General features: G+C 40.4%; 1 protein-coding gene across 1 annotated transcript; it reads left to right on the top strand.

Moving 5' to 3' along the window:
- The first annotated feature begins 24,677 nt into the window (after window positions 1-24,677).
- Window positions 24,678-46,741, top strand: MTNR1B (melatonin receptor 1B). The gene is made up of 2 exons (XM_042862563.1): window positions 24,678-24,894; window positions 45,873-46,741. The coding sequence occupies exons 1-2, from the start codon at window positions 24,678-24,680 to the stop codon at window positions 46,739-46,741; spliced, it is 1,086 nt and encodes a 361-aa protein (XP_042718497.1).
- Window positions 46,742-72,089: the final 25,348 nt, after the last annotated feature.

A 72,089-nucleotide genomic window follows, 5' to 3' on the forward strand; every position in this document is an offset into this window, starting at 1 on the left:
AGAATCATAGAATTGCTCAGGTTGGAAAAAACGTTAAAGATCATCAAGTCCAACCTCAACCTAAGCACTACCAAACCAAAAATCAGGTGAATCACCAGCTGGTACATAACTCAATTAAGCTGTGACAGTTTGTGCCAGCAGAGAATCTTGCCTTCCTCCTGAGATAACAAAAATTAAGTGAGTGGGATCATCTCACAGCTCTAAATATGATACTGAGATTACAGCAGCTCCTGTTGTTTCAAATGCTACGTGCTAAATGCCTTTTAAAACCCCCACAGAACTGTGAATTTTCATAATGCCAAGAAGTCTAGAGATGCGCACTGGCTGAGTACCAAGACATAGTTTGTCAGATAAGTATTATTCACCTGTAAATGGTAATTGCCTTTTTAGGTGATTGTTGGTGGATTCAATGCTAGGTCTCCTCTTTATATGTATTCAGCAACCATATTTCCACACTTTATTTTGGGGAAAAGTGTTCATTGTGATTTATTACATTTTAAACTTCATAGATAAATCATTTAGTTGTAGCTACAAAGAAGCATAATGAATTTCAAGCAGGATTGAAATATTTGGCAACCTGAAGATTCTACATGGCTTACTGCTGTTTTCAGTTTCTGGAGTTTTAAATCACTTTTTGTGCTACAGGATACAATAACAAAAATGTCATTATGATGTCAAAGCCCTTAGAAAGCCTAATTAAATCAACATTAAAAACAATTTCAGTGATTAATTCTGGTAAGCATCCAATGAATTCCAGTGATTTTAACTGGCATCAGAATATTTTAAAAGTTAGGACTTTCAAAAGTAAGGCAGTATTTTTAACTCGTTTATCTTACCGACCTTTGAACAGTGCATTATTAGACAAACATTAGGCACATTAGAGAAAAAAATAATAAAAGACTGTATTGAAAAAGTTAAAATTCTGTTTTATTTTCCTTGTAAGAACACATTTAATGATTAGCCAAATGTCCAGCACTGCTGCACTGGAGAGGGAAGACTGAAGGCATGTTAGACCAGGCAAAGCTGATGAACGGCGTTCATGTGTGGAGTGGGGCTGAATTCCCAGTGATGTGGGAGATAGAAGAGGGTATTCAAAGCTGGTATGCAATGTTCAGAACTCACAAACCAATCCAGCAGTTTCATCACTGTCTTGAGAGTTGTAAGGCATGTTTCCAGCTAGCTGTCTGGCCGTCTGGTCTCCCTGTGCCCCAGCATGGAGGTACTCACACAGCCCCCATTCTCCTCTTGATACCATTGAAGGATTTCAGGATTGACAAATGCTGTGGCTGTCTCCAGGATCTGGTTTGATACTCCTGGTGTGTCCAGGAGCTGCAGCCAGACCTGTCCTCCACTGTCAGCTGGCAGTCAGCTTGTTAGAAGAGACCACATTTGGCTGCCTCAGCTGGGTGGGGTTCATCCGTAGGATAATGAGCTGGTCCTGCTCTCTCAACCACCCCATGGTAATAGCCTGTTTGGAGGGGTCCCTCTCCATGGGTAGGCTGCTAGGTTTCCTCTGCCTGTCACTGATCCTCCTAGGAGTCTCATGTCTGTTGTGACAGGACAAGGGGAAATGATTTCCAACTAAAACAGGGGAGGTTTAGACTGGATATAAGGAAACAGTTTTTCACAATAAGCATAGTGAGGCACTGGCACAGGTTACCCAGAGAGGTGATGACTGCCCTGTCCTTGGAGACATTCAAGTTCAGACTGGACAGGGCTCTGAGCACCTGATAGAGCTGTAGGTGTCCCTGTTCACTGCAGGGGAGTTGGACTAGTTGGACTTTAAAGGTCTCTTCCAACTCAAACAATTCTATGCTTTTATTTCTCTTGACTGCTCTATCATCATGTAACCTAAATACATGGGAACCCGCATTCATAGAAAAGGAACTTTTGCTTGTAACTCAGACTGCCTGTCAACATGTGTTTTCTGGAGGAGTTTACAGCTTTTTAGGATTAATCTTGGAAGTGCATTTAGAAATGCAAGTCATCAACTGGTTAAAACAGCAACAGATCGGAGATTTTGAAGATAAATAATAAAGTGGATAAATACATGATCTATTGCCACTTGAGATTTCCACATGTATCCTGCCTGCTTTTCTGTTGTAAAACTTTCCAATCCTAGGTACTGATAGCTCAGACATCTACTGCCTCTCAAATGACACTCAATGATTTTATTTACAGGCTCCCTAAGTGCTGAATTTTGTTCCTTAACAGAAAACTCAGTATTTGAGGATTTAGTTGAGTGAGAGCAATTACAGACTGACTTCTAGTCTTAGACACTTCTGTGCATATGTCTGCATACCTCTGGACTCCCACGGCTAAAGTTGTTTTTCTAAATGTAAAGCTCTAGCACTGCTGTAGAATACCTTGGATACCCAATGCAGGTGAGCAGTCTTCCAGCAACCAAATTTCCATGCTTGTCAATGCCATTGGTAGAGCCTGAATGACCCTGGGTGACTGCCTTAGGATGAAAGGCCCTGCTCAGGCTCCCTTGACTATAGTGACACGGGGCTCTGAACAGGTGTCTGATGTCATTTATGTACTATAAGGGTGCTATTTGGAGGTGTAAACCCAAGGGAGTTTGCTGTAGAACCATTGCCAAATCTGCCAGCCCTGATCAGAGATTTTGGACATCCTCAAGAATTTCAAATAGTTCTGTGTTCTGAAGCACAAAAGTGCAAACAATAACCGAAGTATAGACACATAGCTTATATGTATATACATCTGTATCAAAACACTCTAATTTATCACATACAGACAACATTAATCTAAAGATCACTTTAAAGATCTTACTTTCAAACTGAATCCTTCTCAGTTTTATTGTAACTCTGGTGTGTAGCTTTGTGTACTCTAATGCAACAGATGATATCAGCCAACTTTAGAAAACTGTAGAACCTAAAACAGTCCAGGACGCTTAAAGTAAAAGAAAGTATTAACAGTATAGGGATACAATGAGATTAAATTTGTGCCCATTATATTGGTATAATGAGAAGCAATGATACCCAATGTAATGAGCAGGGGTGACTGCACTTCATGGTCACACTTTTACCAAGAGTCTGAGCAAGACAGTGAGAAATAAACCCAGTGAACTAGTGATCTTGCATTAAGAGTCATGTCTCACTCATTATTAACACCTGTGTGAGTCATTAGACCTTAGTGAAGACAGTTTGTGAGCTTTTATTCACTATCTGAGGCAAATTGTATTGTTTAGCTGTTCTTCTGTCTAGAAAACTCATTTCTACTAAAAAAATATGAAAATGGAAAGGAAAAAAAGAAAGAAAGAAGAAGTGAAAAACATTTCTATTTGACGAAAATAAACTGCGAGTCAGACACCCTCTTCACGATGGTACATATCTGTCAGCTTAGTTAATTAGTAAGTCATGAAAGAAACTGTGCCACTCACACAAAGCTTGAATTATAATTAGCATTTGACAGGATGGACTTCAGTTCATGCACGTTTCTGATAAAGCAAGTTACATTGGGTGAGAAGTTTTTCTCATCACGTTTTCAAGGAGTAAATGTGACCGAAGCTCTAGTTGCCAAATCACATGGAGCATGGTGAAAAAGCCTACTGACTTGTGCCAGGTATGTATTGACAAACTTCTCCTGCTCTGGTGAACCATCCTGGACACACAGTATTCGTTGTGGACATTTTATCTATTGTAGGATTTTTGCACACACAGAGAGGAATGTTGTGGACTAAATGGATGTTGCGGTTTCTTTTGTGTTTCTTCCATTACACTGCCCTAAGTTACAGAGAACAGGATTTGATCATCTTAGTTCTGTGCTCCTAAATGATGGTAGAGCCTGAGCATAGGTACTGATCAATGTTTGGGCACTAGCCATAATCTCTTTTAAAGCTTCTGCTCTTTATCTATAAGGTAGAGCAAAAAAAAGAGAGTTGGAAAATATAAGCAGCCCCTGTGTGAGCATTCCTGAAGGCAGGAGCTCACACCATCAGTCCGACTAAAATACTTCAGGTTGAGAACTAGCTACCTCTAGAGCATGGCTGTATCCTTTAAAGAAAGATTAACTATGCAGAGCTGTGTGTGTTGAGATGTGTTTCTCTTGAGCTATTTAAAAATCAATTTCATGGAATCATAGAATCACCAAGTTTGAAAAGACCTCCAAGATCATCCAGTCCAACAGTCTGCCTGTCACCAATACTTCCCACTAAACAGGGTCCATTAGTACAACATCTCAAAGTTTCTTGAACACCTCCGGGGACAGTGAATCCACCACCTCCCTGGACAGCCCAATTCAGTGCCTCAGCACTTATTCAGAGAATAAATTTTTGCTAATACCCAACCTTAACCTCCCCTGAATCAACTTGAAGCCATTTCTTCTAGTCCTATTGCTAGGAACAAGGGAGAAAAGGCAGATCCCCACCTTGCCACAACCACCTGTGAAAAACGGTGACTGAACTCTTCTTTTTTCCCCTTGGGTCAAAGCTCGCTTTGTAACTCATTTTGTCAATAAGGCTCTAAATGACAACAATTATCTGGAAAACAACTGGTGAGTTTCACCATGCAAAAATTCTTCTGCTTATGACTGCAGGATTTCTATCACCTATATCTCAACTCCAAATCAAAAAGTGGCTGAGATTTGCAATAAACTGGACATGCAAATATTTGATTCCTTGAGTCTTAATCATGGTGTGGGGTATACATATGGGAGACATGGCTGACATAGGGAGATAGTAAGAATAGCCTTGGGCATGTAAAAGCATGCAGAACATTCAGAGTTCCCTGTGTTACACAGGCATGGTGAACATGGCTGGCATAGAGAGAGCACAAGAAGTGCTTCAACCATCTTCCAGCCAGGCCTGACGAGACCAGGATTGTGAGCAGAGGCAGAGGTGAGAGGGCACAAAAGGGAAGGGCTGGGCATGGGCAGGGTGGCAAGGTTGTCTGTCATGCTGAAGATTTTGTGTCCTCCTTCCTTGTCTTGGAGGACCAGTGACCCAGAGGAGAAGGCCATGGAACACTCTTATCCTTGGCTCCTCCATGGTAGTGTTGTTCCACCTTCTAAAAAGACATCAATACAAAGATATGTGATCAAAATCATACCAGCCTGTTTGTATTTTTGGGCATCAGCTGCTGACAACTGCATTGCTGATGCCACAGGCATGTCACAGCAAGCAGGACATTGGCAGTTCCCTGCGTCACACCGGGGGGGCAGCATGGCAGGCATAGGAAAATTGTCAGAAGAGCTGCAACCGCTGATAGCCCAGGTCAGAGGAGAACACTATGGTGAGCAGAGGCAAAGGGCTCGGAAGGGAAGGGCTGGGCCCTGGGCAGGGACTGTCAAGCAACAGACTCTCCTTTGTTTTATTGGGCCAGTAACTTAGAGAAGAACATCTTCAGACTGTGGAACCCTCCTGTCTTTGGCTCCTCCATGGTAGTCTTGATCCACCTTCTACAAAGACATAGACATAAAGATACGTATCAAAATCACACCAGCCTGTTTGTATTTTTGGGCATCAGCTGCTGCCAGCTGCCTTACTGATGTCATTAGCATGGCACAGCAGGAACAAAGTTTGGCAGTTCCCTGTGTCACACAGGTATGGGCGACATGGCTGGCATAGGGAGATCATAGGAACAGCTGCACCCCTCTGCCAGCCCAGGCCAGAGAAGAGCAGGATAGTGAGCAGAATCAGAGGTAAGAGGACAGGACAGAGGACACTGAAGGGATGGGTTGGGCCCTGGGCAAGGAGGCAGTGGTGGCTGTCATACAACAGATTTCACGTCCTCTTCCTATGTCTTTGACAGCATGAAGCCCAGAGGAGAACATAACCAGAACTCTCCTGTCCTCTGCTGCTCAGCAGGAGTGATGTCCCATCTTCCACAGGGACGTGGATTCAGAGATATCTAATCAAATTAACACTAGCCTGGGTGCACTTTGGGGCATCAGTTCCCAACAACAGTCTTGCTGATGCCTTGGGCATGTTATATAAGCAGGACATTCGCAGTTCCCTGCATCACATAGGCATGGGTGACATGGCCTGCACAGGGAAATCATAAATGAGCTTCAACCCTCTCCCAGCTCAGGCCAGAGGTGAGCTGAACTGTGAGCAGAGGGAGAGGTGAGAGGGCAGGACAGAAGGGAAGGTCTGGGCCCTGGGCATGTGTTCAAGATGGTGTCTGAATCCCCCTTTTTTTTTCCTTGGCTCATTGCTCGCTTTTTTGATGGCTGTTTTGATTATAAGGCTCTAATTTTCAGCTTTGAATTATCTGGAAAGCAACTGGTGTTTGTCACCGTGCACAATACTACTTAGGATTTTTAAGATAAGCAGAAACTGGGCAGGAAGTCTTTTTTGAGGTCTGCTTTAAGGAGCTGACCACTGCAAAAGGCAATAATACTTGTTCACTGACAACTGAGGCACTGTTCCCTGCTGGCTTATCTGGAGGACCAGGTGTGTCATGCTAACAGAGTGAAAAGAAGAAAAAAGAAACTGAGAAGTGGGGTATAAAGGCCCCTACTGAACTAAGTTCTAAGGAACTCCCCTTAGAAAAGAATCCTGTTAGGAAAGAACTCCCCTGGGGCCTGCTTGCTGCGAAGTTTCCTGGCTTTCTCCCATCCCTTGTGGAGTCTGGCCAAGTTCCTCAGACCACCAGATGAATCACGATCAATGCCGGATCCTCAGTGTTGACTGTCTCTCTTGCTTTCTACAAAGATTCTTTGCTCTTATTTCCTATCTCTTTTCTGTCACCTGTCTCCTTTCCTAATCTCCTTAAGCAACTAAGATTTTAATGAACTGATTGGACAAACATTTGTCCCACTGTGTCTTAATCTCACCGTCAGGTATATATATATCAAACAATCTCCTCTCCCTCCTATAATTGGAGCAGGATACCACCCTTCAGGTAGTTGCAAAGGGGATAAATTCTCCCAAGTTTCTTCTTCTTTGGGAGGAGAATCTCAGCCTCAATGTCTTTCTCGTAGTGACTGGCCCAAAACTGAACATAGTTCTCAAGGTGCAGCTTCACCAGCACTGAGTACAGAGAAATGATCACCTCCCTGCTCCTGCTGGTGGCACCATTTCTGATACAAGACAGGATACCATTGGCCTTAATTAACTGGGCACACTGGTGGCTCATGTTCAGCCAAGTGTCAACAAACACCCTCAGGTCTGTTTCTTCCACACATTCTTCCAGCCAGTGCCCCAAGTCGGTAGCATTGCCTGGGGTTGTTGTGGTCTTTTGGTCTTTTTGGACTTCATCCCACTGGCTTAGGTGCAGCTATCCAGCCAGTCCCTATAGCACCCTTCTACCCACAGGCAGATCGACACTTCCTTCCAACTTGGTGTCATCTGCAGACTTTCCAGGAGTGCTCAATGCCCTCATCCAGGTCATCAACACTGATACTGAACTGGACAGGCCCTAATACTGACTCGTGGGGAACACCACTTGTGGCAGGTCACCAGCTGGATTTAACTCCAGTCACCACCATTCTCTGGGTCAGGCCCTCCAGCCATTCTTTACCCAGCAAAGAGTGCATCTGTCCAAGCCACGAGCTGCTACCTTCTCCAGGAGAATACTGTGGGAGACAGTACCAAAGGCTTTGCTGAAGTTTAGGTAAACTACATCAACTGCCTTTTGCTCATCCTCCAGGCAGGTCTCTCAGTCACAGGAGGAGATCAGGTTGGTCAAGCAGGATCTGCCTTTTGTGAATCCATGTAGGCTGGGCCTAATCCCCTGGCTACTCCTCACATGCCATGTGATTTCACTCAAGACAATCTGCTCCATAGCCTTTCCTGGCACTGAGGTCAGGCTGTTGGGCCTGTACTTCCCCAGATTCTTCTTACAATCCTTCTTGTAGATGGGGAAGGATTTCAGTAAGATTCCTGGAAGGAATTTTACCAAAGAAATGCCTACTTCATTAATTTGCAGTTAATGGAATTATGAATAAGTAGTAGAAAATATCCACACTCAGTCAAAGGAATCAGCCCTGAGTTTCTCTGACACTTGGACTTCATTGTGGAAGACACTTACCTGTCATGCTGAAGAATGACAGTCCTAATTTATTTATTTATTTATTTATTTTCACAATTAAGATATTCCCAGTGTTATCAGTTTTCAGCATGTTTAATTTTCTGACAGCCTCTTGACAATTATTTAGGAAGGACACCTCTGGAAAGAGTTAATAGTGACTACTGTGCTAAAGAGACAAAAGCACGACAACAAGAAAAGAGGAAGGACTGTATATTCTGGGAGAAAAAATTGCCTACACAATTTCTAGCTCATTCAAATATTTTTGTTATGAGAGTGGCTCTTGTGTGTCCACTACTCACTGTAAGTTGGTAGGCTTTTGGTAAGAATGAGAATATCTTTCAGAGAAGTATTTGAATGAGAATAGACTATAGATCAATGGATAATTTCAGAAAAGCATTCGTAAGGCAGAAGTAAAACTTTCCAACTTGTTCTTCTGTGTTAACAAAAAAGATAAAGCTTTACAAATGAGAAGAGGAAATACAGAGTGACATTATGACACAGGATCCTGGTATAAATAGGAAAGGCCTTCATGTAATAAAAAAGAAGATAAAACAGGATTTCACAGCTAATAATTTTAGAAGCAAGAACATTTCATGTATATCAACAACTACGTATCTGGAATCTGAAAATTACGCGTGCTTTTTATTCTTCTTCTCTTATGAAGATTCAACAATAAAAATCACACTATTTCTTCATTGACAAAGAAGCTGATGAGAATCCATCTCAGTCATACAAAGCACCAGTGAGCCAATACAAATTAACTGGAGGGAAAGTAGTTGATTTGTTTTCAATTAAGAAGAAAACTGACCAAAAAAGTATATACAATGAGTGATGAAAAGAACACTTGTGAAGTCATTTGTTGTGTCTTGTTGCTGTCTTGAATTATTTTGTTTATACTTTCCTATTGGTTAATTTTTCTGCTTTAAAAACGTCTCATCATTCTTGCTTTGATTTATTGATTTATCAGTTTATTGTATTCCAGTTCTCTGGCATATAAAAAAGCTCAGTACACTGCATAACATCTCTGAATCTAGCTCTGTCTCAGACATTGTCAAAGGCATATTGCTCATGTTGGATCTGATAAAAATATATGGCTGTAACTGTGTGACATATCACATGATTACAAAGCAGAGCTAACAGTTGTTCAAACTCTTCACAATGAAAACAGAGCTATAATCTAAAAATCTTCATATGATTTCAGGAGCAGTTTTATAGTCCAAAATCTGTAATCCTACAGAGAGTTTCCTATCGATTTGGATTCTCCCATTTCTTTTAAAACCTTGAAGCTGTAGCGTGTAGTCTAAGCAAACCTGCAAAACTGTGTTAAACAGTACATTTTATGGACTTGCTGTATGCTGGGAACTCACAAGGAAGTCTGACGTCCTCTGAGCTAGGAGCTTCACAACCATGGCTGCAGGATAACAGGTCACTCTAACAGGTCACTCTAATGGAATCTACACATCATCTTCACAACACAGAACAGTTTCTGTGATCTTTGTTTGATGCACATAAACGTACGATTGATTAAAAGTTTCTTTTTTTAAATGCTTTTATTAGATGAGGAAGAATTTTTAAAATTCTGAAAAACTGCTGCTCGTGGCACTTAATGACTTAACAATTGTCTGGTGAAATTACTGCAATAAAAAAATGTTTTATCAAGTGAGCTGGCTGCATACAATAACAATGAATCTGTAGTTTGAGAACACCTCGCTGGAGCTGTTTTTTCTGTATCATAACTACATGCAGATTAGAAAATTCTAATAACAGAACCACAAGCAAATAAGACTTATTCCCCTGCTCACAGAGAATTAACACAATCCCTACCAGAGCTTTGTGATCTTTCTGCTCTATTTGGGGAAAATGAAAACTGGAAAAGAATCCACACACAGTAGAAAACTCTACCACTCCTTAGTGCCCTATCCAGACCTCTCTTTCTTTTAATCATTGCCTTTTAGAATCCAGTCTCCTAACTGTTTTGTGGAAAGGAAGCTTCTGAAGCAGTGGTAACTGAAAAGATATTTTTCTCTGATCCAGCTGTTACTCAGCTACTATCTAATCTCTGTAGCTAGTAGATGAGGAATATGTTTTACTAAACAAACTGTATGTAGCTGTTTTCTTGTGTGAAAAACAGTAGGATTAAGTAGAGATGTTGAAAGCATTCTGCTATTAACAATACTGATCTCGCTTAAATGTAATTAGCCTATTAAAAGCAAACCATCATTTTAACTTATTGAAGTATATGAAAGAGATCAATTCCAGATATGTGATTTGGAGCTCAGCATGAAACAAACTCAGGAATTGAGAGCTCACTGGAGTTTCTGCTCCAAGGCATTCAGATCATTTAGTAAGTTACTGCTTGCCTCAAGGTACTCAGTCACAGACAAACTGAAGCACATTCAAACTCAGAATACTCTTCTGGATCAGAATTGATGCAAAAATGAAAGTATAATACACAAATACACAATGTGATTGGAGATAGGCCATTTACTTTTTCTCTGATTTCAGTACTAAAAGCAGTTAGTTACTAGTTTTAAAAGGTGTAATTTTTCGTTTGCTTGTTTTTAACTGCAAATCCTGTTCATCCTGGGTTCTGGGTTTCTGAGGTCTGGAAACAAAGATGAAGCTTGCCTCTCCTCATTGTCAGGAGACATAATCAGATCAGAATATCTTCACAGAAAAGACAGGAGGCTGTCTGAACAGATTCATATGTGACAAAAAGAAAAAAACAAAACATTCAGAACTTCAAAGTTTTCTTTATTAATGATGGAGACAACAGGGAACTCAAAAACCCATTTGACCATCAGAATCAAAACTGACATTTCAAGAATAAAAAATTAGATTTTTTTTTTTTTCTGTGAACTCACTGCTGAGTCACTGAGACACATAAGTATGGCACCTCTTTATTTTTTTCTGGTTAAGTCAGCTTTTTAACCCATCTACTTGATTTCATGTAATGGCACTGAAAAGGGAATAAAGAACACAATTGTATTGTGACCAATCATAATTTTACCAAAATAAGTTTTGCTGCCTTTAAAATAATAAAGAAGTAAAACATTAGAGTAATGGTAGCATGCAACAAGACAGGTGAGACTATTATTAGCACAGTTAAAAATGAAGCTAAAGCATTTTTGGTGACGTGGCTCAATAGCCCATTAGGGCTAATATGGTCTCATTTAATAATTAATAGTACAGTAACCAATTTCACTAAAATCTGTCTGCAGCAGGCTGTGAAACTGATGAAGGAATGTACCTTCAGCCATTCAGGAAAACCTATAGGCAGAATAAAACAAAGCTTCCTGGCCTACTGGTCAGACAAAAAAAAAAAGATTGTTTCCCATGTGTTGTGCTGAAGCCACACCACAACTCTTCAGATTTGCATTCCACTGAAATGAGACTTACAGTCATCTAAAATTAGCCTTCCTTTGCCATTTGCAGGCACACTGCATAAATATTAATGTGTGAAAGCATTCCATTTATAATCAGTTGCCAAAACTTGGCATTCGCACCCCCACTCATATCCTCTCTTGACAGTCCACTGCTAACCTCGCTGGCAGGAAAGGAGCAAATCAGAAACCTGCTGAAGACAGAAATGGCGCTTTGCTCACATTCACATCACTTTTCTTAATTCAATGCTCTCTTTGCACATCTTCTGCTACTCAGTGTGGCCGATTCTGTTGGGATGTGTATTCCAGAGGCTAAACTAAAGTCTAAATGTCTTTGAGGACACAAGTGCAAAAAAGCAGCATATGGTTGTTCTGAATGTGAGACAAAGTGCAGACAAGACTGAATGGCTGCTGGAAGCTTATCAACATCTCAGTGTTGGACATTTATCCTTGCTTCTAGGATTGAGAATGCTTATGTAATACTGTGTGGTGGTCTCATACCAATGGACAGCTAAGAGTCACCACACTACTTTCTCACTCATCATCCTCAAAACAACGAGGAGATGAAAATGTGATAACTCACTGGTTGAGATAATGACTGAAAGATAGCACACTAATTATCATTGCAAGCAAAACACACTCAGCTTTGGGAGATCAATGTATTTTATTGTCTATTGCTAGAAGACAAAATGAGTGAGAACTAAAAGCAAACTACAAACACCTTTCCTTCCAACCATCCTCTCTTTCCTTCTCCCCACAGCTGCACTCAGTCCATAACACTTTGTTTCTGCCACTCCTCCATGGTCACTCTCTGCTCCATGTGGAGGTCAACCTTCCCCAGATGATCTCACGTGGCCTCTCCCAGCACTGCTCCAACATGGCTCTGCACCATGGGACCCACCCTTCAGACACTGCTCCAGCACAGCCCCACAGGTGGCAGGTCCCTCAGCCCTCCTGCTCCGTGCACTGCAGCTCCAGCCCAGGACTGCTCCTGTGGGAGTATCCATGGGCTGTGCTTCCATCAGCCCTCATCCTCTGCTAGCTGTGGGCTTCTCCATGGCTGCACATGGGGATGTGTTCTATGTGGTGCCCACGGGCTGCAGGTGGATGGCCTGCTCCTCCATGGGCCTCTCCTGGGCTGCAGGGAACTGCAGCTCCGTGCCTGGAGCACCTCCTGCCCTCCTCCTGCGTTGACCGTGGGGGCTGCAGGGACACTTCTCCCCCATCTCTCACCCCTCCCAGCTGCAGATGTACAGCACTGTTTCCCTCCCTTCAGTCTGCTCTCCCAGAGGCCCAGTGTTGCTCACAGCTCAGCTCTGCCCAGCAGCAGGTCCCTGTCGGACCAGCTGGAGCTGCGCTGCTCTGCCATGGGGCACAGCTGGGCGCTGCATACCTGAGCCCTGCAGCCCCTCTGCTACCACAGCCTTGCCATATGAACCTAATACATACTGATGGATTACTAAATACAGTAGGGTAACTGAGTAAATTTTCTAGAATTTCAATGAGAAGCAGCAAAATGAAAGAAAAGGGAAAAAATATTTTCACAGGATCAGACTGTAAGCATAAAACACAGTAAGCAATTACTGAGCACCAAAGGAATGCTGCCTTGTGAGTGAGGAAAAAAATGAAAATGCCTTAAGGTATGAGAAAAAAAAGGAAAAAAAAAAAAAAAAAAAAAAGAGGTTGATTTTGTAACAAATAAGGGAAATAGGGAAATGTCACAGGCTGAATGGATGTATTGCACTGGGAAAGTGGGCTCTGTATCCTCTCCATCCCAGTCATAATTTTGTGAGTGCTGCCCCTCTTGTTCCCATAGCTCATGGTTAAATCATAGAAGCACAGAACTGAGCCACTCGAGAATGCCCACCATTCCAGTAGAGTTAACAAGCGATCAGGAAACTGCTAGATACTAGCACATCCAAAAATGTAATACAGAAACCTTCAATAATCAGAGCAGGCTGTGCACAGTGCAATCAAGAAAGCTATGTTGATGGAGTAAATGCAATAATTGAATTAAGTTGGCTTGTTTTCTTGTTTGTTTATTAGTTTTAAAAAGAAGGAGCATACAGAAGAGAGGTTGAATATTCCATCAGAATGAGCCAGGAGTTTGGAGTTGAACACAGAATGAGAGAAACACACAATGGGCCTGAAAGAATAGTTCCAAAGTTATAAAGGGATGACTACAACTCTTTAATAAAGAGACCCGGGAAAAGGGGAAGATCCAGCCCATCCAGGCCAGAGGCTGATAATGATGATTATGCTGGGGAATCAGGAGCAAAGCAGTTACTCATCACAATATGCAGTCTTGCAAAATTAGCTCTGTAATACAGACAGCCATGCAGAGAAAACCAATAGCTTGGCCAAACATTTAATTGTAAGACTGTGGTAAAAATGGAAGAGCAAGGATGTAAATGCAAATTGTTATCACAAAGAACTGAAGTCCCAGACAGATTGAAGCAGTAACAAAAATGACTGTGCTTTTAAACAGAGATTATCTCCACCAAATCAAAAGTAAATGGAAAGAAAAAAGATAATAACAAACACCAATGAAGTGATGCTAGTATTAAGTAAGAATTGGTGTTTATGCATATGTATTTGCATGTAAGAGTTGACAGAGCAGTGATTTAGATGTGATCCTTTGAAGGAAGAGAGAGAAGGGGGACGAGAGGAAGTTGAAATAATCAGATGTTTTGCTGAACTCGGAGTCACCTAACCTAGTCATCCACATTGCTACCATAATTCAAAATGGCAGGAACCTCTTATGGTGACCTGCCACAGCTGCAGGAACCTTAAAAGTCCCTTTACATCCTATAGTTACCATTTTAATCATCTGAGAGACCAGTCATTGTACAAATTGTACAGTATTGTACAATTGTATAAAAATTCAAAGCTTAGCAGGTTAATATGTAACCAGTACTTAAAGATATCAACAGGCTGTCCTCCAACCTTCACAAGTTATCACATCCCAAGAACAGCTAGGAAAAAGTGAATGCCTCATAGAAAACCTGTTGCTCTGTCTGGATCCCATGTACTATAGTTTAGAGTCTTAATATTAAAAGCTATTAGTGTAATTATCTCCTCAATTAAATATTTGTTTTATATAAACATGATTTTTAGAAAGGCTTTGCTGACACAAACATCCATTTTAGACGTAATTATATTCAGTCTCACATTTGATTTTTTCCAGATAAGAAAAGCTTGTTACAATCCAATTTTAACTGTGTTATGTGATGTGGGATAGAAATACCAAATGTACAAGTAGGCAGCACACAGTTAAGTTTTATAGGCACTATTACTATGTGCTGAAAACTCATTGCAACAAAGTAGTAAGGATGAACTGAACTGTCAAAACACTCATATTTAAAAGAGTCAAGAAGAGGATGTGGGGAACTGTATATCCATCAAATTCACTTCTGTACCTAATAAGATCAAAGAGAAGACCCTCATGGAAACCGTGTTAAGGCATGTGAAAACTAGGAGATGACTAGGGACAGCCAACATCGCTTCACTGAGAGCAAATCATGCCTGACTGACTTGGTGGCCTGCTACAACAGACAGCACTGGTGGATGTACCAAGGTCATATACCTGGATCTGTGCAAAGTCACAGTCACAGTCTCATATAACATCCTTTTTACTAAATTTGAGAAACATGGATTTGACTGATGAGCTGTTCAGTGGACAAGGAATTGGCTGCATGGCTGCATCCAAAGAGTTGCACCAAGCTGAGTGGTGCAGCTGATACTCTATAGAAGGAAGGGATATCATTTAGAGGGACCTTCACAGGTTTGAGAGGTGGGCCTGTGCAAACCTCATGAAATTCAACAAGCCCCAGTGCAAGGTCATGCACCTCATTCAAGGCAATCTCAAACATCAGTACAGCCTGGAGAATGAATGGATTAAGAGCAGCCTTGTGGAGAAAGCCCTGGGGATACTGGTGGGTAAAATCCTCAACATGAGCCAGCAATCTGCACTTGGGACTGCAGTCCCAAAAGGCTACCATATCCTGAGCTACATCAAAAGAAGCATGGCCAGCAGGTGAAGGGAGATGATTATCCCACCTGAGACCCTGCATGGAGCACTCCACAGCCCTGGGGCCTCAGTATAAGAATGACACGAACCTGTTAGAGTGGCTCCAGAGAAGGTCCACAAAAATTCTTAGAGAACTGGAGCACCTATCCTTTGAAAAGAGGCTATGAGAACTGGAGTTGTTCAGCCTGGAGAAGAGAAGAGTTGGGGGAGAATTTTAATGCGGCCTTCCAATACTTAAAGGGAGCTCACAAGAAAGATGAGGAGAAAATCTTTATCAAGGATTGTAAGGATAAGGGGCAAAGGTTTTAAACTAAAAGATTTAAATTAGATATCAGGAAGAAATTCTTTCCTATAAGAGTGGTTAGATGCTGTAACATGTTGCCCAGAGTAGCTGTGGACACCCTATCCTCAGAAGTGTTCAAGGCAAGACTGGATGAGGCTCTGGGCAACCTCATCTAGTGGAAGGTAGGGCTGGAATTGGATGGTCTTCAAGGTCTCTGCCAACCCATCCATTTTATGATTCTATGTTTTTTTCAAGTTCCCTGTTTTCAATAATGTACTAGTCAAATTTTAAACTAGAAGTAGTTCTTTCATTTGTTCCCTTCCTAACATTCATCCCTATCTTGTACCACTTCTCTGTAATGCATGCAGTCCTCACCTACTGCCAGCCAAGTTTCCCTTTATATGGCTAACTATTCTGACCTTTTCCTTTTTTGCTAGTTTCAAATATAGTGCTACTACAGCACATTCCAAATTGGTTCCTTAGTGCTTCATTTGATGTTCTGCTTTCAGTCATATCCTCTGTGTCAGCAATACAAGTCTGGAAGCACTTCATTTCTTATTGAATTAATAATCATACTGAGTTAAAAAAACAATTTTGAACCACTTCCACAAACATACCTCCAGGCCTTTTGTCCAGTTAATGAATTCCAGTCAATGCCTGAATAGTTAGCATCTACCATAAAGATAACTTTGTCCTCTAATGTGATTTTGTCCTTTGTGCTATGGGAGTACCAGAAGAAAAGCATGATTATTATTAAACCCTAGATGAAAACAATTTGAGAATTCATTCAAACCTTTCTGAAACTGACACACTAAAATACTAACCTAGATGAATAATTTCAAATTTAAGAAGAATTATGATGCAGATTATTTAATAAACCACATTCCACCTCAAATTTTTTCACAGATGAAACTCACCTAGAATGAAGACCATCACAAGAGCATTACACCACTTCAATAATTATAATAGTGTATTTCACTCTTGAACGTTACTGTAGTAACTGAAATGGTGTTTAAACCATTGGAGAGTCATTGGAGAGTGCCACATGGCTCTAAAAGCATTTTCTCTAAACAGCAACTGTATTTAGAATGGCAGATAATTTAATGGGTCAGATATTGTTACTCAAGCTAGGCAATTTATCAGTGACATCAACAGTGGGATTGAGTGCAGCGTCAGCAAGTGTGAGAATCACACCAAGCTGTGTGTTGTGGTCGACATGTTTGAGGGGCGGGATGCCATCCGTAGGGACCTAGACAGGCTTAAGCAATGGCTCAGATGAACCTCATGAGGTTCAATAAATCCAAGTGCAAGATCTTGCACTTGGCTTGTGGCAAGTCCTGCTACCAGCACAAGTTGGGGGATATAAGGACAGAGCACAGCCCTGCTAAAAAGGACTTGGGAGTACTGGTGGATGAACATGAGACAGCAGTGTGCCCTTGCAGTCCAGAAAGTCAACTGTATTTGGGGCTGCATCAAAAGATGTGGTCAGTAGGTCGAGGGAGGTGATCCTGCTCCTCTACTTGGCGCTGGGGAGACCACTCCTGGAGTATTATGTTGAGTCCTCATAGACATGTCTATGAGCTGGGGCTGTTCAGCCTGGAGAGGAGAAGGCTTCAGGGAGATCTGAGAGTGGCTTTTCAGCATTTAAAGGCAGGCTATAAAAAGGAAGGGGACGGACTCTTTAGCAGAGTCTGCTGTGGCAGGACAAGGAAAAATGGTTTCCAACTTAAAAACGGGAGATTTAGATTGGATATAAGGAAGTTTCTTACAGTAAGAGTGGTGAGGCACTGGAACAGGTTGCCCAGAGAGGTGGCGGATGCCATCCTCAGAGGCATTCAAGGACCTGCTGGCCCAGGCTTTGGGCACCTGATCTAGTTCTAGCTGTAGATGGCCCTGTTCATTGTAGGGGAGTTGGACTAGATGACCTTTAAGGGTCTCTTCCAACTCAAAATATTCTATGATTCTACGAGTTAATCCAAACAGTAATTCTCAATTTACATAATAATCTGTTGTTCTGTCTCTAAAGCCTGAGAGATGTGATCCATTTTATGCTGCAACTGAACAGTACCACACCACCATCTATTACTGACTGTGAAAGGGCAGACTGTTGCCTCTGAATCATACAGTAACAGTGAAAAAAACAAATCCAGTTAAGTATGTTATTTGAACAATGTGAAGCTGGTTGTCCGATAATGATCTGTTCTAGTCCATCGCCAAGTCTGGCTTGGTTTGTATTCCTACCAGTCCATCGTGTTCCCATTCCAATTCCAGTCTTTGTTTCCCTGACTGGAGGAACAAAATGGATACAGCACCTGGTAGCCTAGATGGAATAACCCTAAGCAACAGCCCACACGTAACCTGAACTCCCTAAGCAAATGGGTTTTATGATAATCAAGCCTCCTATTAACACACATGTCCTCTTGTTAGTATTTCTCAATCACTTTCAAACCTTTGCTAAATTACACTAGATTTGAGCTGTGGTTTAAAGTCTCAAGGTTACTGTACTCAAAGAGGTTTTGTGAGTATCAGTAACTGGTTAGAAGAGTCAGAATTCCACTCCTTGTACATGTTGTGTCAGCCACTTGCTCAGTGTGCACACACACTGCCAAACCAACCTGTGTGTGGCTTTTGTTTTTAGTTTTTTTACATTTTATCCTTGAGAATGAAGAGAAGACTTTCAGCTGGCACGTTAAAAAAATCAATAAGGAATTATGGACAGGGTAATTCCTAGAGATTATAAAGTCTTTTAAATCAATGGACCTAATCTGCAACTGAGATCCTTAATCCTCAGGAAATATCCTGCACCTCAGTACACATTTCTAACATCAGCATACAATTCAAATTCTTACTCTTTGTTCTAAACAATAAATCTTTGTTGTTAAATAAAATCTTAAATACAAATACTGTTGTTTTCCCCAATTCTGTACCTGATTAAAATGCTGCAGGAAATTTATCTTATTATTTATTCTTGTGGTTTGGGAGATCTGGATCAAACAACTGACTAAAATTTCATCCAGCTGGTTACAGCATGTATTGAAGGGGTAAACTCGTTGCCCAATAGCCAAAAAGGAGTCTGTCACACACCAAGAAAGACCAGTGTTATATTCCATTCTCTCTGCTGATACTTTGACATCATGACAGAGCTCAAAGCAGCACAATTCATCCTGCTTTTGGGATAACACTGGTGGAAAGAGGTTGTGAAAAATGAAACTTGTCCTTTTTCCTTAGACACACACACACACACAAACAAAAAACAAACAAAAAAAAAAAAAAAAAAAAAAAAAAACCAGTTGTGTTTAAGTTGTGACCTATTTTGATTCACCAAACACAGTTCTGCCTTCGTTGGAAATTTCAGTTCTTCTCATGGTCAACCTTGTGAAGCAAATCATCTGTTACTGCTTGTATTGGCAGAGAACTACGGCCTATTTTTAAAGCAGCTCTGGTCATCCATGACTGCTCTGCGTTAACTTATGCAGAATACAATAAGCTGCATAGCGAAATTAAATACATTTTAAATCATTAACCAAGTAATTCTCAGTTCTCTCTTGAGACATACATAACAGTGTTTCCTTAGCCCCATTTCAGTGGGAAAAAAGAGGAGAAATAATGAAATCAGTAAGCCCCAGCACTGTGGCAAATCTGTGGGATACTCACCACTAAGACTTCAGAATCTCCTGATTGCCAAGGAAAAGCTCTCTTCCCAGCCCATCTTGGTCTTCAAGCCAACAAAACTAGCAGCTGCTTGTAAAACAAGCTGAAGGATAGAGATAACAACTTCTGAATGCTACATGAGCAAGGGATTGTGGTGGCTCCTTTAGTAATATAAGCCAATTGTTTTCTTCCGGCTCTGTCACCTTAAATGGGATAAGTCAAGGGTTATGTGGGATTCTGGAATTAGCCTTTCACTTCTGAAAAATATAAGTTCAAGTATAGGAATGGGTCAGGAATGAAAATCAGTTTCTTCCATGCCAGCCTAGTACTTTAATGTTAGAAAAGCACCACAAAATTGGCAGAAGATTCCCAGAAGCGGAATAGTAACAGTTGTTTGTATGGAAGTATACAGAAAAAGTAATACATGCTTACACTTAACAATACAGAAAGTGGAATAGGTGGCATGGTTAGAGATCAGATGGCTTTGAAATGTTGTCACTGAATCAGAATCAAGAGAACAAGGTTTTGTTTCAGCCCTGCTAAAGCTAAAGCTCCTCAGAGTGATCTTCAGCAAGAAGGACTTAAATCTTTAAACACCTTGCAGTCAAGTATCTGATCTATGCTGGTCATAAAAGCTTGCCTACAGTTTCTGCAGAATGACTGGCACAAGGTAATGCATTCCAGATATTCAGTGATGACAGAACATGCACTGTCCTTTGGAATCACATTTCTTTCTCTCCAACTCTCTCCCTCCTCTCTCCCCACTCTGCTACAGCTGTCTCCACAACTCTCTCAATTGACATAGATACAAGACAGATGACAACCTTACTACTAAGTAGCTAAAGAGAAATGAGATGTATCCTTCAGTCTTCACTTCTTTGTTTTGCCCAATTTATTTAGATTGAAGTTTTGAAACCAGAAAACTCTTTCTATTGACAGCTCATGACATAAGGATTCTGTTATGGGCCATGGAAGATCTATCCGAAAGAAATATCAATAAATTATTGAAAATTAGATGACATCTCATTTTATGAGCAATTTCTGGCAGGTACAAAAAATGGGTTGGAAAATTATGGACAACAAAATGAACCTTTCCCCACTATTAGATTTGTGTCTAAAAATATTAACATTATGCATTGAAAAAATGAAATTTGCACTGAAAATACAAGTAAATCTCTGTTTCTGCAAAGACAGACTCTCCTTTCTTAAAGAGATACAAACTTTTCTGTACGGGCTCACAGTAAATCAGCAGTGAAAGAAAACAGGGATTCATTTAGCCAGTGGTAATGGGACTTGAAGTAGTTCAAACATGTATAGACAAATATTTAAATTAAAAAAAAAAAATTGGATAGTAATGGAAGTGATGCAGGAGCCCAAACTCCAATATCAGCCATGGTGTACACTGTGAAAATGGTCAACTCAAGCTGATATAATTAATAGTAGGAACTGGGCATTTTAGTTCTAAGTGCCCTTCGGTCTTGTTGAAATGTGTGATAACATAACAAGCATAGCAGAACAATTTCTTCTGCTACTCAAAATTCAAGAGATGTTGCCTGCAGGAACGTCTGTCTTCTGAAATTTCATTCCTGTTCATGAAGAGTTTTTATTTCTGCAACCAATTAGAGATAAGTCCCTTCAAAAAAATCAAATCAAGAAAACACAGAAAACAAAGAGCACAAAGGTATCTCTAGGAAGCAGCCACTTGTCTTCAGAAAGGGGAAAAAAAGGCAAACAAAAGAGCACAGTCTCTGGCTGCAGAACGATTCATGGAATATTTTGACCGGCAATTCCCGGTCTTAGCCTGCGGCTCAAATACAGTTTGATTTAGGAAATTTTTAGGATTGCTTTCAGAAATAAACACGAAACATAATTACTTTTCCTAGACTAAGAATTAGAAGAGAAAATCCCCAAACTTAGTTTGACATGGAGTGCTTTCTTCCATTAGTTCCATTACTTCCATTCCTTATTAACTGTAACAATCAATCTGTTTAAACATGTATTACAATTCAGGAGATAATTTAGTTACTTAAAATGAGGTTTCTAAAATGCTAAATAGGAATATCCACTGTGTATTTAAGGCAGTTTAAGCAACCATTCAAAAAAGCAAATCAGACTTGTTATAACTTATCTTTATAAAACAAAAGTTTGTATACATTTAAAAAAGCAGGCGGATGCTGGGTCTTTTTATTACTTGTCATGTTCTTGTGTATAACACTGTATAAGAATTCCAACTTATGCTGCTGATAAAAATGAAGAGAGTGAGAGCTCAGATCAGATGAAGAACCTGCTTTTCAGAGATGCCGAGGCATTTGATTCCTACCTACCTGTTTTCGCACTGTCAAATGCCAGGGCAACCACAAAGGACAGACTGTTATTACACAACCGCCAACACTTATTTTATTTCACATTTTGCAACTGGTTCATATTTGAAGCCAAGTTCAGACCATAGCTTTCTAATTTTTCTCTCAATCACTTGGCAAACTATAAGGAACTATAAAACAAAATGAACAATGATAAATAACAATTGTGTGTGGCAGGGAAAAATACAAAGCACTATTCTTGGGTGGACAAACTCAATACCTGGAGAATGCCAGGAGTAAAGCCCATCTTTAAAAGTCACATTTATGCTCAGGAACAATTTAAGCATTTAACAGTTAAAGATAAATTCCATAGTACTAACACACAGATAACAAAATGGTACATTTGTCCTAAAAGCACTTATATAGAACCTGGAAAGATGCCCAGAAAGAGCCCGAGGCATGTAAACCAATGATAATATTTGTATGTTCTCCAAAATAAGACAGTGCCTGTACTGCCTCATCAATAAGACTACAGTGGTGCATCGACGAGGGGCACTAACAATAACAACTTTCTGAAAAAGTAAATTAGAACAGAGGTAGATAAAGAGAGACACTATAATGCAACAATTCCTTTTACAGGAAGACTACTAGTCACTGGAGAAAAAAAAAATGTTGCACTGATGAATACAGAAAATGGGCATTTCCTTGGATAAATTTCTTTTTACATTTCAGAAGGAAGGAAAAGAAAAATCAAGTAAACTGCTGCTTACTCAAGAAAGTCTGTTCTGTCAAGTGTGCAATTACTTTCCTCTAGCAATGATGGAACTGCAAAATAACTATTCAGAAGTGATACTTCTCAGCAGATAGTCCTTCTCTGGTTCAAGCCATGAAGCCGTGATAACTCCATCTGTATTTTAAAAAGGATCATGATGCTTTATGCACTTCGTACTGCCTACATTAAGTAGAAAATATCTGAGGTATATATTTTTTAAAATCACGGCAAATAAGACTGGTGTAAAAATCTACATGAGCACTCTTATCTTGGTTCCAACCAAGACTACATTTAGCAATACATTTAACCAAGCAACAAAAGACTACTTTAAGTTGGAAAAAGAAGTCTCCAGAATAATTTGTAGTATTTTAAATAAAGCAGGGCACACTTGTGCAGAGGTAAGTCTCAAAGAAGCAATGTGCCATAATACATTACGTGCTGTTAGAATAGACAGAAGCTTGCCACCTGGTTTTTGCAAATAAACAGAGGCTGGCTATCTCAAGATCCAATTCCTGAAAAATGATAGGGCATACCTCTCTCTGTGATGAGTGAACACAAAGAGGCAGAATGCAGTTACCCAGTAGCTTCTTCTGCAGATGCTGATCTTCAGCATCATTATCAAAAGTGGGGCAAAACTGGAAGCAGAAGGATCCAATTGCCCTGAAAATGATATAAAGTAGGACACAAGATGCTTCTCAGTTATGTTTGCTGTGAGCAGCCCTAATTGTCAGCACATGATGATAGCAACACTGTCAGTGGCGCCTGGTATCTGTGCCAGCCATGCTGGAAGCCAGACACAAAGGCATGCAGGTACGCCCTCCTTTGTACCACACATCTGATTCTTACTGTTTATTTGATGCGAAGGAGCATATGGCATCTGCCACTGGGGGACTTCAAATCAAACTATACATTTCAAACTTGATCTCCAATAGTAGTCCATCTGTACCCCACTGAATACTCCTGGAGCTTGAAAGGAGACATATCTGAAATGCATGTTTTCCAAAGCTTTGGTTGGTTCGGAGATATCACATTGCATGCGCCACCTGTAACTTTTACAGTCATTGCCACCTGCAGGCATTATCCTTAGTTTTAATCTGCTAGACTTTTGTTCAAATGCAAAGCACAAGGCCTCTACAAAGTGTTTTCGTGGTTGTTTTTTTTTCACATCTGTAACCCAGATGCATCACCTTTATTAATTATAGGCAAAGCTAGTCCTATAAATTAAACAGGACTGCTTTATCTTCATGATGTGAATTTCCCAGGCCATGGTGCATGTCATTAATCATATATGCACCAATTTCTTTCATGGTGGGAGGGGCAGGAGTCTCACACAGCACCCTCAAGACAAGATGGCCTCATATTGACAAACAGAGGAGTGGAGATTATAAATCAAGAGACTTGCAAGCCCAGCACCACCAGTTCTCATGCTTTAATGCTTGAATAAGTTTCAGTGTTCCTACTGCACATCAGCGAGTACAGGAATATATAAAAGTCTAGGTCAAATTTGACATTTTAGTACTAAATGTAGAGAACACAAAAAGTTTCATAGAAAAACGAGGAGGAATTTACTGTGAGCATGACAGCACAGGAACAGGAAGCCCAGAGAGGTTGTGGAGTTTTCTACTCTGCAGATATTCAATACCCATCAAAAGCAGGGGGTTGGACTCGATGATCTCCAGAAGTCACTTCCAACCCCTGCTGTTCTGTATCCTTACAGCTTACTGTGCGTAGCAATGGAGCATGGAAATCACAGGCGCCGGGGGAAATCCCGCCTGGGAGCGCTGAGCCCGGCGGGATCGGCGAGGGGAACGGGGCTCCCCAGCCTTGACACACGGCACGGAGTAAAAACCCGCCACGGAGAGCGGAGATTCACCACAGCGGAGGCTGAGGGAACCGGAGCTGGGCGAAGCGAGCGGGGCTCTCATCCTTTCAGCGGAGTTAATAAGCGCGGCCACCTGCACTCGCTGCCGCCTCACAGCCCCCAGTGCGCAGCGGTACCCGCTCTCCCCTCTCCAGACCTCACCCCGGGCCCCCGCTCGCGCTCTCGGCTGCCGCCGGGCGCCGTGGGCGTGCGCCAGGTGAAGCGCCCGCCCCCGGGCCGTGCCCAGCCCCCTCGGGGCTCCGCTTAGCCCCGCCCCGGACCTTTCCCGGCGACTTCGGCAGGGAGCGGGAGGGGCAGCGCGCGCGGCGGGGCCGTTAAAAGCCTTCCCGCCCGCCCGCGCGTCCAGTCAGCGGGGCCGCCGCGCGGTCGGCGGGCGTTAGCGATGCTGGAGAATGGATCTCTGAGGAACTGCTGCGACCCGGGCGGGAGGGGTCACTTCGGCTCGGCGGAGCGGGAGGCGGCGGCTGGAGGCGCCCCGCGGCCCGCCTGGGTGGTGACGGCTCTCTCCAGCGTGCTGATCTTCACCACCGTGGTGGATATTTTAGGCAACCTGCTGGTCATCGTGTCCGTCTTCAAGAACCGCAAGCTCAGGAACTCAGGTAAGGCAGAAGTGGGAACCCGGAGCCGAGCGGGCGCCCTGCTCTGAGGGGAAGAGCCCGTCTGTGGGGCTCAGAAAGTCCCCTTCTGTCCCTGTGCGGACAGGGATGTGTGCGGGACCTCGGGCGCTCAGTGCGCTGCGGGTCCCTCCGGGCTGTGCTCTGCTCTAGCGAGTGCGGGTCATTGCGAGGCTCTTAATGAGGTACTGCTCGCTCCTTGTGGAGCTGCTGCTGCTGAGGGGATCGATGTCACGTTTTAAACAGTGCTCGGAAGTACGGGGGGAAGAAGGAACTTGCCCGGAGCGCTGAGGTGAGGCGTGTGGGAAGTGGAGCTCCGGCTCCGGACTGCCCGCTGGAGCTCGCCGCGGTCCTTCACGACGTTGTTGTTCTCTGCTCATGTGTCCTCCGACTAAAATAAAGTATTTTCCTTCTTTTTGAGTCATGTCTGTAGTTGTTTTCTTTTTTCCTTTATGTGCTGGGAAGTGGCTTTTTGTGCTTTGTGGAGCTTCTCATCTCTGCTGGCCAGGTTACACCTGCCTCCAACCACAACACTGCCAATCATACCCCTCGGGTTTCTCTTTTCCCCTCCGCCTTTTCTGTCAGATCCACGCACAGGGCTGTGACCCCGAGGTGCCCACAGCTCCCTGAGTAGGCTCTCTGAGGCATTCTGATACCAGGTCCTAGGAAAATGACCAAATGATCTCCTTCTGTGTTGTTTGCCCCGTGTTCTGGGCAGCAAAACCTTGCTTTGAGAGCTGTGAAGCCAGATGCACAACTGTATCATCTTGCATCTGTCCGACCTCATGCCTAACAGCTGCCTTATGAAGGGGAGGAGGAACTGGGTAACTGGGTGCTTGAATTTCCCGGCTTTTTTTGTTTTTTTTTTGTTTGTTTGTTTGTTTGTTTTTGTTTTGTTTTTTTTTTGTTTTTTTTTTGTTTTTTTTTGTTTTTTGTTTGGTTTTTTTTTGTTTTTTTTTTTGTGGATCACAGTTCCTCCAGAATTCTACATGCAGTGTTTCAGCATCTCCTACTACCTGGAACAATGCACTCATTCACCCTTATTCTTAATTAAATAATGTTTAAAGATCACCATTGCAAAGGAACAAGACCTCTCCCAAGGGAAGAAATGGGGAAGGAGCAGCTATATGCACTGGGTTCAGCGTTTTATCTCAAACTGCGTGTTCTGGAGAACTGAATCATTATCGAGAGCAGCAGAGCAGTACCGAGGTGAGGACAGTGATGCCCGGTGCTGAACCGGGAAAGGGAGCACCGCCAGAGCTTCCCTTCCTCCGGTCCGTGCTCGAGGAGGCTGGCGATGGGACTTGGAGCCGGTCCCATAAATCAACTCCCGGCCGAAAGGGGAGCAAGAGGGGAATTTCCTCCAGTCTGCTTCCTTCACTCAATGACAGCAGAGGGAGGAGTTGGATGCTTGGAAGAATAAGCTTCAAGATGCTGATTAAAGTGCTCCATGTTGTCTGAAGGCTGATGAAATAAGACAGTCTTCTTATCTAATTAGAATATAGACTAATTTATTTCCTTTTAGTGTCATCCTTGATGTGATATCACTGACCCTATTTCATTGATTTCTTAATCTTTGATAAGTATCCTGAAGAACAGCAGGGAGTTCCTTCAGTGTAGGCTTCCTAAAGTTAAATACCTTAAAATTGCCAGTCCCTAGCTTTGCCATCAGGGAGGGATGTGTCTTGGGGATAAAGCTGAAAGGAGATAAGTCGATAAATGTTGTCAAAATTTTGTAAGTAGTGAGCAGAGGCAGGGAACAGTGCTGTTGGAGGAATGGTGGAGAGAATGGGGAAGTTGTGGAGGACTGAGGCATTGTTCAGGAGCCCTCAGACAAGGAAAGATGTACCAGTGAGTGGACCTGGGGCTGCTCTTTTCTGAGCTGACTAGAAACATGCCAGTACTGGCAGGATGTGGAGATGTGTGGAAAAAATGGAATGGTGAGGGGAAAAAGACATGATGAATTAGTCTTGTCTCTCTATGACATTGCATATTACAACGTGAAACCAGTAGAAAACCTGTGGGCAGCAGAGAAAAGGTCTAGATGACTGAAAGAAAAAGGAGTGATAGCACTGCGAGTGCTTGATTCTCCCTTGAAGTAGCTAATGAGAGTGATTCTTCAGGAGGGGTGAGAGTAGGGATCTTTCAAATAAGCCACTGGTTTATAAGGAATAAATTAAGCAGCTCTAACCATTTCTATAGTACAAATAGTAATCCTCTATTCAGAGAGCAAACCAAGGCTTTATCATATTTTCAGGACTTACCAATGCTGTTCCGTTGAGTGATTTACAAAGAAATCTGATTATTGCAAATGATTTAATTACACATCACTCTCCTGAAAGCTTGGTCAAAAGCAAATCTATTTTTCATGCTGATATATATATATATGAGGCACAGAGTGGAGTGGAATGAAATGACCCATTAACCTTTAGGTTGGTGAGTGTTATGCTCAGCAGAAGAGAAATAGAGAATGGTTAGGACTGATGTTCTTAGAGTTTGCTCATTCACTCTTAAACAGTGGGAATATTGCCAGCTGTACAATGGAAAGACTGTTTCATGGCACGCAGAATCTTCTTTCCTACATTTAGATTTGTTTTTGGAGGAGGGGGAGAATTTGTGCAGGCTCTTCCAAGTAGTGCATAGTATAATTGGTATGAATCAACACGCTTGTCTTCTTACATAACTGCACCCAGCCTTTTTGTGAGAGGCTGAGCAATTTCTGATCTCTTAAAAGTGACTGAATTTACAGAAATTAATGCTTTTATAATTTCTAATTTTAGAGAGGAAGTAACTTAGTCCAACACACTAGAAAATGAAAGAAAACTTTGCATGTCAGAATGAAATAAATTAGCCTTTCTATTTGACACTGTGTGCTGAATTTTCAAAAGTGACTATTGATTTTGTCTTCATTTAAGTACGCCCAATTGGAGGCAGCTTTTAAAGCACTAAACTTTTGCAGTGCTAAAGTTCATGTATGCTAAATAGTCACTGCTGAGTGGTGAAGCATCCTGAGGGTGTATCCAGTCACTGAAAATCACTAGATGCTTTCAAGAGTTTTGGTACGCTTTTGTGTAGGCATAGCTCTAACCACAACATTATAGCTGGAGTAAGAGCCCAGCGTGATAGAATTCAGAGGGGAGGAAAAGACAAGACGTCTCCTGTGGGAGGGAGATAGAGCAACCCATTTGTATTTCATTGGCCTTAAAACTGTTCAAAATCAGTGGGAAATGAGAACTAGATGCATTAACTCAAATATCATTTCAAATAGTAGTGAAGATTTTGAGACCCTTTTGGTTCAGAAGAAGACCTAATATTAACCTTGGTGTGCTGCCAAAGAATGCATTAGCAGAAAGTGATATTTCTAGTATGTTTTGTCAACCCACTTTAATCTCTTCCTTTACTACTTTCTTTTTTTATATATAACAACTAGCACAGCACAGTAAGATTGATACCCTTTCAAATCAAAACTCATGGTATTTTTCCCACGTGTGAACATAGCTGCACTTGCATGTTAATTAAATTCAACGAGTGAATTTGTGTGTGTGGCTCTAGAGATGGACATGCTACTCATATGCATAGGCACTGGTACAAAGTAAAACATTCCTGCTCATAGATTTGTAATTTTGGAACTCATCTTTCTACTAAATAAAAATATCCAGTAATATAATTAAGTTTTGCACTCTTTTTTTCCTTGCCATTTTCTTTTCTGTAGACTTCACATTTCTATCTGTGATATTGTTTTCCTCATTGTTATATGCTGTTTTCAATTATTCTTTATATCTTTGGATACAGCAGTTCAAGTTCCATGGGACAGAGGACAGCCATCTCCTCAGGTGGAATTTATATCTTCTGATTTTAGAAGACTACAGTGGAGATACCCATTTCTGAGCTTCTTCCTTTGGGCTCCCTTTAGAACTTAAGAAGTAAACATTTTTGGGGTACAATTCAGCCAACTTATTTTTTGACATCTACATTAGTTTGGCATGATTCAGACCACAAAAGTGTTTATTTCTCTCTACTTAAAAAGAGAAATAATCTGGAGGAACAACCTCAGCGTGGACATTAACCTTGTGGTAGGGTGAAATAAACATAAGAATTAAAAGTCATCATGTAATTCTTCTAGTAGCTTGCTCAGTTACGTTTTTAAATTTGTACCTTTTTCCTCACTGCCAGTCCGCCAAAAGTTCCCATTGACCCAAATGAGACTGATACAACTTAAATCTTTCCTGGGTCCTGAAGCCACCTGGAAAAGTTGGCTTTGAATGTCAACACTGATGCTGAAAAGAATATATTTTGATGAGCAAAACATGGGTGCTTACTATTTTTGGTTTCAGATAGGACCCTGCCTAACAGAACTTCTCTACTCCTGACTTCTAGAACTCTGGATCTTAGCCCTGAAACTGTGAGTGTGTGTGGCCAGCAAGCCTTCACGTTCTCTCATATCCAAGACCTTTAGCCTTGAAGCTGCTTGGTACTGAGCAATTCATGGGGACATGATTTCAACATTCACAGAAGTTCATTGAACCCAACACTTTGGACAGCCTGGTCTGGTGGTTGGCAACTCTGCACATACCAGGGGGTTGAAACTAGATGAACATTGTCATCCCTTTCAACCCAGGTCATTCTGTGATTCTCAATATAATAATTCTGTAGTTCAAACTTCTTCTAAAATTTAAGTTTTTGCTTATTTGCTAATTTATAGTGTGTACAGTCATGGTATAAATAACTCTTCTTGGTACAGTAACTCACTAATACAACTCATCTTTTTCTTCTGTATGTTCAGTCCCTGCTGCTCCTTCAGCACCTGTTCTTGTGCCTCATACTATTATAATTCATTCACTTTCCACTCTTTCAGTCCTCAAGAAGAAACAGATCTTGACATTTCCCTGTATACAGGGAAATACAGGGTCTCAACTTTGCATTGTCACAGCACATTATTTCTCTCTTGTGTTCTGTGACCTAATACTTCTGAATCAAAGTTATTCCAATGAAGGATATCTCTGATACAATAGTTTTCTTTCATCTCTGTCCAGGCAATGGTAGTAGCAGACTGTGTGATACCATGGCAAATAGGCTCCCAAAGCTAGATCAGTTTAGAGCAACTTCCCAGGTACAGAAACTCTAGCTTTTATTAAATAATTATGATCAGATTTGTACAGCCTCTTTATAGTAGCTCATATTGAATTTTATTCCATTTTCCTTTACTTGCATCTTTGTTTCTTCTTTCCTACCAAATGTTGCTTCTATAGTTTTTCCTGCAGTTGAGATCTAAAAGTGTAGAGATTTCTTGATCCGTTCTTCCTCTCCGGCTTACTCCCTGCCTTAATTTCAGGTGCCATGTTAGCACCTAGTCTGTGATAGACAGATGGATCTTGCAGAGGTGAACTGGTAGTATTTTATTTTTTGTCATTACTCCCTGACTAATTGTTAAAGTTATGGCAAAGTTCATGCAAAAGTTGCTGATCATGCAATAAAAATGGAACAGCAGTTGTACTGCCATCACAGTAAGGAAGGGGGAAGTGGGTACTAGAGGTGGGACCAGCACATGTGCCAGGGAATCATGGCAAAGCTGCTCATCTGAGTGCAGCTCTTCCCTCCTGGGAAGAGTTGTCTTCCTGAGAGAAGAATGAGGCCACATTCAGCCCCTTAAATATCCCATCTGTAAATTGAAAGAACTACCAGCTATTCTGTGAATATTTGCTTTTATCTCCCTGAAATATCCAGTGTGAACACACCCTCAGAGACAATTAAAAGGACCTCTCTCTGCAGCTGTGTATGCAAATTCCTATGTGTCTTAGCAGCATTCCCTTTATAGCCAGCTCTCTTCTGGACTCTGGATATGCTTTTCTTTCTCAATACTTGCTGATTGCATGAGGCGTGACCTCTGCAGTAAAGCTCTATTCTTGGGTCAACCAGCAGAATCTCTTCAAGGATTCATGATGCTCTTTGATACAATCAGCCAATGAGCTAGAAGATCAAATCTACTCACAGGGAGCCAGCACAGCTCATTTTAAAAGGCTGTAATGTTTTTAGCTACTCTTAGTAGACAGATATTTACCCAGTGGCTTAAAGCATTCTGTTGAGGATATTATAGGAGACTGTTTTCAGCTCACTGTATCAGTGACAACCTATTCTCTGTTTCTAGAAGTAAATCCTACTCCTATTCCAACTCACACTTCATCTGAGTAACAGAATATGTTCAGGTATGCTCCAAATTTTAGCTTCTTATAAATTATCCTTCGCAAGCAAATACTGCTGTTAAATACACTGCCTTGTTCTCAAGAAAACATATGAGAATAACTACATTATGCTGGGCTAATAAAACTAAAACTGTTTTTTTTTTTTTTTTTCCTTAGTGGAAAGAAAGAAAGAAAGATTATGGTAGTGCATTCTGAGCAGTTGCTCTGATCTTTAAATTTCCACCTTGATATGGGCATGAAGTTGATTTCCAGCAAAAGCTGATGAAAGTATGTCTAAATTACCGTGGGTGCAACTTTGTTCTTCTTCTTAACTACTCTTGTAGATCTGATATATTGTTAACAATACTGGTAAACAGTGAGCCTTATCAGTCAGTGTTTTCCTGACCTGAGTACAGATCTTGACATAACAGGAGGTAACATTAGCCTGAACACATTCAATGAACAACGTTCTTGATTGCTAGAATCTATATTACTGGGATTCTCTTTTAATATGTTATTAATTATGTATATATTTGATTATGTTTTTTAATGTACACTGCTTAAATTATGTCTAGAGAAAAAACATTCTTCTCACAAAGTTACTCATTTTATTTGGCCACTGTTCATGGACTTTAACTGAATTTAAATTCAATTTTCAGTATTTAAGCACATATACGAAGACTATACCAATATTGCATCACTTCCACAAACATTATCTTCTTTCCGCCATTTCTGTCACATCTTTCACGTCACATCTGTCATTTGTTTTGTTAGATTGTCAAATTTGCACAATGAGGGCAACAACAGCTGCCAGGAAATATCACATGCAACCACTGGATTTGGCAGTCTGACTAATAAGATAGGGAAAATATCTGCTTAATGCATCAACCTTGTAAATATAATTATGTTAACAAATTACAAGTTCAGAGCTAACATTAAAGGGGAAAATACATCCCTGCAGAAAAGACAGGAACCTATAAAGAATATCCTCATATCTCTAAGGTTTGCTTATACACTGCCTGAAATTCTCAGCATCCTCTTGTACTAAAAGCAATTAATTTTTTCCAATTATCTCAGTATACACAACATTCAATTTGAGTTCAAATAATGAAAAAGACCTTACACCAAATGGCTATCACCTAAGAATATTTTTTATCTAATCAGTCTAGGTATTTTTATTTCCTTCTGCCTCATAGCTTGGACTGTCTTTATTAGAGTAAAAATAATCTACTTTACTGAGTATTAACTGCATAATGAAAAACCTGTGGGTATATAACAGCTCACAGATCCTGGCCCTGGTGACGTTCACCAGCATTACAGTCTTTGGTACTCTTTTTTCCGATATTCTTAGAAGTAGACAATTTTATTCAGTTTTCCACTGACAAGGATTTAACTAATCCTATAAACATTTCTAAACACATGAAGGACAAGAAAGTAATTGGTAGTAACCAGATTGGATTTATAAGAAGCTAATTATGCTTATCCAATCCTGGTAGCCTTCTACAAATACATGATTAGCTTGATGGATCAGGTGAGAACAATAGCTGTTGTCTACCTTGACTTCATTTGGAATTTTGAAACTCTCCCATAACACCCTTCTAAGACTACCTGACAAGGTAGGGCTTAGACAAGTGAACAGTGAGCTAAATTGAAAACTGGTTGAATGACTGAGTCCAGAGGGTTGTGATCAGTTGCACAAAACTCAGCTGCATACAAGACACAAGTGGTGTCCTCCAGGGTTTTTTTGGGATCAACACTGTTTAATATCTTCATTAATGGCCTGGATGATGAGACAGACTATACCCTCAGCAAGTTTACAGTTCAAGGAGATCATCAAAGTAGCATATGGAAAAGGGTTCTGCAGACTGGGTAAGTTGAACCTATCTTTGAATATCTAGATAAGGAGGGAAATTCTGACCCTGCTCAAGCCAATGGGAATTAATTTTCAAAACTCTTTTTGTTAGGATCTGGTGCTTCTTCCTGCTTTCTATGCAGCTGTCTCAACACTGTTCCCTGCCTCCCAGGTAAACTTTGTTGGCCCAAATTCTCTGTTTGGCTCAGACCATTATGTCTAGTCAGAGATTGTCCAGATTCTGCTGCCATATGGAATATGAAGACAGAATCTTAGTCAAAACAAAGAAACAATCTAATCTGACCAAGGAACTCTCTCTCTTTGTTAGTGACCATCTTTTTTCTACCTACTTGTTTAAACGCCCCCTGTTATATAGTGGTTCAAGTAGAATCCTCATCCATGTGCAAAATCAACACAGTCTTCCCCCTATTCCCTTGCAAAAAAAGTAAATCTGCTGTATATCTCTGCCTTATTGGAACAAGTTGCCCGCAAGAGCCTGTTGAGTACCCAGTTGAAAATAGTCAAAATCCAACTGGACAGAGCTCTGAACAACATGCTGTTACTGACCCTTCTTTGGGGTGACTTGGACTAGATAATCTCCAGATATCTCTTCCAACTTCAATGATCCCATTGTTATATTCCCATGTCTACCACCCTTCATTTAACTTGCTCACCAAATCACAATTCAGCCTGAAGTGAGCTTTTTCCAGTCTTTTTGCAAGACTTACTGGTTCAGAGGGAAGAGCTAAATTTAGGAAATCATCATGACATATTTTGTTTAGATTAAGTTGAAACACAGACCAGACAATGCCTTGGCAGAGCATACATGATCACTTTCTTTGAAACACTTTATTTATTCATCTATTTAAATATTGTTTACAAACCTATGAGTATCATTATAAGATGAATCATGCAAGTGTACTTTACTTTAAGACCTCGTTTCTAAAAGAAGCAGATGGCACAGACTGACAACAGCTTCTGAAGACATTCAACTCCATATGCATGTGCAGTGATGAGGCCTTCTAAAAGCTAAGAACAAAAAGGGTAAGACTTTTCCTGACTGAAAGATTCATAATGGCTGTGCTCACCAAGTTGTCATCTACTTACTTCTTCCACAAAATAGGAAACAGGAAGGAAAAAACAGAGATTTAAAAATAAAAAATAAAAAAGGAAAAAAAGACTATTAGGAAGGAATCCAGAGAATGTTACAAGCATTGGCAGCTTTTCAACCTGCACAATCTCAATATTGATGTTCCTAGGTGCTGTATTTACTGCATTGTATCAGGTACCATTTTAAATAACTGCAAGACTGTCTTTGGATCCCCAATATGTCTGGGAGGGATCCCTTACTGTATGGAGCAGCAAAACTGGTTTATATGTACATGTTTCACTGCTGCTCTTACTGGTTGTACATCTCCCACATGCTGAAAATCCTTCACTGGAAGTCCTGCAGAACAGTTTAACTCATGATGTCTTTATTTCCACAAGGAGAAATCCCAACATTTTTACTGATTAAAATGCCTTGTTCTGTTTAAAGGATTTACAAGACTTAACTAAAAAATGCACCTTATCATGGCTAACTAAATCTTGACTAAGTAGAGCTGCATATCTCCCTTAGTCAGCAATAATCTCTATTTTATTCATTTGAAATATCTGATGAATTGTCTAAGCAACTGTGACATTTTCAAATTATTTTAATTATATTTCAGATTAGTATTTTTATAGTTTTTTTTCTTTTAAATTTAATTAATTCCCTAATGAATATTAGCCAAAACCATCAATCAGCTAGACAAAACTAAATGTTTTGGTTTTTTTTTTTCACATTACCTATACATGCATAATTCAAATTTCCGTCCTCCTTTTTAAAAGAAAGTAGAAGTTATCCTAAGAACTTGAGCAATTTTTGTTGCTTTAAGGGAGAGAGAAAAAAACATTTTTATGTTTACATGAATTTGATACAAATTCAGGCTAACAACAGTAGCAAAGCAGTTATTATGTGTTTACTGAGCCTAAGAGTTTTTGGGAAGGTAACAGAAGATGAAGCAGCCTTTCATAGAATTGTAGAATGGATTGAGTCGGAAGGGACCTTAAAGACCATTCCTGCTGAGGGTAGAGACACCTCCCACTATCTCAGGATGCCCAGGGCCCCATCCAACCTGGCTTTGAATGCCACCAAGGATAAGGCCTCCACAACTTCTCTGGCAATACGTTCCAGTGCCTCCCAAGCTCATACAACACCTGCCAGAACAGAATTAAGTTTTGTCCAGAGTTTTCAGTAGTGCAATTCCCTTTCTTTGTTTCCATACACCAGCCCTTTATAGTTAATCTGAATAAAATTTTAATTTTAAGGGTTGTATTTTTTTTTTTAACAAAGTAACAGTCTACAAAATGCTACATATTTTGCTTTTTGTATATGGAATGCAATAGAGTGTTGAGAGACTGAAAAAAAAAGAAGTATGTTATTAGCAAAAAGGTTATCTAGCAATTTACAGGATCCAACTAGATTGCACCCATACTGTCCAACAACTTTTCATATTGGCCCCTTTTTCAGCGGCAAATGAGTTTTTATATTTGCAGCTTTTCCTATAGGTTTCCTATTCTCCCTCACTTGAAGCAATCAACAGTTGTGATTACTTCAAGTGAGAAAAATTAAGCTGATGCTGTGTACTGATAGATACAGGAAACACAACTCCTTTAAAGTACTAGTGAAAAAACAACAGTATTTTGTTGTTATTCAGTGATTGTATTCAGCAATTGGAGGTTTTTAAGCTAATTCATCAGCCCACAGCACTCAGAATAAGTCTGTCCTCTGTCTGAAAACCTATGGTCACCCTTGGCAATTCTCTTGGTAACTATGGGGGCCTTTCCCTTTCTCTGACCACCCCGAAGACAATATCTTTCAGTGTAAGGGCAGTGGTGTAACAGAACTTCACCACTATGCTTGCTGCATAGCACTATGCTTGCATCAATTGTGGGTAGATAGAAATGCAGAAGAAGGTTATTCACCCTTCAGACCTTCTGTATGGGAAATGCAAAGTCCCGGCCTGAACCTCTGATTGATCACCTGAGGCGAGCCATGAGTCAGCCAGAGGAGCACAGGTGAAGGCAATTCTCCTGTGCTGCTGCAAGGTGTGGAGCCAGGCTCTACCTCTCCTAGACCTATTTAAGAGCTGGCTACGAGTGGGGAAGGATCTCTTGTGGAGATGTGCTCCGCTGGAGTTTTGTAAGTGAGCCCAGGATAGGGGTAAGCTTTCTATTTATTCTCCTTTTGTTATCATAATCTGCTTTGCCCAACTCTCTTGTTTATTTCATAATTATAACATCTTAATATTCATTGATTATACACCTTCTGTCAACAGAAATGGTCTGGTTGTCCAGAGCAGTGGCTGGTAAGAATCTGAATGAAGGCGGTGTACCATACCACCTCAGATCAGTACAGTACAGGAGATGTAGAGGAAGTTTTGCTTCTATCTAGTCTCACTGAAACTTAAAGACCTCTTCATAAAAACAGTTTTATTGGTACAGACCAAGGATGTAGGTAGCCTCATATTTTTTCTTTACCTGTAGATTTACTGACACTCATGGGGAAAAAAAAAATGAAAACAGAACAAGCACATATATCTCCTGTGTTCTCTCTTTTTTGCTTTCAGCTCAGAGCGTTTACTGAATCTCATGCGTCATCTTTTTAGTGAATTTCCACTTCAACTATTTTCTCAGTCATTCATTTAAGGCAGGTAAACCTTTTTGCATATCCTCCTTGAATAAGACGTTCTACAGGTTTATTGCCTGTTGCAGCAACCACCACTTTTGTCTGATTTGAATCCCATTGTCTTTGCTTAATAACTCTAGCTCGTCTATTGCCCCATCCCTCAATACCAGCCCCCCAAATTGTGTCATTTTGGAGCAGAGTGCTGGACAGGCTCTCACTTTTTTGCAAGGTATGCCTTACAGAGATGGCATTGTCCAGTACAGAATAGTAAGGCCCATGAACCTTGCATTTTCTTCCAAAGTAGTTTTCTGGGGAGATCCTCTGCATCTGTTTATCTTAATTTCAGATCTTTTAAATCAAAATATTTTGTTATTTTAAGACAGACTTATGAGGAGCACTTTGCAATGTAAGTGATAACCTGCGCGTTCTGTTTCAGGGTGAAATTCTTGACCACAACCTAGAGACACACATGAGCTTAGACACACAGAGAAACCCAAGAAGACCAGAAGGGCCGGTGAGTAGGGCGTTCTGCTGGGACTATGAGAGACATAGGCTCAAATCCTTTTACAGATAAAAGGTCTTCTACCATGTCACTGCCCCAACTACTAGGCAACAGCAGATTCTCTGGAAAAGACAGTCATGCATCTTCAACTTCCCCTTTTTTCTTGGAAAAACTCATTGTACCAGGAAAGTTCATTAAGTCTCAGAAATTATCAGAAACTCTAAAAATACTTATAAGCCCATAAATATGCTATCTAAGTAGCACCAGACTTTACTTTGGAAGAAGGAGCCACTTGCTTTTGCCTTCTGCAGTTAGACGGTGCGATTTATTGTCTCTCGTTTGGCAAGTGCACTAGGTGGCAATAGAGAGTCACCATCGTCTGTGTTCAGCATGAATACTTTCACCAGAGGAAACCACAGTTTAGCTCCATTATAAATCTAGAGGTAACAAATCTGAAGGCTTTACAAAGTTCTTAACAACACAGCATTAAAAACGTTTTTTGAACCTGGGATTCATGACAACAAACTTAAAACAGATACCAACTATTCCATGTTTAACAAAACAAAAAAACCTGAAGCTTTGCTCACTAAGGTATACGTATATCAAGCTGCCAAGCACACCAAAGTCACAATCTCAAAAACGTATTAAAAAAACAGCCCTTTTCAGCAACACTATCTTGAATGGATGTCCGGGGGAAGTTCTTTAGTTTGAGAGTGGTGAGGTGCTGGAACAGGCTGATTGGAGAGGTTGTGGATGAGGCCCTGGGCCACCTGGTTTAGTACCAGATCTGGAGGTTGGCGGCCCTGCCTGTAGTAGAAGGGATGGAACTTGACACCTGAGACCCACAGCCTAAAATTCATCTCCTAAAAATGTAGCTTCCAGCTTCAACTCTTTGTTATAGGCCAGAAGACCAGGATCTGTCCCAGTCCAGCATTCTGCTAGCCACTAAGCTACAGTCTCAAGCTCCCTTTTACATTCTGAGCTTCTAGTCCTGTGAATCCTGTACTTTGCATTGGAGTTTAAGAAAGGGATGTACAAAGCATTCTCCACTAAAATATCTCAAAGTGAGGATTTGTATCATTTTTTTCTTAAAATGAAGTATGTTTCTCCTCCTCTTCTGCGTAATTTCATGGTGCTTTCATCCAGAAAACGGATGAATAGGGTTTAAGCCCTCTTTAGTCTGTACTCCAGACTTTGAAAACTGACAGGAACTGAGACTTCTGATTTTCAAGGGTGTCTAGGCCTGAATTTCTTCTGAACAGAAAGCTCTCTCAAAGCCAATAGAGAGCTTCACAAGAAAAGGATAACTCCTACAGTAAATATTCCCTTTATGCTCTGTGTATAGTACTTCCAGTGACAGTAGATAACTTCCTTTAAACCTAGCACAGAATAACTCAAATTCACCAAACTCACCAAATATTTTGTACAATTTCATAGAACATACATTCCTAAAAAGAAATAATCTGAATGTTTAATAGGCCAAAGATTCAGCATCAATTCATCATTTACAGTACTTTTTTTCCTCAGCGTCTCCAAATACATCCTTTCTGTCCCTTTCCATTACATCTGTCTTCTATATATCCCAGAAGTGTCTGAAACAAAACAGCAAAGGAGTTTGTCACTGCTTTTAAACAGCTATATTCAATGAAAACCAAAATCCATCTGGCACTCTCTTGGAGCATTATGTGAAACCTGTTAGTAACACATTGCTGAACATTAGATTACATTAGTATGTTTTATCAAAGAATACCCGAGGTTCTTGCTTGTAGAGTCAAAGGGAATCCAAATGCAAAAGACTTAATTCTGTGCTTCACCTGCTACTAGAGTCTGCTTCTGCTGGCTTCATTCCCACTGACACTGAGTGGATTTACATCCAAATTGGGCTGCCAGGACATGTTCAGTTCAGTGGATGAAGATCTGTCAGGATGGCTGGGCCCAAAGGGTAGTTGTCAGTGGCTTTCAATTGGGTGCTGTTCACCCGTGGAGTTCCCCAGGTCTCAAGTTTTGTTTTACATTTTTTTGTCAGTGGTATGGATGAGGGGAATGAAGTGCGCCCTTGTTAAGCTTGTGGATGATACTTCATTACTCGAGAGTGTTGATCTGCTTGAGGGTAGGAAGATTTTGGAGAGGGATATGTATAAGCTGTAGCCATGGGCTGTATCCAGTTGTGTAGTATTCAACAAGGCTAAATGTCAGGTGCTGCACTTGCATCACAACCACACTGTGCAGAATGATAGGCTCAGGGCAGAGTGGCTGGAAAGTTGCCTGGCAGAACAGGACCTCATGCTGTTCAGATGGATGAACGTAAGCCAGCATTGTGCCCAGGTGGCTAAAGAGGCCAATAGCAGTCTGGTCTGCATCAGAAATAGTGTGGCCAAAAGGACAGGATTGCATACTATACTCACAAGACTGCACTTCAAGTGCTGTGATGAGTTTTGGTCCCCTCACTACAGAAAGAATTGGAATCGCTGAAACGCATTCAGAGAAGAGTGATGTAGCTGGTAAGGGAACTAGAAAACAAAAGTTATAAGGAGCAGCTGAGGGAAGCACGATTGTTTAGGATGGAGAAGAGAAGGCTGAGGGGATGCCTCATTGCTCCCTGCCTGAACCTACCTGAAGGAGGTTGCAGTGAAGAGGGAGGTTGCAGTGAAGAGGGTGGTGGTCTCTTCTCTCAGGTGACAATTATAGGATGCAAGGAAATGGTCTCAAGTTGTGCTAGGAGGGTTTAGACTGGATATTTAGAAAAACTTCTTAATGGAAAGGGTGATAAGGTATTGGAACAGGTTTCCCAGGAAGGTGGGTATTCCCTGGAAACTTTAAGAGATATGGATGTGGAACTAAGGGGCATAGTTTAGTGATGGGACTTGCTAGGGCAGGCTCATTGTTGGACTTGAACTTGAATGTCTTTTCTAACTCGAATTATTCTATGATTCCATGATTTATTTCTTCCTAATGGATTGTGAGAAAAAAACAGAGTGGACACAGGTGCTTTTAATCAGATTAAAAGGATCTCTATTTAAACCAACAGTGAAAAACTGCAGGAGCTTAAATACTTAAGTAATAATAATAATCAAAGAATCGTGAAGTAAAGGAAAAAAAAAAAAAAAGACAGTGAGGAATGTGAGACATCCACATGCTGTTAACATACTCCAGTTTTATTTGCTTGGCACTGATCATGTGATTCTCCCACTTCTGTGGTTTCTTATGTCCCAGATCAGCACCTGGAAGTCCAAGGTTATTACATAGCTGCAGTATCCCATGAACAACAGAGAATGAAATCGTGGTGCACAGTTAACACTCAATTCCACTTCCATTTTTCTACAGCTGGGAGAAGCATCAGCCTTTCTCCAGGAGCAGGTAATACCTCCCTGCCTGCTCTTTGAGCCGGATAAGCTGGGACACTCTGGAAATAGAAACAAAAACCTATGCAATCCTAAATTCTGGCTACCTACCTGGTACCAGTTCTTCAGTCTCCCCACAGTCGTGTTTTACTTTCCACATTAAAAAGCAAACTTTGGTAGGACTTGTCTCCTATTTTTCTGCCCTCAACCCAACCCTGAAACGAGCTGAAAGAAGTATAGAAATTACAACTCTCTGGGAAATTCTGATTGGTCAGAAAAAGGTAGGTATCACTGGCAGCATCGAGAACCAGCAATCAAGGCCAGAACATCCATTTAAAAGCCACAATCTGGACATTCAGCAGAAGTTTTGACTATCTCATTTATACAATCCTTCCAGAAAATGTGCCAAAATAAATGGATTTTCTGTTAGGATTATCAGCTAAAGATATAGCAAAGACCCACATTTAACAAAAAAGCTCCAGGTGTGGTAACAGCTACACAGTTCCATCACAGTAGTCATCTGTTTTGCAAAAATCCTGAACTCTGAATGGGAAAACTTATACCTCACACTTTAATTCAGCACTCTGAATGGTGTTTAGAAGAATCTGTGGCTTATGATTGGCCTGAGCAGTTTGGTCCTTAGTTTTAGTCTCAGAGCTATTCTCATAAATTTGTGAGTGGAGACATAGACTCATGAAGTCATTTTTATACCAGTTTATTCTTAGTTGAGTATGTTTCTGTTTTATCTGATCCAGACCTTGAAACTCCTCCTCTGGAGCTCAGAAATGGTTTAGACTTGGACCTAAAAAGATGCACTACAGAAGTTCCACGCAAGAAAGTTGCGTAGTTTTTATTACAAATCACTAATTGTGAACAAGTGGAGTTTGAGAAGGGATTATTTTCAGTATTTCACATTCTTATTAATAAGAGCTTTTTATTTATTATATCTCTAATGGTCTGGTTAATGGATCCTTTAAATCTATGGCAATTCTCCCATTTACTTCATTGTTCATTAAAAAGGCCTAACTGGCAGATAAATTACACAAACATAATTTAAATAAAGGGAATAACATTAACATAAAAATTATATTTGATTTCTATTTCTGGTAGTCAGAAACAAAAATCTTAAGTTGTCAGATTTCATACTGAGCTTAATATTAGGATTTTTATCAGGAAGGGGTGACTTCACAGCTGAGGAGGGATGTCGCATGCATATCACTTGCAGAAATATCACTTGCAGAAATTTGAAGCTGTGATTGAGACAGTAAAACATACTTACCCCCTTTAATGTGTTACAATAATGAACTAAAGGGTTAGACTCACCTTGAGTATTTTGTGACCATTTTAAAAATCGGAGGAAATAAAAGTGCTGTATGTGCTTTTATGTTTAATGTTTATATGTAAGTAACTTACAGAATGAATTAAACCACACATCCCTGAATTGATACCTTTGACTAGATGGCTGTCTAGAAACTGAGCACAGAATCTGTTTTCATATGTCTATCACAAAAAAAAAGCCATCTGAAGCCTTCCTGAACTTTATTTTTAAGGTTATTTTGAATACAGAGTAAGTGTCTGGCAGAGGAACGAACTATTTTTCTATGCAGTCATCACTATTAGCTATGCATTTTTGCCAGAGATGAGCAAGAGCCTGCATGCTGCTCTCACAAAAATCAACATGGCCACCTGGAACATAGCTTGTCTTTCATGTCACTGTTGCCACTGCTGAAATGCACCACCCACCACTTCACTGTGCTCACATCCACTGTTTGGGTCTCCAGAAATGTTCAGCATGCATCAATGAATGTCAATGGGTGCCTTTTTTTCCACGGGGAAAATTCAATTAAACACCTTTACTTCTTATGTACTTCCACGTCAGATGCCATTTTGTCAGATTGCTCCTCTGCTGCAATGTGTTGAATGGCAACAAAATGTAATGGAATGTTGGTGGGAAGGGTCAGCCTCTACTGCCATACCACCAACATCCACCTCTGACATTGTGAGCCAATGTAATGAAATAGGTAGCATTACTTTCAGAGCACTCCTTGTGTGTTCCACATGAAGACAAAATGAAGTAAGAAATCTGCAAGGGTAATTCTAAATTTTCCATAGAGGTCTGAACATGAAACTGGAAGGATAGAAGAAATATCCATAGTCATTAATTCTTGGTATTTCAAAAAATCTGCCACGAGGTTATTCGCTATTCATTCACCATCTGCCATGCCTGTCTTTTCTGCTTATATTGTTGCTAAACTGTTTCCTAGTTTGACAGGAGCAGAGAAAGAGGCATTGTGGCATTTGTACACCCTGATGAACAGAACATCAGTGGATTATTCAATTAGGGTATTTAGAAATTAAAGAGGATTACAAACCATCCAGACAGATTAGCTATCAAAATTTAAAACAGTACAGATATGTAACTTTTCGAGTCCTTGGCAAGATGTTTGATGTCTGGTAGGTATTTTCTGTAACTGAGTGGTCTTTCCATTCCAGTGAGCAAATGTGCTTCTTACAAATGAATATAATCTTCAATCTCATGAAATTGAAATCTACTGGCTTATCTATTGGGTAAATTATCAAGACAATCATTACAACTAGAGGAGCTTTCTGTGGTTTCTGTTTTGTCAGATAGCCCAAAGTTTCCCCTTTGATTACTCTGTGAATGTTGTTAAGGTCATTCAAAATGCTGTTTCTTAGTTGTATCAAGGAACACCTACTTTCTCAAAGCACTTAAAAAGCATCTAAGAACTTTGATTTTCTGAAATTTTGATTGCATACTTTTTTATGAATTAGAGGAGTTTCTTTCTATTTTTTGTAGGTTATTAAATTGCAGTCATATAATATTAAACTTCATTCTACAGTCAGCCACATAAAAGACAAAAACTTTGGATCTTACTTTGTGGCACACAGTGATAACACCCAAACCTTTAAACAGCCATAACAGTAAAAACTGCTTGAGGCCTTTAGAGATAATGTACTGTCTTTCTTCTACATCGTGAAATGGTATGTTATCTTTTTGACAGATTCATTGCTAACTGTCCTTATTCAATACAGGTGAAATTTTCAAGAATTCATAAACTACATATGCAGTTTTGATATTCACTTGCCAAATATACCTTCCAGTAAATTTCCAAAAATGATTGAAGGAGCTCAGTGCTCAGTTGATTTTAACCAAATAATTACATTTTAAGTATAAGCTGATGCTAGGAGGCCCAAGAGACTGGATTTTGGCACACATCCTCATGAAAACATAAATGTTTTCTAACTTTCTCCTAAATATGAGGAAAAATGATTAGAGAAATTCTTGTTGTGGTGTAAACACATTCTGATAAAGATGCTCTTCTTCCTTTTTCAGTCTTCTCTTTTATCACAGTTTACCTAGAAGAGACCTTCAAAGTTCCTTCATTCTTCCTGTGCTCCAACCAGCACCAGTAGACCAGTACTGACAAATGTTTATTTACTTTTTTCTTACTATCTCCAACGTCAGGCACAAAGCAAGATGTTCAGCACCTCCTTCCTCATGCCATTAACATCTTTATATCTAGTCTGAAGCTTTCCTGTTGTAACTAAAGCTTTTTTGTGTTCAACACAAACCTGGGAAAGGATTATATCCTTCCTGACCCATTTACCTGAAGATTGTTACCAACTACCCTCCAATCTTCTCCCTAATTTATTTATTCTTTTTTCACAGATCATAAAGCTAATAAATATTCTTTAGGATAGCTCTAATCGGGGTTTACCAAGTCAGCTATCCATAGCTGTGAAAATACTTGTGTAAATTACATAAAGTGTACATAAAGAGTGAAAGAAAGGATGCTAAACTTATTACAAGAAAACATCCAAAATAAGTTGTCCACCTGTTCTTGAGATGAGCCAAGTTTCTGTGGCTATGCATTTGTAATTCTATTCAATGTTAAGTTCCCTAGCTGGTGTGAGCAAATTCTGATGCTCATGGCCTTTTCTTAAAATAGATGAAAGAATTCCCCATTCCTTTGTTCTAATTAAGAAAGGTAGACTTGCCGGAGCAGGTGGAGAAAACAGTGTACAAGTGAAATTCTGCAATTTTTTAAAAAGTAGTCCTACAAGATTCTACGTTTTCTGTCCCCCAACTAATGGCATCCCTATTCATAGCAGTATTTCTGTGTTTAAAATTAAATGTTTTGAGAACTACTTTGCTAGATGAGGATAAAAAATCTCAGAATTTTTAAGATGAATCAGCTAAGTGTTCTTTTCAAAAAATAGTTATACCCACACAATTTTAACAGGTGTTATGTCTTTTGCGCTTCAGTGCAACCAAGAATCTAAAGTTCATAACTCTCTTGGCAAGTCTCTACAGAATTATTTCATAAAAATCAGGGGAGCCACTACTTGTCATTGTAAGGCTCTCATTTTTCATGAATATCACAGAATCACAGAATTGTAGGGGTTGGAAGGGACCTCCAGAGATCATCGAGTCCAACCCCTCTGCCAAAGCAGGTTCCCTACACCAGGTCACACAGGTAATAGTTTATAGTAATATAGTTAACAGTAATATAGTAATAGTTTATAGTAATATAGTTTAATACATCACAGTTTTATTATAGTTTTCTTATGTACAACATTTTGAAATGTCATCGTTTAAAGACAGCACATTTTGAGCATATCACTAAAATTTCTTTGAACATAATCAGAACAAAAGGCCTAGAGGCTTCTTCCATACATGTAAATGCTTTCTTTCTCTTGCAATTGCACCTTTTTACTATGTGCAGATAATTAAATATACCTTTTGACAGAAAGTAGTGAAGGCAGTTCACTCTTTCTTAGTCAGTGCAGTGACAAAATAACTGCAGTACAGCTATTCATGCAGAAAATTTCTGTTAGTCAATTGTGTATCCATTCAGATTACGTATAAAACAGCACATCCTTCTAATTCCAGTAGACATTGTTTTTATATGTCCTTCCCCTTGATAAATTTCAAGCCAGTTAATATTCTACTCATAGATTAGAGTGACGTAATAGCCTGCCTACCTAGTGCAATTTAGACTTTTTTCTTTCCTTTTATTCTTGTTCTCCAGCTGTGGAGCTAGCTATACTGAAACAACTCAACACAAGCTTATGTAATGTCTTGCTATGGTTATTAAAGTACAAAATGGAAAGGAGGGTATAATACATTCACCAGCAATTTGAAACATCATGTTGCTGCAGCTATTTCTATGGTGGCCTCAGCTGAATGATAGAATTATTTACCCTACAGACCCTAACGATATTATATACCTGCTGCTTGCCAACATCACCAATACTTTAATGTTGCAGATATCCAAAGTAAGATGGTTCATTTTCTTCATGTTCACAACTATGCTTGCTTTCAGACTTATGTCTATATGTCTCTCTTTTTCCTCAGGTAATGCATTTGTGGTGAGCCTGGCTTTGGCTGATCTTGTGGTGGCCTTGTATCCATACCCACTGGTGCTCTTAGCTATTTTCCACAATGGATGGACTTTGGGTGAAATGCACTGTAAAGTCAGTGGCTTTGTGATGGGACTAAGTGTAATAGGCTCTATTTTCAACATCACTGCAATTGCAATTAATCGATATTGCTATATATGTCATAGCTTTGCCTATGACAAAGTGTATAGCTGTTGGAACACAATGCTCTATGTCTCCTTAATCTGGGTATTAACAGTAATTGCAACTGTGCCCAATTTTTTTGTCGGCTCCTTGAAGTATGATCCACGCATCTATTCATGCACATTTGTTCAGACTGCAAGCTCCTACTATACAATTGCAGTTGTGGTAATTCATTTCATTGTCCCTATCACTGTCGTGAGCTTCTGCTACCTTCGAATTTGGGTCTTAGTGCTTCAAGTTAGAAGACGAGTCAAGTCAGAAACAAAGCCAAGACTGAAACCAAGTGACTTCAGAAACTTTCTTACCATGTTTGTGGTTTTTGTGATTTTTGCCTTTTGCTGGGCGCCTCTAAACTTCATAGGACTGGCTGTAGCCATCAATCCTTCAGAAATGGCACCAAAAGTTCCTGAATGGTTATTCATTGTAAGCTACTTCATGGCCTATTTCAACAGCTGCCTTAATGCAATAATATATGGACTTCTTAACCAGAATTTTCGGAATGAATACAAACGTATTTTAATGTCACTGTGGATGCCAAGGCTTTTCTTCCAGGACACATCCAAAGGAGGAACTGATGGACAGAAAAGCAAGCCCTCTCCTGCTTTAAACAACAATGACCAAATAAAAACTGATACCTTGTAAAGGGGTGATGGTTAATGCAAAAGTTTGTTACAGAAAACTCCAATGATAGAGCTGCAATGTTCTAGTCATTCTTGCTGACTCTGGGGGACCTTCCGCTTGAATGGTACTTTGTGACTGGAATACTGTCTTCTTGGTAAAGCACACTGCTCATAATTCATAATTTATACAAGATATCAATTGAAAATACATTTCAAAATTTAAGCAGCAGATGAGCACAAACTATTTTGTTTTTGAGAGTTGAATTCAACTTCAAGGCACTTGAAGCACTTTTTTATTCCTGTAGGAACCTGGCTTTATTCAAGGTCAGGATTCGGTTCTCACAAGATTCAGCAAGGGTACTGGTCTATGGGCACAGCAGCTCATCAAGGCTCCAGAGTGACATTTTATGTTCAATGATACAGAGCCAAAATCTCATCAGTGGTGCCCATTGCAAATACAAGAGGCAATGGGCACACACTGGAACACAGGAGGTTTGCTCCAAACACCAGGATGAACTTCTGTGCTGTGCAGACAATGGAGCACTGGCACAGGTTTCCCACAGAGGCTGTGGGGTCTCTTCCTTGGAGATTTTCCAGAGCTGCTTGGAGATGTTCCTGGGCACCCTGCCCAGTGCGTCCCTGCTTGAGATGCAGTTGCATCAGATGGACCTAGAGGTCCTTTTCCACTTCCACCATTCTGTGATTCTAAGAGAAGGTGCATCAGATACTATGTTTTCCATACATAAGGCAAATATCAGATTTCTGTGCAAATACTGGTGGCAGTAGGAGTGTCTATGAATCACACTTATAAATTGGAAAGAAGAGCATTGGTGTGAAAGTAAATATTAATATCAAAGCCTTTCCTGACCCGTTTCTTTTTACATGCATACGCTGTATTTCTCTATTTCATGATAATGTAATATAATATATTTTTTTTCTTACATATGTACTTCAGGTAAAATTCTTTCTTTTAGAGAAAATTGAATTTCCATTGTGCTCCATTTATTTACCTCAAAATATACAACTAAAGTAACTTGATGCACTTTAACATAATTGCCACATTTTCAACAGGCTGGAAATTGTGGCGTATGTCCTGTAGTAATCTGGAATAGCAATTGGACACCAGGCATGATAGCTCAGATTGCTTCAAGTCACAGTAGACACTAGTGAGTGACTGAATGAAAAAACCCTTTTAACTGTAATGGCAGCTGAGATACTTGCCTCATATGTGGACATCTAGTCTTGAATAAAATCCACCTTTGTTGTTTAATCTAATGTAAGCTTCAACCTTCCCTATGCAGAGAATATCTATCAGCAGAGATAGGATCCCTTTAATCTTTGATAATCATGCATCCAAAGATGTGATGAATTGCTCCAAGGTGATGCTGGTCTCATTGACTGTGGAATATTTATTTACTAGTTCAAACTAGTAAAGTTTGGGTAGTTATATCAGGATTTATTGTGCCTAATTTGGGATTTCTCCTGTGTAGCTGTTGGTACACATTCAAGTTTCTAAATTCCCACTGCAGTCCATGGAGGTCTAGGAAATAGTTCATTTTATCTTGGAATAGCTTTCCTTATTGGTCAGAGGAACTGACTGACAGACCTCACAATGTCTTCATTGATTGTAACTGAGATCAGGTAGCTCATATGTAAACACAGTTCCGTCAAAGATAGGTAATCTCAATCCCAACATTAGTGTAGCTATAGTTCATATTTATACAGTTCATATAATGAAATTATGATTTTGAACTTTCTTTCCACTCAGCTCAAATTTATACCGGGTTTCACCTTTTTTAGGTAACAGTGACCGTACAGATCGGGTTATAGAGTGCATTATACCTCGCATCATTGCAGTCACTTACACAGTGTGATTTGCATTATCTCAAAATCAGATTTGGGGTCTTTGTGCATGCACACAATGAATAAAGTTATCATTAGTTCTGAAATGCGCATTACTCTTAGTAGCACTCACAGAGGAGAAGCAAGAAGCCAATCAGCTTTTATTTTGATTTCAGGTATTAAAATAGGAAAGAAGGCTGCTGTCACACTCCAGTTTGTGTGAACAATATTCTGTTGTAGTTAATTTGTGCAACAAATGCACTGCTAGCAAAGATGTAAAGATCTTAAACAAAGTCCTTTTTTTACACATACAGAAAAACTTCAATGAAGCATCATATTTTAATTGTTTTACTTGCTTGCCATGTAAGTTGCGGCAACATAACAAATGTGATGATTCTCCTAGTTTCATTCATGTTAACCAGCTAATTCCTAATGATTTCTGAAGCACATTATTCGAGGCCTTGTACACTAGTAGCCTGATGAACACTGAAAAGTCTGAACAGATACGTGAGAGATGTAAATCTTTTCTCTACTTTACAGATCTATGGGTTTACTTAATTCACTACCAGTAGCAGTTAAACAATTGGGACCTATGATTATTTTACAGGTAAATTCAGAATCTTCAGTGGAACAACTTTAGCCTGGTCATAAAAACGGCTAAAAGTATCAGTCACTAAAATGTAGGTTCTTTGAACACAGTTTTGTAAGTCTGGCAGTTATGATTTTTGTATGTACTGTTTTTGCTTATAACCTCCAGATTACTGTCCTGAAGAAAGAACTAATATACCTGATATACCTATATAATATAAAATAATATACTTAATATACATGAAACTTGTCCCAGAGGACATAAGAAGTTTCAAGAGTCTTAAAAACTTGTAGGAACGGACATCAAGTTTTCTTCATTGACAATGTGGCTTTTTCTGACTTCTCTGAATACTCAAAATTTGTTGTCTGACTTGCACATAAATTAGTCTTAGAAGTGAATTGATCAGTCTTGTTTTACCGCTTATAACTTAAATCAAAATAGTCCAAAATTTTTATCAAATTCCTAATATTGTTTTAGCTCAGTGAAACATCATAACCAATTGCTTAACCACAGAACTGAGCAGCTATCATTCTGCATATTCATAGGAAGCAAATCTGAAGTCTTTGTGGAGTTATTTTACAATTTATCACTGTACATTAAAAATGAAAGATCACTTTCAAGAGTGCCTACTTCCTCAACTATCCTAAAAGAAGCTTATGCTAATAATCATTGAGTCATAGAATGGCTTGAGTTGGAAGAGGCATTAAGGCCAATCCAGTTCCAATCTCTGCCATGGGATGGTTGTCCGCCAGCTGTTCAGGCTGTCTTGTACCCCATCCAGCTTGGTCTTGGACACTTCCAGGAATGGTGTACCACAGCTTCTCTGGGCAGCCTGTGCCAGTGCCTCACTGCACTCAGTAAAGAACTTCTTCCTAATGCCTAACATAAGTCTCCTCTCTTTGAGATTAAAACCTTTCCCCCTTGTCCTATCACGTCTGCTTGTGTAAAAAGATTTCTCTTCTGTTTATAATCTCTGTTTAAATACTCAAAGGCCACAATGAAGTCTCCCTGAAGCATTTTACATTAGTAATTTGCAAATTAGAGCAAATTTTACTTACATAAAATATTTGAAATTAATTCTCTCTCTATACTTATTGCAATTAAAAATCCATTTTCCCTCAATTTATATTTGAAGGAAAAATATAAATGTAGTTTAAAATAACTCATCACCCATATAGGTTATATACTTATAACACCATATAAAAGTATACTGAGGAAGGACATACTTGCCAACATGACTCCCATCTACAAGAAGAGGTGTAAGGAAGATCTGGGTAACTGTCTGCCCATCAGCCTAACCTCAGTGCCAGGAAAAGCTATGGAGCAGATAATTTTGAGTGAGCTCACAAGGCTCATGCAGGAAAACTGGCAGATCAGGCCCAGCCAGCATGAGTCCAAGAAAGGCAGGTCCTGCTTGACCAACCTGATCTCCTATAATTGAGTGACCTGCCTGGTGGATGACAGAAAGGCTGCTGATATATTCTATCTAGAATTCACCAAATCTTTGACATTGTCTCCCACAGTATTCTCTTACAGAAGCTAGCAGCCCGTGGCTTGGATAGATGCACTCTTTGCTGGGTAAAAATCTGGCTGGTGGACCAGGTGGTGAATGGAATTAAATCCAGCTGGTGACCGGTCACAAGTGGTGTTCCCCAGGGGTGGGTACTGGGGCCTGTCCTGTTCAGTACCTTTATTGATGACCTGGATGAAGGCATTGAGTGCACCCTTGGTAAGTTTGCAGATGGCATCAAGATGGGAGGAAGTGTCAATCTTCCTGAGAGTAGGAAGGCCCTGCAGAGGGATCTGGACAGGCTAGATAGCTGGGCTGAGGCCAGTGGGATGAGGTTTAACAAGACCAAGGACCAGGTCCTGCACTTTGGCCACAACAACCCCAGGCAAACCTATAGGCTTGGGGCAGCATGACTGGAAGACTGTGTAGAGGAAATGGACCTGAGGATACTGGTTGACACTTGACACTTGGAACATGAGCCAGCAGTGTGCCCAGGTGGCCAAGAAGACCAATGGCTAGCAGAAGCAGGGAGGTGATCATCCCTCTGTACTCAGCACTGGTGAGGTTCAGTACTGTGTTCAGTTTTGGGCTCCTTGCTACAGGAAAGACATCGAGGCCCTGGAGTGTGTCCAGAAAAAGGCAATGAAGCTGGTGAGGTGTGTGGAGCACAAGTCTTATGTGCCTCTGTGGGAACCAACCTTGGTGATTCTACGATTGAAAAAAAAAAAGTTTGCTTTCTTTTGTAAATAATTTATTCTAAGGTAAGTACTACATTAACTGCAGAAAAAAAAAAAAAAAAAGAAAAAGAAAAAGAAAAAAAAAGAAAAACAAACAAAAAAAAACTTGGAAAGCAACAACTAGAGCTGAAGGTAGAAACCACAATGGATGTGACCTTCTGTGTTTCCTTCTGCACCTGATCACAGAGTTGGGCAGTCACAATCAGTAACTCTAGAGAACTGCATTCATCCCAGTTCAGGATTTCAGTCTTTGATGGCTGTTGAGAATATCCCATGGAATATTTTTGGTGTCTGCTCACAGAAAAGTTAATTTCAAGGTCCTGTGCAGGCAAAACTCCAAATCCTAACTTTAACAACCCTCCACTGAGCACCACATCCAAACAGTTTTAAAAACATCCATGGATGGTGACTCAACCACCTCCCTGGTCACCATTCCAGTGATTAATCACCCTTTCTGTAAAGAAGTTTTTCCTAATATCCAAACTAAACCCCCTTGGTTCAATTTGAGGCCATTCCCCCTTGTTCTGTCACCAGTGAGAAGAGACCAATCCAGCTCTCACTGCAATCACCTTTCAGGTATTTGAAGAGAGCAGTAAGGTCTCCCCTCAGCCTCCACCAGGCTAAACAGCCCCAGTTCCTTCAGTCTTTACTCGTAAGGTATATTCTCCAAGCCCTTCACAAGTCTTATTCCCCTTCTTTGGGCCTGCTCCAGCATCTTTCCATTTCTGTACTGGTGCCCAAAACTGAACACAGTACTCGAGATGGGACCTCACCAGTACAGGGGCAGGATGACTTCCTTAGTCCTGTTCACCTATTCACCATTCCTGATACAAGCCAGGATGCCACTGGCCTTCTTGGCCACCTGGGCACACTGCTGGCTCATATTCAGACTACTGTCCATCAGTACACTAAGGTCCCTTTTCATTAGACAGGTTTCCAGCCACTCCTCCCCAAGCCTGTAGGGTTGCCTGGAGTTGTTACATCCAAAATGCAGGACCCGACATTTGGCCATGTTGAAACTAACACAGTTAACCTTGGCCCATCGATCCAGTCTATCCAGGTCCTTCTGTAGTGCCTTTCTCCCTTCAGGCAGATCAACACCCCCTCCCAACTTGGTGTCACTTCCAACCTAATGAGAGTACACTCAATCCCCTCATCAAGATCATTAAGAAATAGAAGTGGCCCCAGTACTGAGCCCTGGAGGACACCGCTCATGACCAGAATTCCATCAGCCTGTCCTTGTAGGGAAGGTGTTCTGGCTCTCTGGTCATCTTCGTGACCCTCTTCTGGACCAACTTCTACAGCTCCATGTCCTTCTTGGGTTGGGAGCTCCAGAAGTGTACAACCTTTTTTTTTTTTTTTTTTTTTTTTTTAAGACAATGTTGCACACATAGACAAATTTTCCATTGTGTCTTCCTTTGCATTATGTGCAAGAGACCCATGTTGAATCAAGCACCATTTCTTTGAGAAACAATTATACAGATTCTGGAGTTTGATGTTCTGTTTAATTCTTCAGCTATTTTACAAAAAGATACAATTACTCAAAGAACAATTTATTATTATATTTTTTCCACTGCAGAACAAGTATTGTTTGAATTGAACTGAAATATATGAATCAAAAATGAAAGAATGCTGTTTGCTACCAGTGCATATAGTTCTGCGTCCCCTCAGTCCACCAAAGAAGGGCCAGGGCTTTGCTGCAACAAACTTTCATCCAGTGCCCTTCTTAGCCTGATATATTCTCCTTTATGTGCTCATTTGCTTGGAACAAAGAAACAATTTTACAGCAAACTTGAATGTGGCTCTCTCAGTTAAATTTAATTAAAAACCAAACCAGAAACAGTGATATTTTTCATTGTTTCTTAATGTAAATCATTTGTAGTTGCGGAAATCACCAGTAAAATGAATACAAATTATAACCCTTCTACAGATTCCCAGGATTTTGTTGAAATTTTAAGAATGGGTAGGTCTACTAGATTCATTCTAAATGAGAGAACATTACAATTTGAGGTCATCCACTGTGCTCGAAAATACTCTTTCCTTCACTTCTGTGACTCAATCAATTCTGTATGTCTTTATTCAGTATGCAAAAGATAAAGAATTTATCTTTTGTTCCTGTTAGGTACTATATCTGTGTCACTCAGATCTCTTCCAGAAAGGCAGTCTCTAATGAAAAGGGCAGCTAAATATCAACATTCTATTTATTATTTCCTTAAAAACTGTAAAGGCATTGCATGTTATGGGAACCTCCTAGACATCACACACTATGCACATCCTACTACCTGTGCAAATTGAACACTCTCCACAGCAGTAGGAATCTGTTCGTGTAATGAGTATTCATGTAATGAGTACCACGTGGCTGGCTGAAAAACAAACCCAGGTAAGCAGATTTTCTGCCTTTTTTTCCTCTTTTCACTGCTCTCTGCTGACACTACAAATCACACTGCCTTAGAGAGCTGAGAACTGAGTAAAAGGTCAAATCATACTGCTTATTGGAACAAATTTACTGTGAGCTAAATGGTCACACCAGCAACGTATTTCTGGTCCTCGAGATGATGAGACTATCATTCTCATCACAATTACAAATATCAGCACCTCAAAGTCTTTGCCGAGCCTCTCACACCCTGCTCTGGGAGGCAGGAGAACACCTAACAAAATCATTTCATAGACCACACCAGATTGCTCTGAAAATGGCCTCAGAGACCCATGTGGCCACAATGACTACGGAACCTATATTTGTCCTTCCGCCTTAGTGCTGCCACTAACATTTTTAACATGAAACTACATGCTAAAGAAAACACGTAACTATCCTGACAGTAGAGACAAGACCAGATGTCTTAGAAGTAACCAGAATAAAACAGATTTTTTAGTTGGGTTTTCTTTTTTTTTTTTTTTTCTCTCTTTTTTTTTTTTTTTTTTCCAGTTTGGATACTTTGAAGATAATGATGAATAGCTAAATAATTCAGTATTTTTCTTGACTCTGTGGAATACGTGAAGTAGGGAGTACTGCTTCAATGTCTTACAAGTATTATTTTTTCCTGTGTAGACAAGGCTTTTCATGATCAAGTCAAGGAATAGAGCCAGCACTTCTGCCAGCTTTTATTTCTGCCTTCCTTAATATTCTGCACTGGGGTCCTGATCTCTGCTCCCACACAAGCCTTAGGGCATTCCATAGCCTCAGGCATTTCTGGTCTGCACTGGTGCAGCTGGGGAGAGGACAGAGCTCCAAACTGTGTAGTTCTTCATTCCTAGTGATTCAAAGGCACTGGAATGTTTCTGGGAGTCCTGCTCCTCTCTTGTCCTCTACTGCCTGTGGGTAAAGGAAGACTCAGTGCAAAGATGCTGTGAGAGTTTGGCATTGTGGCCATCAATAAATATAAAAGATGGTTCTTATGTTATAAAAGACTTATTTATTTAGATAGAAAGCCAACATAAGCTTTTACAGGGGATGCAGTTAGAAAATCACAGAATCATCAAACTGGAGGGGTTGGAAGGGACCTCCAGAGATCAAGTCCAAACCTCTGCTAAAGCAGGTTCCCTATAGCAAGTTACACAGGAAAGCATCCAGAAAGGTCCTGAATATCTCCAGAGAAGAAGACTCCTCAGCCTCTCTGGGCAGCCTGTTCCAGTGCTCCCACCCTCACAGTAAAGAGTCATAGAATTACCAAAGTTGGGGAAGACTTCCAAACTCATCCAACCCAACCATCCCCCTCTCACCAATATTTCCTACTAAACCACGTCCTTCAGTAAAACATCTAAATTTGTCCTGAACACATCCAGGGGTGATGTCTTCAACACTTTCCTGCGCAGCCCCCTCCAGCTCTCAGAGAAGAATTTTTTCTTAACATCCTACCTGAATCTTCTCTGGTGCAACTTGAGGCCATTCCCTCTCATCCTATTACTAGTTACATGGGAGAAGAGGCTGACCCCCACTTCACCCCAATCTCTTCCAGGCAGTTGTAGAGAGCGATAAGGTCTCCCCTGAGCCTCCTCCAGACTGAACAGTCCTAGTTCCCCCAGCTGCTCCTCGTAAGATTTGTGCTCCAGATCCCTCTCCAGCTTCACTGCTCTTTTCTGAACACACTCCAGGGCCTCGATATCTTCCTCATCAATAAGTTCTTCCACATCTCTGAATGAAACTTCCTGTGTTTCAGATTGTGCCCATTGCATTGCTCTGTCACTGGACCCTGAAAAGAGCCCAAACTTAATCCCTGCCCTTCAGATATCTATAAGTGTTGATGAGATCCCCTCTAAATCTTCTCCAGACATACTAGATCTTCTCGTAGGTCTTCCACTTGTCCCAAGTGTGTGGAAATCCCACTTGAAATTTTACCCTTCGTATTGCAATGCAATCTTCTCCATTTTATGGTATAATGGACACTACTCTGTAAAAATGGGTTAAAAGTATAAATAGTTTTGTAACACAAACGGCACATCTCAATGAACGCAGATTGAAATATTTTTTTCACTGCAGACACAAAGATATCAAAGTACATTTGTAGTCACGACGGTAAAAAAATAAACTCTTCTTTACCTACCTATAGCTTTACCTATTAAGAAATCAGTTACTTCTTCAGGAGTTCTGTATAAAAGAGATGTGTTGGTGGTTTAGTATAATTTTCACTCACTAGGCCATAAATAGAATCATAGAATCATAGAATCACCAAGGTTGGAAAAGACCTTCAGGATCATCCAGTCCAACCATTCACCTATTCCCAGTAGCTCCCACTAAACCATGTCCCTCAACACGACATCCAGCCTTTCCTTGAACACCCCCAGGGTTGGTTAACAGTTAATAGTTAACACAGTCTTTGTTTCCAAGCGATAGACAAAATGATCTGGCTCTTATGTTTAGGGAGGTGCTTCAGAGTGGTAACTGTGTAAATTGTAACAGAGAATTTTAAAATTAAGGATTTTTCTCTTTTTTAAATGAAGAAAAAACTTGTGAAGCAAGTGGCTTTCTTTGCTCACATTTACCATGAGGTTCCTTTTGCCTGTAGTAGATCTGCGGATAGACATATTGATTAGCAGTGTGATGAACTGGTGAAGAAGCAGGTATCCAAGTTCTCTTCAGGAAAGCAGGACACAATTTTGTTTGCTTGCTTTTCTTTTCTACTGCATGTGATGTAACAGTAATATGGGCTGAATCATTTCATAGAATCATATTACAGAATCATAGAATGAGAATCACAGAGTGGGTTAGGTTTTAAAGGAGCTTAAAGCCCACCCAGCCCCAACCCCTGCCATGGGCTGGTTGCCCTCCACCAGCTCAGCTGCCCATCCAACCTGGCCTTGAGCACCTCCAGGGATGGGGCACCACAGCTCTCTGGGCAGTCTGTGCTGGTGCCACACTGACCTCTCAGTAAAAAAAATTTTTCCTAAAAGAAGAACCCCTCCCTCTCCCAGCTGCCACCCCTGTATTGGTACATCCCAGGATACCATTGGCCTTCTAGCTGCACAAGCACACTGCTGGCTCATGTCCAGCTTCTCATCCATCACGACTCCCAAGTCTTTCATGGGAGAACCATGTGCTGTGGTTCTTCAGAGATATTAGCTGCTGGAAAGATAATGGTTATTTATCAATTCATTCAGAGACAAATGCTGGAGATCTGATTGAGGATCCTTTGGTCACCCATGTATTAAACTAGCTTATTTTGAATGAATGAATGAACTAAGCTTGCAGCCTTTTTCAGATGCCTTCTTTCTTAGTAATTGTAGCATAGCTTGTTATGGAATCCTTGTAATTCTGCATCATGGCCCTTTTCACTTATATTTACTGGACCAGCATATAATGCAAGACTTACCTTATGGCTTTCATAAGCCCATGATTCTTCCTTTGAAGATGCAAATGCCCTTTGTAAAAAATTCTCATCCTTAACTTTGAAGTTCAGCAGCAGACTATTATTTTTATGCTTCATGGAAATGTTAATGTGTTATTTTCTACACTTCAAACTTCCAAGCTGTTGCTTGATTTCCTGACTTCATGATGAAAGTTTTAATGCCAAAATGACGTTTCCTATATATTACTCAAAGAGAAGTCTTCGTAGTTACACAGCGGAGAAGAGGAAGACATTTTCAGCAGAAGAAAATACACCTGTGGTCACAGGTGAGTAGTTAAACTGATTAATCACACACACAGAGACCAGTAGTACTCAGTCTGCATTTACCATTTATGAAAGGCTCTTGAAAAATACTACTGCATTCCCCTATGCAGCCACTAAACAACTACAATCTATGCTGCATAAGAAACGTTAGTCTATTGGTACAACATATATTTATGCATGACGCACCTTTTCAGTGTACAGTCCCAAGATGCTGAGTAAAGTTACACTGGCTTTAGCTCGTTTTGGGTTTACCTACGCTCCTCCTTCTTAAAAATTTCTTAGTATTTTATATATAAAATGTTATGTCCTCTCTTCCTACACAGATGAGCAGAAACTCCAGGGAAGTAAATAATAAAGAGTCAGTATCAGGATCAAACTTATTTCTTCCTTTCTTTCATCCCAATTCCAAGTTTTTGAACTCAAGGATGCATATACTCTAATCTTAAACTGAAGGAAATTCACATATATCAATTTCATGAAGATGACTGGGTTTCTTTTCAGACTGAAGCACTAATTAACCATTATTACCAAAAGACCTATTAAGACACTTAGAGATTTCTATATCTCTGCCTGACATAGTCTGAGGGTGACGGAGCACTGGCACAGGTTGCCCAGAGAGGCTGTTGGGTTTCCTTCTTGGAGATCTTCCAAAGTTGCCTGGACATGATCCTGGGCACCCTGCTCTGGGTGCCTCTGCTGGAGCAGGGGTTGGAGCAGATGGACTCAGAGGGCCCTAACATTCTGTGATGCTGTGAAGACATCATCAGGACTTGGACTCAATGGTCATAGAATCATAGAATCACAGAATCATAGAATCAAAGAATCATAGAACAGTTCGGGTTGGTAGGAATCTTTAAGATCATCTCATTCCAACCCCCCTGCTATAAGCAGGGACACCTCCCACTAGACCAGGTTGCTCAAAGCCCCATCCAGCCTGGCCTTCATAGAATCATAGAATCATAGAATAGCCTGGGTTGAAAAGAACCATAATGATCATCTAGTTTCAACCCCCTTATGTATGCAAGGTTTCCAATCATTAGATAAGGATGCTCAGAGCAACATCCAGCCTGGCTTTGAATGCTTCCAGAGAGGGGGGCATCCACAACCTCACGGGGCAACCTGTTCTAGTATCTCACCACCTTGTCATACCACGGTAGTGATTTCTTCTTAATATCTAGTTTAAATCTACGCTCTTCCAGTTTAAGGAACTGGTTCCTTCCAACACAGGACATTCTATGGTTTTATAATTGCCTTGCATATTTAGGTGAATTGGGCCCTTAATGGCTGGCCAGCTGATTGCTTTGAGTGCTCAACAGATTTTACGAGCAGTTCTCCACTGACCGTAGATGTGAGCTTAGGCACGTGGATCACATATGACAATTTCTAAATTTAATTGCTGTCAGCTCTGATCCCAGCGAAGTGTCATCACCATGCCTAGTCTAACAAAAGTTATGCCTATGCAATAGAAAATTTTCTGGGGAGCAAGAGGGGACTGGCGGACAGGCAGCAAGACCCCTCTAAGAGCTATTTGTTTTCTTTAAGCAAAAACAGTACCACAACCAAAACAAAAACTCACTAGAAGGGCAATTATTGCACAGAACTAATAGGGAGGTGTAGTCATTATTGGAAGAATTACAGAGTCATTGGGAAGTTAACTAAATGTTTTTCAACATACTGTGTGGTTGTAATTGGGGTCTACTGGGGCAAATAGGGTTCGAGCGATCGTTATTTACTGACTAATTACTTACTAAGGAAAGGTCCTTTTTAATGACAGCCATTCCTGCTTATTAAGCAACTACACAAAATATTTATATTATCTGTAATCTGTTCGTTATTCATTTGGAAACAAGCACAGCACATCCAAGATAGGTAAGTTAATACCCTGTATTATGTCATCAGGATAAAGGCAAGAGCCTTCCACGCAGCATTTAAAGACAGTCCCACACGTATCTGAATCACAGTGTGTGCAGAGAAATGGGCAGCTCTCCCTGTCTGGCTCAAAGGGGCTTCTCACCCCCAGAACAAGGAGGATTTTCTGCTGGGAACCCAGCAAGGTATCAGGCTACATTAGGAAGTCAACTGACATATGGAGAAAGATGGGCATTTCTGAGATTTTAAAGCTTTGCAACATTAATAATGAATGGTTGATACCAAAGAGCACAACGAATTTGCACTTCTGTCTCGTAGGGCTGTGAAGATTAGGAATGTGATAGTTAACCATGGATCACAGATTCATTCTGAGCATGGTCAACTAATTGGCAGTAATAATTATATAAGAAAGGAATATAAATGCTGGGTCTGTAAGACAGTGGGCTTTCAAACTTTTTCTTCTGAAGGAACAACAAACTTCTAAAAAGTTTATCATGGGCCCCTACAAAACTAATGAAGTTAACTGAGAGCTGTCTTGTTTCTGCAGACCACAGTTGTATCTGGTGGGGCAGAGACCTCAGGCTGAAAAATCACATCCAAAACCAAAGCAAGTTGCAGGGTTAAAAAAAAACAGAGCATAGGCTGAAAGCTTGATAAACTTAACTTAGCTGTCCATTGGGGATAGCACTGATCTGTGGTGGAGCTGACACATAATTCAACAAACCGTCATTTCTCTGAGGAGGAAGAAAGAATGGATTTCAAAATAACTATGTGAAATACTTTCATTCCTTGTAGAAAGGGAACTAACTTAAAGTTGAGCCTGAAGTTTAAGTTACTTGTGCTCACTCTTTGAACTACCTCCTAGGCTAGATTAAATTCCAACTCAGCTCTGATTTTTCAGTAATTTGTAGCTCAAAGTCAACTCGAAGCCTTGCAGGGCATTCAATTATAGGACCTGTTCTCCAATGGTCCACATACATAACCTGATGATGAAAATTATGAGATTGATGTCAAAATCCTGTCCATGGCTGACCTTGGTTTACTGTCTCTGGCCTAAGCCCAACAGCTGGTCAATGCTCCTCACATCCATTGACATAATTGTCTGTGTAATTGCTTCCTAGCAGAATACAGTCACTACAGTTAGGGATACAAGAGATCCATTTCAAGGAGTTTAAGAGAAGATAGATTGTGTCTAATGAATTGGATTAGACAGTAATTTCACCAACATGGTGGCAGATCTGAGACATGATCATCTTAGTAGTGAGAAGGGCAGCTGAGCACAGGCTAGAGAGGGAAAACATTTCTATTTAGCTCAGCAGTGGCCACACCTGGATGAGTGAATTTAAGCAACAGCAAGAAGTGGAGAAAGTATTTTACTCTGATGATCTCATGCATAAGATTTTCAGAAATGTGCTAGAAGTCAGCAAGAATGAAGAGTGGAGGAGCTAAATTTTGTTTTCAGCACGTACAGGGAACACCTTGCTCAAAAACTGGAACTAGAGCATCAAGGAAGTTTTGTTGAAATCAGCATCAGTAGCTCACTGATAAATGATGCAAGCAAATCTCTTCTGAGATCTAGAGGTATCTGACCTCAGATGGCAGACAACATGGGAGAAATTTTCTTTGTATTCAGGTAACTGATGTAGTATAATGTCACAAAGGACAATTTCCTTTACTGCCCTTCTTCAAGAGTAAGAATCTGAAGAGTGAGAGTTGGTGTATGAAACTATGGCAGGAAGAACTGACGTCCTTCCTGATGCCTACCAGAAAGGGAGAGTGCTTGGCTTAGCGGCAGCCTTGTCCTCCAACCCGGTACTTTTGCTTGAGAAAGGGAAGGCAGAAGCAGAAGTATAATTAATTGCTGTTGATTAAAATGGTTAATAAAAGTTTTTCAAAATTCTGCTTAGTGTGCAGCTGACTGTTCTGGTATCATTTAATCCTCTCAGATATTCTTCTACCATCTCCCTAGATTTAGAATGTGGTTCTGGAGGAACCATAACGTGTATTGAGAGCCTTGCTCTTCTTCACCTCTGAGAGGGCTAATTAATAACTAGCTCTGCTCTTGGTAAGCAGTAAATGGCGTGTATTTTATGTTCAATTCAACCAAAATCTTTGAACTACTTTCATTTCAGGAAAAAAAAAAAGAAAAAAAAAAAGTTGTTATTTCAAATGCTCTGTACCAGGACACACACAGTGCTTCTCAGGGAGTTTAGCATCTTTTTGTAGTAAAGCCCTTTGCTTTTCCTCAAAACTGAATGCCACACTGGTAGATAAAACCATGGTCTTTACACAGCATTTTGCCCTTTGACCGTCTTGCAGGTTCTTCAAGTTGTTTTGTATTTTTTCATGAATTTATGACATAAGCAATATCTCTTGTTTTGTCAAATAGAAAACATCTTCTACTGCAATAAAATACATCCAATTTCAGTACACCACAAAAAGCTGTTGACATACTATCTAATGCTGCAGTTGTTGAACTTTATTAAAGACAAATTTACTCCATGACATATCTGATGTACCAAAGGGTTTGTCTGATGGAATTCTGCTTGCGTACTTCTGTCCCATCCTCTTCATCCACTAGATATTAAATATCAGGCAGGCTTTCAAATTCCCTTCCAGAGCAAAAACTCTCATTTTGTTCTCATGACTGAGAGGTGCTCCAGCAGTGAAACCAGCTAGTCAAATCACATTCTTACTTGCTGCTGTTCACCAGTGAGACAGAGATGTCCTGAGATCTTCAAATGGCATCAAATACATCCGTTTTTCACCCTTCTGGAGATGGGAGTGGGCTGTAAATCATTATCATCTGCTCCAGACAAGACTTTCCAGGTCCTACTGTGTAAGACGAGTCTTTTCCCACAACTTTTAACTCAAAAACATTGATTACAAAGGGACAAAAGGATGCAAAGAACAAATGACGTCCTATTGGACTGAACTGCTTGTGATACAATAGAATGCCATAGATCTTTTTTGTCTCTTTAGTAACAAGATAAAGGCAGAGTTCAGGTCTTGATCCAAACTCCAAGAATTAACGTGTATTTGTTTTAAAGATAAGCTCTGGCTGAGAGATGGGAACCTGGATTGCAAAGGTGCCAAAATGCCATGGCTTTGAACCTCTAAAGGACAGCACAAGTGAAGGGGATGCACTGCCAGAAACAGGAAGAGCAGAGAAGCTGCAGTCCTGTAGAGGAAAGTGATTGCACTTCTTTCCCAGCTCTGACATAGAAGCAATAAGTGTCTTGGAATTCTTATAGCAAAACACAGAAGTAAATGTCATTTCTAGCCCAACATTTACATCCTTCTGTTATGACCATCCTGAAAACCTTTGAAAACTGTCTTATTTTTGTGACTCCTTGGCGTTTACAAGATTTTTTTCTTCCGTTTTTGCAGCATTCAGGGCGTCTAGTTATATCCAGAAGAGAGTAAGGTGCTGCAGTACAAACAAAGAGCAAAAGAGAGCTTTGTCCTACAGAGCTTCCTGCCAGATTAACTTTTGAGTAAGGGAAGAAATAACCTCTTACTATGCCTAAAAATAATAGGATAAGTGGCTTTATTCATATTCGCTATTTATCAGAAAAATTCATTAGCCTGAAATTAACCTGAAAGCCCATAACTAGTGGGTAGAAAGCCCTCCTGCAAAGCAACAGAACCAATACTGGATGAGACAGTAATGATTAGACCAGAACCCCAAGTCATGTGCAGGGAGGAGATTGCACCAGACATCTGCAGATATCTACAGCTGGGAAAACAAGAAATAGTTGCATTGTCTTGGCAAACATCTCACTGCTTAGTATACAGCTGGTTTGATTTTAGAAACCTTAGTTTCTCTCCTGCTCTCACTATGCAACAAAAATAATGTACTGGTGGTACACAGGATTATAAACTGCTCAGTGTTTTCATACTGCAATTCCAGTGCTCATTTACATCTCTGATTTCAGAGCAGTTCCTTTATCTTGCTTTTTGTCTGATCACTTCCTCAGATTGCCAACAATGAATGTTCTTGCTAGTGACTATAAAAATACTTGTGATCATCCAAAGAATGCTCTTCTCACTACTAACTATTCCAAAAAAAAATGAGACAAAATGGAAATTTAGAGCATATTTCTTTTTATGAAATTTCCAGCCTTTGGGCAGGGTGAGTTAGCATAAGAACAGTTCTCTCTCTGAACATACTTCACATGCATCTGCACTGATAAAAACCCATGTTATCCTATCCCAATCTGAATGACTCCGTCCAGACATTGAGGGAAAAAAAGGATAATTCTTCTGACTCCACAATTCAGGCATCTCAGTACTTAAGCAAAAAAGGAGTGTTATTCATTGTGGCTCATAATCAGGACATTTATTTAGGGACCTGGATATGACATTAAGATATAAATTAAGTGCATACAACAGATTCTTATGTGCTTGGTTCTCAGTAATCTTCCAAAGGACTAAGGGAACACATGCCTGAAAAACAGATGCCCGGGCTACTGAATCTTGTCCCTCGTTATCCCACATGCTTTGCCATATGCCTTTCAAGGAGACATATGTGGTATTAAAAAGACTTGACTCATACATGTCTGAAGGCTTTTATGGGTTGTGGTGGTGGCGAGAGGTCCTCCCATCTGACCCTATGATGCACACTAGTTTCTAACCTCTTGTTGTGTTTGGGGCTGTTGCTCAGTCAGCAGTCACTCTGGGAAAAGACTTTTCAGATCAGCTCGGTTATTGAGAATGCTCAGATGTTTTAGTCTACTTTTGAACTCAGTAATATCAGTGTAAAACTCCTTGTACTCCAGTTGAAGCAAGTTGGGAAGTCTTTCTGAAAATTGCTGTCTCCAAATTTTAAAATCTGGTTGTAAATGTATGATAGTCTGACTCCACTGAAATGGTCAAATAATGTGCTAAACCATTAGGAAAACTTAATGACCTTCACCCCCTTCAGTACACGCATTGAGGACCTTTTCTGATTGTATAAGCTCAACTTCATTCTCTAATAGCTCTTTACCTATTAACTATGGAATGGGAGTTGTTATGTTGCACATTTTTTCCCTAGTAATGGCATTGTACTGAAAAGTTAATATCCATATAGACTTTGTTACTTCTTTTGTGTTTTGTTTGTGTGTGTTTTCAGGTGGTTTTTTTTTATTTTATTGTAATTTTTTTTTCAACAGAAAGACACAAAGTGGAATAAACAATAGTATCCTTAAAGCAGATTTCTTTTTTGTCTATGAATTTAACACCTTCATAGGATTATAGAATCAGAACCATAGAATCATCCATCATCTGGATGACCATAGCTCTCAGATTGCTGTCATTTGCAAAGTCAATGAGTGTGCACTCAATCCCACTGTCTATGTCTATGCCTATGTCTATGCCACTGATGAAGATATTAAATAGCAATGGTCCTACTACAGACCTTTTGAGGGACAGTCCACAAAGGACTGAGGATGAGATTCTGCCAGCCCAGCTCAGCCAGAAGCACCATCTGCACCATCTGAGACAAAGCCAACGCCTACTCACTGTGAATAAATACGTATGTTTTACAAATAAAGATTTTTGTTTGTTTATTTGTTTGTTTTTAAAGGCTTTGCATTCTGCTCAATTCTCCCTGGGGACAAGTGTTAAATCAATATCTTAATTAGCTGTAATATGTCATTTGCTCTTTCTTCCATTCAAAACAATTGCTTAATTTCCTTATACTGACAGTGAGGGAGGAGGGCTGGCAGAACCAGCTCTTTTTATAAGGATAGGTAAATTACACTGTGAGTAAAGATAATACTTGATTGCTTTGACCTTTTGTCATTATAACACTGAATTAGAATGTGTGCTTCATTTAACCAAAAATGTGATAAAAAGTAATTCCTTCATGGCATTTTTGTACATCAGAGATAATTGAGAATGCAACGAATGAGTGATTTGCCATTTTATTTCCTGCTTCTACTTCTGTCATTATATTTTAATTTCAGCTTGTAGGAACTATGAATTTAGGCCAAATTCTTGCATTCTTTTTCTTGACAGATTGAAAGATATCTTGAGGATCATTTAGTCTATCTCCCTAGAATCATTACTTGGGACAGATAAGACACCAATGCTTATAAATGATGTAGAGGAAGGGAGCAAATCAGAGCATGAAAAAGGTGCTCCACACACTGGTTTAGTAAGGGAGGAATATTCAGTACTATCACAGAGAATTGTGAAGGTTGGAAACGACCTCAGGAGATCATCTAGCTCAACCTCCAATAACAGAAGGAGCCTCAGATATACAAGAATAAATTTGGTCACTTGTCTAAAAACTAAAAATTCACCTTTTACAATGATCTTGTGAATTTGGAAATTTGCTTTTCAGTATGTTCATCAGTGTAACAATTTGGCAGGATGTCTGTCCCAAGCCTTGTTTTCTAGAAGTATACCTGCACAAAATTGTTTAGAAATGTGGAAAAGCAAATTGGACACTTTCCCGTGTTTCTTTCTTGTATCTCTTTTCTCTCCAAACAGCTTTTTGTTTTGTTTTGTTTTTTTGTTTCTGGCTTTGCAGGCAGCAAGTTCTACACAATAATAACCTTATCTGTCTTTGAGGCAGAGGAGTAGGAGTAATAATTACTATATGGATATAATGTGGGCCAAGCATCCTTATTCTTCATGTAAACACAACTGTACTTTTCCTTTAGCTTTACTTTCAAGTATTGTGTAAGTACAACCCCATAAAGAAAACCCTTGTTAAAGCAAGAGATTAGTTCTATCTCAAATGACCAGACACAAACAGGAATAATATGCAGTTCTGAGACATGAACTAGCAAATCACTGTGCTTATAGCACTCCATTTAGATGTGTCTGGTTTGTGTATGTCAATTCTAAAACTGTGCCTTGAAGCAAAGGTACAGTGGAGCCTGTAGAGTTTATCAGCAAAGCATAAAGTGTTGCATAATCTCCAAGGGCTGTATGCATGTTCTTTCATAATTACCTTGCTTTAAATGCACACAAGTCAAGTGTGCACTTTGCTCTGCAAGAGGTATTATCCTTAGTAGCAGACAGCGGTATCGTAGCCTTTACGCTCGAAAGAAAGCATTGAACCAGCAGCAATCCTCAGCAAGATGTTTGCCAAATGTGAATCTTCCCAACAAAATATTGAGCTTGCTTCCCTACTGAGTGTAGAAATAAAGTTATTTTAATGACAATAAAATACTCTTCACAGAAGAAACTGTTAAATAATCTGTTCTTCAGACTACTGCACTATGGCACAAAGATACCAGTCACGTAAGGGATTGTCTCAGTCTCTTGCTAAGAGAGGAAAGGGGTGGATTTCTGCTACTGTCACTGCAGTTTGTGTTAGTCTCAATCACCCAGTTTCTAAAACAGGGAAAAGCATCTGGTGCCACAGTCTGAATTATACAAATTTTCCGAAACACAGGCTTCAAAAATTGAACAGATGTAAGACTGTCATATACTAAGAGACACACTCTTTTCTGCAAAGCCTCAAACTGAAAGTGATGTTCTGTGCCATGGATGGTACAGATTTTCTTGAAGAAGACCAAACAATTTAGTAAGGAATTAGATATCTGTCATGCAATGTACATGAGATAATTTTAAAAATACTGGAGATATATCTGGAGATTTCTCACCTGGAAAACTGTTAGCGAAAGCAGGGTTGCCCTTTCATCCAAGGAATACATTGACCCTCTCAAAAGATAAGTAGGTTATTAGTCACAAAGATGTCACACCCACACGTCTGATGGTAGATGAGCACACTGATGTATTTTAAGCTACTTCCCAGGGCTGCCTGAGCATCAGTAAGAAGACAGCCTTGGGTGAGAAGACATGCTTTGGGGAAGGCAGACTCCAGACAGTACAGCAGTGATAACTTCGAAGTCTCAGGATGCCCATGGACATTGTGGGGTGGGCAAAACAAAAAGGCTCTCAGAGGAGCACTCCAACTGATTCAGTGGTCCCAGTTCTCTTCTAGCACACAACAGTCCCATGCAGGCCGAGGGATGGCGCTTTGGCAGCAAGGGAGTCCAGGGAGGTGAGTCAGTGGGAGTTACGCTCTTACAGAAATGGGCATTTGCTGTGCTAATGGAGAAAGGACGGAGGATTAGTGTGCTGAATGGGAGCCAAGCCAATTTCCATTTATTTGAAATGAAGGTGATTGATAGTTTACTTTGGAGCTAGGAGAAAAATCCATTGGTCTGTAGCAGTACTGTGCAGTATGATTACACGAGGAAATATACCCAAGCCTCGAGGGATTTGATCATACTTCAGTGCTCCACAGTAGCTAAATACAAAATCACCTCTGGTTTTCTTGGTTCCTCTATTTAGTTAGTTTATTTATTTGCTCAGAATTACGGAAAAATAGTAAAGCTCCCCTGCGGGCCCTATAGAAACTTTGGCTGCACATTAAAAATAGAATAAATGAACATAGCAAACTGCAAATTCACCAAACACAGACTGAACTCCCAGACTCTGGTAATCATTCTTTATCCCCAAACCAGGAAAAGATGTAGGTTTTCATATGTCCTATTTCGAGTTGATAAGTTGGGTCAGTTTTCTGACATCCTGCAAGAAATGCAAGTATACAAAACTTAGAAGGAATTCAAACTAGAAAATGTTCAAAGGGTAAACTATGAAGTGGGAAAGTAAGTATTCTTCACATTTTAGGGACATTCATATCTGCATGTTGTTTGAGGCTTTCCAACCAACATAATTTCCCACATAAATTTGTTTACCAAAATGGTTTGGTAGAAAATCACCTTTTTTTCCCCTTTTAAAATGTGCCACTGAGCAATTATTAAGTGTATTTTTATTATTTTTATTTTTATTTTCATTTTCAAAGATGATTTAAAATGTTCTTTCCTGTCCTGTCTCCCTTTACCCCTTCTTTTCTTGCCAGTAAATCACAGAATTTCAAGAAAACATTGCTTAAGAATCCACCTGGATTTTGCTGTTCTTCCAATTGAGGAAAAGCCTAACCTAAACCCCATCTGACAAATGACTCTGTGCTCTGTTTTTGACAGCCTCCACATTCCTATGTCACCTGCAGGGTAAGCAGCATGTGCTCTCATTTTCACAGTATGAAAGCACCAGCCTGGTGAGCTATAGCTCAGCCCTTGTATTATTTCAGACACATTGGACTGCAAAAAAAGATGCCATATGGAATCCCAATTATGCCTTGCACCACAAAGGGTTAAAGTGGACCCAGGGCCAAGTGCAGTCAGAGCCCATCTGTCCTAAACAAGGCCTGTCCTCAACAGCAAGGAAGCATTCAGTGTGCATTCTTGTCCTCAGATCCAAAGATCAGTCCTTGTCTACAACTGTTTAACAGAACAAAAGTCACATCTGTGTTTTCCTGTATTCCTTTCATGGCTTGTGGAGATTTCCCAGCCTCAACAGATTTGTGCTTGGATGATTTATCCTTGTTTCTCACTAAGTCTTATTCACATTGCCCACTGAGTAACCCACTTTTGTGTCATCTATAGTTTCCTCTTCACCACTGCCCAGGGATTTTCAGCATCCTCTCCTCCTGCAGTATTCAAGATCTCAGGTCTAGCATGTCTCTGATATGCAAGAAATAATTCCTTCCTTTTCCCCGTGGACTATAGCAATTGATATAAATTGGTATTTATAATTGTGTATAAATATATACACAATTGGTGTATATACTTATACACCAATTATGAGAGTTTTTTCACCAAGTCTGTTATTAACTAATTTTCTAAATTAACTAATTTTCTGATCAACTGCATTAAAAATTAAAAAACTGGATGCATCTTTGTGTGGATGTGCTTTATCCCTTCACTGGGGGGACAGATGGATGGCCCCAGTCCTCTCCCTTTCCTTCCATCATCTCACGGTCTCTTTGGATCAGAGGAGGATCTTTAGCAGAGTTCACATGACTGAGCAGAACCATGTCTTGGCCAGCAATCTGGACGTGCCTCAGAAGCCTTCAGTAATATTTCACCTCCTGGGTACTCTCTGGAACATCTCAAGGAGTCTCCAAGCCTCTGGGCACAGGCTGTCCCAGCACCCTCACATGGCATTTGCCTTTCATCACAGCTTGTTTTCCCTGGAATTTGAGAAAATTGTAAATCTCCCACACTTAGTGCTGGTGTGCAGTTTCTGCTTCATAACTGGTGGGGATAGAATTATTAAGGCTGAAAAAGGCCACAAAGATCATCTAGTCCAACCTTTGGATCTACCATGCCCAATAACCATGTTCCTAAGTGTCACATCTACCCTTCTCTTTAACACCTCCAGGGACAGTGACTCCACCACTTCCCTGGGCAGCCTGTGCCAGTGCCTCACCACTCCTTTGGAGAAGAATGTTTTCCTAATATCCATCTGAGCCTCCCTTGGTGCAACTTAAGGCCATTACCTCACATCCTAGATACACACTTCAGGGCTATGCATGTGCATGCTCTCAGTGGGTATTTGGAACAAGTGCCTCTCCCTGCAGCAGTTAACTCCTCTGCCACTTGACTTGCTGCTGACCCTGCAGCTTCTTTGACACTTCTTTGTCTTTGCAGACCCAGAGTTCATGTTGTGTGGTACGTGGCCACAGCCACGGGAGATGTCAAACCCTCTGTTCTTAATACAGTCTATTCAGGCACTTACTGATTCCCCTTGTATTTCCATCTTTAAATGGCAGACTGACCTCTTGCTGAGCTGCCTGGTCTGCCAGGGTTCAGTTCTTGTTTTCAGTTTGTTTTTACTGCAGAATCCCATTCCCTTGCTCAGTGACATAAATAAATCAGAGATCTTTGATCCTAAGTTCTCAAGCTGTAAATGAACCTCTCAGGCTAGCAGCTGAGCTCACACTAATCACACCACATTCACTCCCCCTGCATGCAATCATAGAATGGTTTGGGTTGGAAGGGACCATTAAGACATACAAACAGATGTTTTATCCTCCCATTTATTTTGCTATCACATTATTTTTGAAGTTTCTCATTTCTGAGTCCAGCCAGTGCAAACTTTGGAAAATTTTAAAAACTGAAAGGTGAACTGAAGAGAAATGAGAAGAAGAAAATGAGAAGTAAATAAAACCTGATATTTGTGATTTCTCTCCCTTCCTATACCTGTCCGGCCCCCATTCTTTTGCACTTTTTTTCCTGCTGATTTTCCTCTTCCAAAACTACCCATTTAAATGAACAATCTACATTTTAAGAAAGGGAAAGAAGCAAACCACTACTCTTCAGCACCTACAAAATGAGTGCTATAAAGAGATATAATTAGTTCAATGTCTTTTTCCAGTTCTCATCAACCTTGCAGACTTCCCAGTCACAACCATCCGCCACTGCAGTATGGAGCAGTGATGTGCACAGTCAGCAGTTCCCTGTGGCTGTGTTGGAACAGTGCAGAGAGAGCACTGACAGAACAGTGGCTTGAATTTACTACAACATTATTACACATTATTACATTATATTATATATATTACATTATTATAGAAAGGGTAATAGATACTTATTGATCCAGAGTTAGAGATAAGGATCTGGCATAACCTGTAGTATCCACAAACTTCAGAATTTGAAGAGTGAATTGAGAGAACTTCCTTCAAATACCGGTTTTGCATTTATTTCTATTGCATTTTGTTTTCTACCAGTTTCTCTGGCCTCATGTCACTGAGTTATTAAACTATAAAAAAATGCTATCAAAAATAACCACATTATTACTTGGCAATTAACCAACAAATAAAGCCTTTGTAAACCTTGTAAGCAGTAAGATTGCTTCTGCAAGTCAGCACATCCACCATGCAACCCCTTCACACAAAGCAATTTTCCTAACCCTGATCTTTCCTAATTTGCATTTCCAAAATGTAACACTCCTTGGTAGAAAAGAACATTTTCCACAGGTGATCAGTTGAATGTCCAATGAATGTCTACCATTTCTTCCCTTAAAAATACTAGACTTATTTTCCTGCTTTTTATTTGGTTGGATGGGGCCCTGGCCAACCTGGTTTAGTACCAGATCTGAAGTCTGGTGGCCCTGCCTGTGGAAGGGGGTTGGAACTTGATGATCCTTGGTGTCCTTTTGCATTTGGCCCGGAGGAACCCCAGGCACCTGTACAGGCTGGGAGGAGTGGTCCTTGAGAGCAGCTCGGCAGAGAAGGACCTGGGGGTCCTGATGGACGAGAGACTGAACATGAGCCAGCAGTGTGCTCTGGCAGCTCAAAAGGCAAATGGGATCCTGGGCTCCATCAGGAGAGGGGTGGCCAGCAGGGACAGGGAGGTGATTGTCCCTCTCTACTCGGCTCTTGTGAGGCCCCATCTGGAGTACTGTGTCCAGGTGTGGAGCCCTCAGTACAAGAAAGACATTGAGATTTTGGAAAGGGTCCAGAGGAGGGCGACCAAGATGATCAGGGGGCTGGAGCACCTCCCCTATGAGGACAGGCTGAGGGAGTTGGGCTTGTTCAGCCTGGAGAAGAGAAGGCTGTGGGGTGACCTCATTGCAGCCTATCAATACCTGAAGGGAACCTACACCCAGGAGGGGAGTAAACTCTTCAAAAGGGCTGACAACAGCAGGACTAGGGGAAATGGATCCAAGTTGAAGGAGGGAAGATTTAGGTTGGATGTTAGGGGGAAGTTCTTTACAGAGAGAGTGGTTAGGCCCTGGAACGGGCTGCCCAGGGAGGTTGTGGATGCCCCGTCCTTGGACGTGTTTAAGGCCAGGTTGGACGGGGTCCTGGGCAACCTGATCTGAATGTGTATGTTTGGTGGCCCTGCCAGGCAGGGGGGTTGGAACTA

Source organism: Lagopus leucura, unplaced genomic scaffold (genome assembly GCF_019238085.1).
Source record: "Lagopus leucura isolate 7727_CA_CO unplaced genomic scaffold, USGS_WTPT01 Super-Scaffold_702, whole genome shotgun sequence".
NCBI classification, from domain to species: domain Eukaryota; kingdom Metazoa; phylum Chordata; class Aves; order Galliformes; family Phasianidae; genus Lagopus; species Lagopus leucura.

Coding starts and splice junctions, on each gene's coding strand:
- MTNR1B (XM_042862563.1), top strand. CDS start 24,678: ATGCTGGAGAATGGATCTCTGAGGAACTGCTGCGACCCGGGCGGGAGG. Junction 24,895..45,872: donor CCGCAAGCTCAGGAACTCAG/GTAAGGCAGAAG, acceptor CTTTTTCCTCAG/GTAATGCATTTGTGGTGAGC.